Source organism: Miscanthus floridulus, chromosome 18 (genome assembly GCF_019320115.1).
Source record: "Miscanthus floridulus cultivar M001 chromosome 18, ASM1932011v1, whole genome shotgun sequence".
NCBI classification, from domain to species: Eukaryota; Viridiplantae; Streptophyta; class Magnoliopsida; order Poales; family Poaceae; genus Miscanthus; species Miscanthus floridulus.
The window spans coordinates 90,981,301-91,053,389 of record NC_089597.1 but is presented as its reverse complement, the minus strand read 5'-3'; the positions used below and the strand labels follow the sequence as shown (position 1 = coordinate 91,053,389).

General features: G+C 44.3%; 1 protein-coding gene across 1 annotated transcript; it reads right to left on the bottom strand.

Annotated features, from left to right (window-relative positions):
- Positions 1-50,927: 50,927 nt before the first annotated feature.
- On the bottom strand, positions 50,928-52,561 carry LOC136522008 (transcription factor MYB77-like). Its single transcript, XM_066515789.1, has one exon. The coding sequence runs from the start codon at positions 52,334-52,336 to the stop codon at positions 51,374-51,376; it is 963 nt and encodes a 320-aa protein (XP_066371886.1). The 5' UTR covers positions 52,337-52,561; the 3' UTR covers positions 50,928-51,373.
- Between the last annotated feature and the right edge of the window lie 19,528 nt (positions 52,562-72,089).

Here is a 72,089-nt window from a genome sequence, read left to right as displayed (position 1 = left end):
TTTATTGTAATATTTTGCAACCCTTAGTTTATTAGTCTTGATATTCTCAAGAGCATGCAGCCAATGGCAACTCAAGTCCACTAAGTCATCTATCATAAGATTCTTATAGACTTCAGCTGACAAACCATTTTGCAACATGATACGCCTTGATCCAGTTTGAATCTCCCAAGGAAGGACTGCATTGTGACCATACACAAGTTCATAAGGGGACGTTTTAATCAATCCATAATAGGCCATCCTATATGCCCATAGTGCCTCATTAAGCGTCGAATGCCACTTTCTTGGTTGTTCCTCAATCTTTTTCTTGATCAGCTTAATCATGATCTAATTGGACGCCTCTGTCTGGCCATTAGCCTAAGCATAGTAGGAAGAAGAATTTAGCAGCTTAATTCCCATACTGGCAGCAAAATCTCTAAACTCTTCTGATATGAACATTGTCCCTTGATCGGTAGTGATAGTTTGAGGAATCCCAAAACGATACACAATATGCTCCTTGACAAAATCAACCATGTTCTTTGAGGTTACCGTCTTCAAAGGAATTGACTCAACCCACTTAGTGAAGTAATCCATTTCTACCAATATGAACTTATGTCCTTTACTTGAGGGCAAAAAAATCTGGCCAATTAAATCAATTCCCCAGCCTCGAAACGTCCATGGTTTGATTATTGGATTCATAGCCGATGCAGGCGATTTCTAGACATTACCAAAACGTTGATAGTCCTAGCACCCCTTATAATATTCAAAACAATCTTTCAATATTGTTGGCCAAAAAAATCCAGTTATGTGAATAATCCATTTCATCTTATAAGCCGATTGATGAGCTTCACATATCCCTTCATGTACTTCACCTATCAACACCTTAACTTCCTCTTGATTTAAGCATTTGAGCAATACCCCATTGACTATTTTGTAATATAGCTGATTATCCAGTAAAATATACTTAGTTGATTTATATCTTAGCTTTCTGGTAACTTTATGTGATGGATTCCTAAGGTAATCGGCTATTTCAACTCTCCAATCATTATTCGAGGCTTCACTACTCAAGACTTCTTGAAACACTTGATAATCTGACGCACTTTGAGCTAAATAATTAGCCTCTTGATTCTATGCTCTTGAAATATGTTGAAAGGAGACATGAGGAAATTCCTTGAGCAACATCTGGCACTCATCATAATATTCCCTCAGAGTATCTTCTTTGCACTCATATAGGCCGATCAACTGATTAATAATTAACTGTGAATCTCCAAATACTTCAATTGCCTTGGCCTTTACTTCATGAAGAAGTTGAAGCCCTTTAAGAATACCCTCATATTTTGCTTGTTTGTTGGTAATCATTGGTTCAGTTGGAAGAGCAAACTCGAAACTTGCCCCCTGAGGTGAAATAATAACAATACCAATGTCACCACCTTGCTTGCATGATGACCCATCAAAGAACAACATCTAGGGTTCCGGCTCCACATAGCCAACAATTGGCTTATGATGCTAGGTGACAAAATCGGCTATTACTTACCAATTGACTGCTTTAACCGATTTGTACCTCAAGTCAAATTCTGACAACGCAAGAATCCACTTTCCCATTCTTCCATTTAATATTAGCATTGATTGCATGTGCTTGATCATATCAGTCTTAGAGACAACTGTACACTCAGCCGACAACAAGTAATGTCGTAACTTAGTGCAAGAGAAATATAAGCATAACCATAACTTCTCGATGGGAGAATATCTTGTCTCTGGATCCAGAAGCCTCCTATTGAGATAGAAAACAACTCGCTCTTTCCCTTCGAACTCTTGCATCAGGGCCAATCCAATTGTCTGGTTATCGGCTAATATGTACAACTTAAAAGGCTTACCTTGCTGAGGAGGGACCAGCACGGGCGGACATTTCATATATTCTTTTATCTCCTCAAACGCCTTTTGTTGTACATCACCCCATTCAAATTCTTATAATTTTTCAACTTCAACAAGGGAGAAAATAGTAGAACTCTCTCCGACAAATTCAAAATAAACCTCCTGATAAAATTAATTTTACCAAGCAAATATTGTAACTCTACTTTAGTAGTCGGGGGTATTGCCTCATCAATTGCTTTTATGTTTTTTTGACCAACTTCGATTCCTCTCTCTTGGACCATGAAACCCAAGAATTAATCAGCTGATACTCCAAAAACACACTTATTAGGATTCATCTTTGGACTATGTTTTCTTGTGCATTCTAGAGTCTCTCGCAAATTAGCTAGATGTTCTTTGTACCCTTTGGATTTTATCATCACATCATCAATGTAGATTTCAACAATCCTATCGATCAACTTATGAAAAATATAATTAATTGCCCTCTAATAAGTTGCACCGGTATTCTTCAGATCAAAGGTCATCACAACCCATTCAAATAAACCGATTGCGCCAGGGCATCTGAAAGCTGTCTTTGCTATGTCTTCCTCAGCCATGAAAATTTGGTTATATCCTGCATTGTCATCCATGAAGCTAATAACTTTGTGCCCGGCTGCTACGTCTACCAACATATCGGCTATCGGCATTGTATAACCATCCATGAGTGTAGCCTTGTTCAGATCTCTAAAATCGATGCAAACTCTTAACTTTCTATTCTTCGTATACACAGGAACAATATTCTATATCCACTCTGCATATCAGCACGATCGGATAAACTTTGCTTCTAGTAATCTTTCAATCTCCTTTTTGATATCATCAAGTACGTTTGAGTTGAATCTCCTCAGAGCTTGTTTAAACAGTCGATATCCAGGTTTGATTGGCAACTGATGTTCAACAATCAATTGGTCTAGACTAGGCACCTCATAGTATTCCCAAGCAAAACAGTCTTTAAATTCCTTTAATAAATTGACTAACTCTTGCTTATACTCAGGATCCAACTTGGCATTTACATACGTCGTCCTAGGCCTATCTTTAGAACAAATATCTACCTCTTCTAATTCATCGGCCGACATGAAACCATGTCCTAGCTTGCCATTTGTACCATCTATTAGATTATCTATTAAAACAAATTTTCAAAGTCGACTGCTTGGATCGGCTGTTGGCTTTCATTATTGATTCTAATGAAGCCTCCTTCCCATAACTTGCCAAAAAGCACTCAAAGTCTTCTAGCTCCCTAAATATTGGATCGGCTGTTGTGATACTCATAGATTCATCAACGCAAACCAGCTCGACATCATTTCTATGCCATTGAATCAAACATTGATGCATGGTTGATGGCACACAACAGTTTGTATGAATCCAATCACGACCAAGGAGTAAACTATATGACTCTTTTTCATCAATGACGAAGAATGTGGTGAGCAAAGTCTTACTTCCGATTATCAATTCGATGTTCATTGCCCCTCGGGTCTTAGACGCATTACCCCTAAAATCCTTAAGCATCATGTCGGTCTCAATCAAATCTCCTGGCCCCTTGCCAAGTTTATGAAAAGTGGTGTAAGGCATAAGATTGACAGAAGCACCTCCATCCACCAATATCTTGTTCATCGACTTTCCATCAACAAAACCTCTTACATATAAAGTCTTTATGTGTCGATGCTTGACTAGCTTATCAAATATAGTCTGTTGTATAACTGTCAACTTGGCAACTATTTCTTCATATTCTGATTCATCAAAATCTGAATAAACTTCTTGATCCACTGGAGCTCTAAATTCTGATGGCAACAGAAAAGCCATTGAATATTAGCTGATGGTTGCCTTCTATTGGCTGTTTGCTTAGCACGCCACACTTGAGGTCTACTAGATGCTGGAGCCTATTCTAGTTCTCTGTTCCTTAGCCATTGTACTCTTCTTTTCTGGCTTCTTGTCAGACCTCCTGGACACCATTGGCCTTCTTGCTAAACATATTCCTCTTCATTACTCTCTTTTTCATGATCAGCCATGTTTTGATTGACAACTCGCTTTCCTAACCGATCAGGAACACTTCTATTTTTTAAGCGCCAATCCATGTTACCATGATGATACGCATCTTGAGCACGGATAGACCGGCGGTTGGCTTGAGATTGCCTAAACTCCCAATATTATTCGCTGCACTCTGGATAGTTATTTCTGGTAGATAATTTCAAACCTTCATTCCAGCAATATCTGAAGAAAGGACAATTCCAATGTGATTCAGCTTGTTTTCTTTCATACCTCTCTTTCTCCTATTGACGCTGGTATTCTTACTCTTCTAACCAACATTGATAATCCTTTTCCTTTTGGCGCTGCTATTTATTCAACAAAATTCAAGATATAATACGTAGCCTTGTCGCCCCATCCTTTGACATCTCTCCATGCTCATATCGACTCTTTTGCTTGTCACGACGCCTTCTAATCTTTCTATATTCATCAGTCGATATTTGCATCTCAGGATCGACTGTTCCAGTTTCTCTTGGTCTAATTGATGTTAGGACTTTAGTCTTCCCCTTAAGTAGCCTAGCATCGACCATGTTTTGATCTCCTGGGAAAGGATTATCATCAACTTTCATCTTCCGAGGCGTATCGAATTTGAGCCTTCCTTGCTGAATAGCCCTCTGTATATGTTGCCGAAAAACTCTGCATTCATTAGTAGAATGAGATGTAGCATTATGAAACTTGCAGAACTTCTTATTCTTCAACTGATCAGGGGGCAACATAACATGATTATCGAGCAACTTGATCTGTCCTTTCTCGAGCAAGAAATCGAAGAGCTTATTTGATTTTGTGACGTCAAAGTCATAGCTCTCTTCGATTCCTCTTTCCCAAGGATTTGACACCATTATTGTCTTCTTACCCCAATTCCACTCAGCTGTGGTAACTTCTTCCTCATCATCCTCATAGCAGTCATCGACTGAATATGGATTATAGGCTTTGGCTATTGTGATATTTTTCTAGAATCGGGTATCTCTGTGTATATTCTAAAATTGGCTATTGAGCGCTGCCACTCGTTGAGCCAATTGACCCAAGTTGTCAAATTCTTGTCCTAGCAGCTTCTCTCTCCATGTTGGCAACATTCCTTAAACAACCAAAGCAGCTAGTTGATCATCAGTCAAGTTCAGTGAGAAGCACAGATTCCTGGTTTATCAAAATCTCTAAAGAAACTCGGTGCCGTAACACCCTAGGTGTTACATTGTATAGTTTTTACTAAAACACTGCATGAGCATCATACTTATGTATAAATGCGTGTAACATAAAGTATAAATCAATGTACGGCACTTGAAACATTCATCCGAAACAAGAAACAAACATTCATAAAAAATAAGAAACAAATGTTATGTTTCATGTCGCTCTATATCGTTTAGTATTCTAAGCGAATTTTTATCGAATAAAATGATGTAGAACGTGTATGCAAACTTTAATAAAAGTTGGTAGTACGTACTTCATAGGCGATGATGAAATATGTACGGTCGAGGACGAGGTTCGCTAGCTAGTATATCAAGAAGCTAAGAAATTGAATTCGACGCGAAACCGTCCGAAGTTTGTCATTTCGCGTAAGTTTGAAAACAGGTCGACGAAGCCACGTTTGGCAATTTTTTGTAGAGAGATCGGCTTAAGAAGTAGCGTGATGTCGTGGCATAGATTGATAGATCTACATACCCTCTGGCGTATAGAAGAATTGGTTGGTGTTTGGACCTTTCGGTAGGGTTTTGCGATAGCTTTAAAAATTGTGCATGTCACCTATTTTGAACAGAGCCCGCACTGGCCGCGGTCACCGCTGTTGCTCAATTTGGCGCCGCTACTGGCTCGCTCAGTGCGCACCGCCGCACCGACCGTGTCCTCACTGCCGCCCTGTGCAAGCACATCACGTGCATGGCCTAGCGTTGCTACCACGCGCTAGCGCGTGGTTCAGTCACCGCGGCTGACGCGCTACGTCTAGGACGCTGCCCACGCCCTGCCCTACTCTGGCCGGATGTGCGCCAGGTCCCGTGCTGTTGCTATAGGCGGATGTATCTACCCAGCACTCGCATGCACGCAAGCACACTGCGCTCGGGTCCTAGCGGCTCTGCTTCCCCTTCAGCGTATCCATCGTGGCTGCTGCTCGTGTCGCGTCGCGTCGTGTCGCTCGCATTGCGTGCCGTCCAATGCTACCGTCCTGGTACTGCTCCCGTTGACGTCGGTTGTGCGCGCGCGTGGGCTTGTCCAACTTGTCGTGTTCTCGTGCTTGCGCTCAAGGCCACGACAAAGGTGTCAGTCACTTCGCCTGCAAGATCGTCAGCCGACCAAGCCATGCCAAGCAACCAAATCGATGCGCTACCCTTTTTTGTGTATCGTGCATGTGTGGTGGTCGCGTGGAAGGACAGCATCATGCCAAACCAGTCACTGTGGCGGTGGTACATGGGAAGGACGCCAATTTGGAATTCTGTCGTCGTCGGCCGCCATAAGTCCTTAAGAGTCGCCACTGAAATTGGCCTCAACCACTCCACTGTTTTCCAATTAACCGTGCCCACTGCGAGCCCAAATAGTTAGCATGTGAGTGAAGCCGTCCCGGCTTTTGTTCGGCCTTCAGCGAGGTGAGACGGGGCGTTTCCCTCACGGTGGTCCGCCATGGCCGCCTAAGTGGGCGCATGGCCAGAGCGTCGTGGGGTGCTTCGCCATTTCAATTAGGCTATGCCTTGAGTAATAGTTGACTTGGTTATCACAATCGTGTAGTGGTTTCGTCGATGGAGCAGCGGGTCACCGAAGACGTCGTCGTTGTGCTCACCGGGAACCAGCGTCACCCCGTGTTCGTGGCCAACCGTCTTGCCGAGCCTTGTGCCTTTGCCCAGTCCGCCCGTCACACCGCTGGTGAGGTCCTCTTACTCCTAGAGTACTTGGTTGACTTGATTAGGGTAGAAGTGCGCCTAAGCACATGGCCGTCCCCAGCGGACGTAGGGAGGTGCCGTTTTCATGGCCAACGCGTTTGAAGGTAGTAGCGATCAATTAGAACTGCTACTTTGTTCAACGTAGCCTACTAGTGGTCACCAAGTAGTATTTGAGGTGTTCGAATAGGTGATTTCACCGGCGTCGGGCTACCGCGGCTAGTCACCGCCGCGGCGTGTGGCCACGCCTACGTGGTGCGCCATTCTGAGCATGTGTTACCTCAATCCATTGCGCGTGGCACGTGGAAGCTCATGGGGATGCTGGTGTGTGCCGGCACGGTCGGTGCTAACCGGCGTTTGGCCGACGAGGTCGCAGCTCTGTTAAGTCCGGTCAGGGGCGTCGCGACGTGAATTTGAAGTAAACGAAGGGGGTTAAGTGCTAGAGTTAGTGAGAGGAGGGAATAGTGAAATGGACTGTGTTGTCATTTGATGGGAACACGAGGGCTCTTTTGCATATTGTGGCACGTGCACGGGTCATTCCCGCCGTGGGCCGTCGTTCGGCAAGGCCACGCTACGCGCACACGTCGCGCCGTTATGGGCTGAGTTGCGTGAGTTGGGCCGCGGGTTAGAAATTGGTTTCTTCAATTTCTAGTAAAATAGAAATGCTTATCTAATTTTGTTATGAGCTGAACTTTGATAAATTGTAGTAAATTCGGTAGATGTCCAAAAATAGTGAAACCAAGTTTGTTAGGTTCGCAAAATTTCCATCTACCTATTAGTGCAGTTAGATTATAGTTAGCCATGCAAATGGTAGGTTCGTAAATTCAAAAACTAGAGAGCTAATATTATGTAGATTAATATTGTAGGAATATTTGTGGAAAATTGGTGATAGCTCTAGATATAAAAATTTTACAGTGGGCTCGCTAGGATATTATGTACTTGTTGTAAATTTTGTAGTCCTAGAATAGGATGCTAAATAGAGTAGCTATTACCCTTGCTTTATCGCATATAGCGTAAATTAGCATTAGGAGTAAGAACACCTATAGTTGCTACAATAATAATGAATATCATATTTCAAACTTGTTATCGGTGACAATAGATAGCTTAGCATCATGGTCGATAGCACTAGCTTAGTAGCTAAATCGATGTACTTTTATTTTAAGAGTTGTTGTTGTTATATTCCTAAGCATTGCATCATCATTTCATGTAGATCACGAGCTGGTAGACTTCGTGCTCGTCAGCGAGCCAGAGTACGATGAGGTGATCGAGGAGTACGAGGAGGAGATCCTCGTGCAGGAGAGAGCCCCGGAGCCTGTTGGTGCTGACCTTACTGACCCATCGCCTGCCCAAGGCAAGCCCCGGTGCATAACCCCTATTTTAATAAGCACTGAATATATATATGTGTGATGTGCATTTAAGTTACAGACATTTTATGAAAACTACATGCATAAATATATCTACCCATGAGTCCTACTAGTACAGGTCGAGTAGCTGCTATGCTTAGGATATCGGTAGCGTGAGTAACCTGCCGTTACTCATAAGTAGGTGATAAATATGATCACTTATGATAAAAATGTGTAAAGGTAATTGGTGATCGGGCTAGGGATATGGTTTGGGTATTGGTGGGTGTAAAGGGTTGTGTCCTACGGCCAACAGGGCATAGCTTGGTTACACTCTTTCCCTGTCCATGTCGATTAAGGACCAGTCGTTGCATATGACTCTAGGCAAGTCACAGATTTATTGTCCCGAGCGCATACTTGGGTATGGGCGTAGGGAAGACTTGATGCTCTCTTGTCATGGATCCGGCTCTTTCCAGACTAGCTGATTGGAGGCAGGGATGGTGGAGGTCCTTGCACCACACTAAGTCCAGGACGCAGGAGTGGGGGCTTGGAGTCCAAGTTTGGACGGGGACCTGGACACCTAGGATAGGAGAGTGATGGGTTAGTCCTGCTTGTGCCTGGGGTACAAGCGGGGCGTGTGTTTTTGGGGCACCTAGCTGGGCACATTGATTCATGAATCGCTGGGAAATCCGGTACGGCTTGTCTACGGTTTAGCACCGTAGTAAGAACTAAAAGTTGAAAGGAGAAGAAATGGAACTGATTGCTCAACTCTTGCTTGAAAGTAGAACAAGTGCTTATATAGACTGGCTAGATGATAACTTAATCCGGCTGATAATAATACATAAATAAGGACTCACTATTAGTATTGCTTTCTGCCAAAAGAAACCAGCAAACCATAAAGCTTATCATATTCCTTGAAGTCGAAAAATTATTCCCACTAGTCGGATAAGTCTTGCGAGTACATTGTGTACTCAGGGTTTATTTATCCCTGTTGCAGGTGATGCATGAGAAGTACCTTTGTGTGGAGGATCCTTCTGGTGGGCTCAGACGGAATTCTCGCTCCGTTCGCTAGATGTTTATTTAATTTCCACTGTTTGTCATTCCGCACTCTAACATTTGGTATTGTAATAATGTACTTTTTAAGAAACTCTGATATATGAAATAGACAAGTATTGTAACTTGTTTTCATTATTGGATCCTTGGGAAAAATGTGGATCTTTCGGGTTCTCCCTTGGGGTATGTCCGACGGATACTGCCCACTGTAGCTTGCTTTCGGGGTGCTTAGTGTCTGATGGAAGATGAGCGCCTCCGTAAGTGTGCTATTTCGGGCGGTTCTGCCACACCCGATTCATTAGTTCTCTACCTTATAGTTGTCAAATCGGTAATCTTCTTTTCTCCTGTCTTAGTGTAAAAATATGTATGAAACTTCTTCTCTAGGTTAGCCCAATTGGCAATGGAGTTAAATGGCAGTGATGAGAACCAAGTGAAGGCTAGTACTGATAGGGACAAGGAGAAGAAACAAACTCGATGGGCCTCTTCAATGGATGCTTCGCCCAACTATGTAAGATACCGACTGACATGTTCTATTATGCTTGTACTGTCTTGGTCAGTGAACTTAGCAAACTCTGGGAGCCTGTAATTTGTAGGAAGAGTGACCAAATCATACCATTCTGGATATGGGCGTTTGTACGAGAAGGTCTGCCCTTTTGGCTTCAAACCAAACTAACTCTTCATCATCTCGGTCACTCTTAGCAATAACTCATCAGCATTTGAATTTAGATTTCTCTACAATTGCTGACCCATCTGTGGATTAAAATTTCGAGTACCTTGATACCCCGGATTTGGAATTATGTGAAGGGTGTTGTAATCCATGCCATAATGATATCCTTATGGAATCTCTATCTGTTGGGTCCTTTGCTGGTTTACTCCTTGAAGTCTCAGATTAAAGACATTAGGATCTATATCTCTATAGATCCTCTGAACTGATGGCGCTATTTTTTGAGCCAACGATGGTATCTAGACTGATGTGCCAAAATTGACCATTTGATTCTGAGCTTGCCCTATCGGTTGTTGCACATGTTGTTCTGACGATCCAGAATTATACTGTATCTGATTCGTAGTAGCACCTTGAACTTGATCAGATGAACTCTGAACCACCTGAACATCATCATTACCAGCTGGTGTTGTTTCTTGATGGTTAGTATCAGCTTGATTAGTCCCCTAAGTTGACAGATGTGGAAAGTTGTAATAAGTCGGCCCAACCTGATCAACTGGAAACCCATGAAACACCACTTTCATGGTGTTGTGGAACTCAGTCAAGAAAACTTCATTATGGCTCGATATGGCATTATGAACAGATTTGTTTACAACTTCCATGAAGAAATGCCTGTCTTTAGCTTTATCTGTATATGTCTGCCCATGCAATAGAACTCTTGATAGTGGATATTTCTGAACAATTGTATCGTCACGTATCTTGGTGTAGGACAACAAACACGTGTTCTAAAATTCTTCTATAGCTTTGCTGATGACATCTTTATCTCGATTAGGTAGGTCTTCATAAGGTACCATAAGGATGTCGTTGTTGTTCCAAGCCGCCATGACCATTGTGGGGTCCCATCAGATGTACCAGAATGTGTGTCCACGAAAATGTGTCAACACACAGCAAGTCAGAGGGGTCTACTTGATGAAGCTGGAGATTTGTCTGGCTTCAACGTAGGGATAATCGATCCTACGTATTACTCCCGAGACATGCCAGTCAATTTGGCCCTGCAATTGACAAGGAGAGAAAGTTTATCAGTAATTTAAAGGGGAACATGTCGGTTTATACCCAGACAGTTCCAAGTGTGCCGCTTCAGGAGCAACCATATGGGAAGAATGATTAAATAGTCGATACGCACAGAAATCGGCTGTTATGGACCATAAAGTGATTGATTTTATGTTGATAGGTACAGTACACGTAGCTCATGGGTAGCGATTAATTTCCTATTAACAGGTACAGTACTCATAGATGTAAATAAGATCATCAGCTAGAAAGGTGTAATTAGTATAAAGCAGTAAGCCGATGAGTCTAATGATAAAGGATATAGCATACCAACAAATCAACTATCTGATATGAATGGACCTATAAATGCTCTGAATCTAATCTGTTACCACCAACAGTGAGGTTCGACCAGATCGATAGTAGCTATGATGATAGTAACAAACTAAAATCGAAGATTTCGTAAAACCATCCATACTTCGACAGGCTTTCTGAAAGACATACTATTCGTGAAGGCTCGAATGAATTGGCTAAAATAGCTGATTCAGGTGAAAAGGGACTACAACGTGTGCACAATCGACTATTTCACATGGACAAATCTATAGACTCATCAGACCTAACTTGCTATCTCTAACAGTGGGGTTCGATCGGATCGATGCAGCATTGAAAAAGACAACAAATCAAACCTTTAAAGTAAACAAATATATTCACATTTAACAGAATCATATAAACATATTGTAGGCATTAACACACAAGCGATCGGCTATTTAGCCAATGCAGGCATTGCAAATAGCTAAGGTCACGCCTAATCAAGAACAGATCTACTAACTAGCATCCTCCAATCTAAAGTGCTATCAGTGGGGATCGACCGGATCATTACAGCCATAATAGTAAACCGTAGACCAGATTTAACTAATCAGCAAACCTCTCCAAGATCATACGTGCCTTAACCGCGTACTATGTGCGACCAAGATCGAAATAGAACAGTCGATAAGACATAACCCGTCGTTCATTGTAAGAAGTATCGCGTTGTGACAAAGCAAACGACGGACCCAAAGGATATGAGGCCGATCTAAATCGATCTCAACCGGGTAGGTTGATGTTGCTGCAAACTAATGACGATAAGAACATCAGCACGATCGATAACTTAATGAATCTACCAAAGATTGCCACTCTTAGGTAGAGCCGATAACTTGACCTTAATCTAGTTCGAGCAGTGAAGGTCGACCGGATTGATGCAGCCATACTTAAACTAGATAGGAGTCAATAACATGCTTATACTAAGGTTCGCAGTGGAGGTCGACAGGATCGATACAGCCGTACAAACCAAAGTATAAATCATGACGTTACTTACAGACAAACCGGAGGTCAGCCGGACCGATGCAGTCCTGCTTGCTGAAGAACTCGCCGAGATCTACTCTACTCCTACTCCTAAGGGGTGGCCGGAGCCAAAAAAAAAGTAAGTAACTTATATTTGATTGATTGTGTGTCCTTTATAATAGTCGGGGTCAAATATTTATACCCGAAACCTACGCATGAATCCTACTTAAGCACGACTCATTATAATTTTTGATATAAGAGAAAACATTCCTAATTTAGGATAACTTGGACCCTAATATTTTCCTTTTTGTAGAGTCCAACGTGTTTTTTTTCTGACGCCAACCACAGCTTTTATCGTTATCTGCTGGCGCTATCTGAAGAGAGTCGATTCCAGTACTGCATTTGAATCAACTGATACGGACCTTTGTGCAATCGATTCCTCGATGACACGATCTTGAGAGCTTTCGAGTTCCTACAATTCTTCTTCCCAAATTTTGGTGTAAACACTTTTATTCTGTGCTTTTTCTATATATCTCATATCGTTTTTTCTTGTATCCATCATCTTATGGTGATATTTACTTGAACTATATTTTCTATAATATAGTAAATTTTTTCCTCATAGTACTTATGAGGTATATTAGAAAATATCGTTATATTATTAATGAGTTGCTCCATGATATATTCTATTTTTTTTTTCAAAATGTTAATTTTTCATACATGTTGTAATTTGCGATGTTACCGTACCGTGACGAGCAGGTGGAGAAGGAAGACCACTAGCGAGAGAACATGTCCTTGCGGGCTTCGCCACTACCGACTTGGCCACGTGCTCAGATAATGAGACGGACTCCATCACCATGGACTTCCCTCTCCTCGCAGTAGGAACAATGTGGTGGTTTGGGAGAAGAGGACGAGAGAGAGAGAGAAGAGGGAGAAAAGGATAGGATAGAGAAGGCAGGAGGGATTCATTAAGCGTCCGTGCCAAAATTTAAAAAAATCATGCTTTGTTGTGATATCATATAAGAGCCTAACGCGGAAGCAATTGCTTGGATCTACTTAGGCGAAATGCTTACGAGAGATCGCACACACTGCACAGGAGACTATACTGCTAATTACAACACAAGTTCAATGTAACCCATCAGTACAAATAAATATTCGACACATTTCTAACATGCTTTGTGGGTGGTGTAGTTTCGAGAAGAAATTTCTTGTTGACATTACAAATATGAAAGCTAGCAGGTGGTTTTAGGGTTGAAATTACTGTGGTCGGCGTGCACGCAACAGCGTTCTGACCAGTGGAATGCCAAGAGGCAAGAGCTCCCGGGGAACAAAGTGCCCAGCCTCTCATCTTATTAATCTTCTTAGAAATTTCCAAACAGGAGCATTCATCCGCAGAAAATCAGCTTCGTTCGGCTTACCCCATATTCAGCTTAGTTCGGCTTGTTTTTTTAGCCGGAACAATATTTTTCTCTCACAACAATTCAGCCGGAACAGTGTTTTCTAACCAGTTTCAGCCAAGATTCAGACCAGCGTCCGTATGTATATCTCTTGAGAGGCACACGGAGATTCGACAACGATGCTCCATGCATGGCGCATATGATCGAGCACACAATTCTGTGAGACGGGCAGCCTGCAGCCTGTTCGGTTGGCTGGTTCGTATCGTTGCTGGTTCGTGAAGAAGTACTGCTGGCTGGTTTATGTGAAAGAAAAATACTGTTCCGGCTAAAAATTTACAATCGTTTACGACAGCCACAGCCAAACGAACAAGATACTAATTTGCGTAGCGTGTCACGCGATCCTACCGCCGCCTCCTCCACTACCAAAAATGACTGGACAAGTGAGTGCGGATGACACAAACGTGTGATCTGCGTGCCGACAACCTGATGAGTGGGAAACCCTGTCAACTCTCCGGCCAAGTGCATTATTTCCAATATGCACGCATGCAAGCTAACTCCAATGATCTCATTATTGACACTAGCTAGTAGCCAAGTGTCGAGTGTTCATCGATCCTTTTATCCACAGCCGTAGATGTTCCCATCAGTATATATGGCAAATGCTGAAAGGTCTTGCAGTTAGCGGGAAAGCCGGTTAGCTTGACCCAAACACATTAGACAGTATGGTAATTGGCAGCACAGTGGAGTAGTATACTTCCAGGTGCATGCATGAATTTAACAAACTCTGATTGAGCAGCCCTTCATGCATGCACCAGAGTTTGTTAATCCACATATATTAGGATTTAGGATGGATTGGGATGTGAAATAAACAAATTTTCGCTCCAATAAACGTGAATTGAGGTGAATACAATTTCTGCCAAACAAACCCATAAAGAATTTAACATGATGTATGGATGGACCTTTCTAGAGTAGCAATATATAGCATCATCGTTTCCGCCGCAAAATGTATCACAAGTGCACTTTGGCACGTGGTTGTCCTTGTCTGATTCGTGTGTTGGAGAAGGAGCTCCTGATTAAATATTTCATCCATTCTAAATTATAAGACGTTTTGGTCTCTCTCGTGTGTGTATCACAAGTGCACTTTGGCACTTTGGCACTTTAGCATCATCATTTCAGTCGCCCTCGCTCCCCACCTACAATCTACTCCTACGCATCGTCCTCTACTCCCCTGTAGCCAATCTTCAGATTTTCACCCGGAATTTGGACAAGTGTGCAGGGAGGCCGGCCAGAGGCTCAGCAGGCCACGCCACTAACCAAACTGAGCGAGTGGTGCACTGGTCTCTCTCTCGTCGACCTCTTTGCATTGCCACGTCGGCGTCGGCGTCGGCCCGCGCCCCGGCCGGCTGCATTTTCAAAGTCCGCGCGGAATTTCTCGATCGCGGTTCTAACTTCCACGCCCCAACTTCCAACCGCGCGGCGCACCTGGCCGGAAGAAGAGAAGAGCTTGTGCGTGCACGGGCACGGCGACCTCGTACGTACACGCGCGCCCCCGTGTCGTTTCCACGACGCTTCCTAGCTCCCTCCTCTGGTGGTCATCAGATCACCGGCCGGCCCGGGCTCCTGGCCTGCAGCTGCCGATTTCCAAAGACGCCACCGGTGACCGGCCGGCCGCCGTTCGGTCAATGCCTGCCAGGAGACCAAGGACCACGCAAACCTACGCCTACGGCCGGGGCTGTGGCGCTGCTGGCTATATAAAGCCCAGAACGCCACGGCTCGGGTGCAAATTAAACCAGGCACACAGTCGTCGTCTGCACTGGCAACAAAAACACGCACGTATGAGTTTGCTAGCAGTGTCAAAGTGCGCAGCGCACACAGACGACTGAGACTCACAGAGTAGCTAGCGCTCCTCGTCTGATCGATCCGTCGACGGCAAGAATGGCGGCCACCAACAGGCTCAACATCAGGTCGCGAGCGCCGGCCGCCGTCGTCGGCCTGCTCCTCGCGACGTGCCTGTGGCTCGCAGCGACCGTCGCGAGTGCCACCAGGCCGCTGAAGGTGTCGTCGTCAGAGGGGGATGGTGCGCAACATACGGTGGAGTCGCCGCCGGTGGGTTACATCATCCAGACGGTGGTGGTCGGGACCGCGGCGGAGCAAGACGGCGGTGCTGCAGGCCACAGCAGGTTGATGAACGTCGACATGCTCGGCGGGATCAAGAACTCCGGCCCGAGCCCCGGCGACGGCCACTAGGCGCGGAGGCGCCGTACGTGCCGTGCGCCGGGAGTAACAGGCCGGCCGCGCCGATCCCTGTCACCCGGTGCTGGTTTCAGAATTCACCGAGGGAGGCTTCAAATTGATGTCGGTCATCGGCTCTTGCAAGCATGCTGGACAGGAGTACAGGACTACTGGACTAGTAACTAATTAACGGCCGGGTTTAATATATCATTCGACGGGTTTCTTTTGTTCTTTATATGCAAATTATTACTAAGGTTTGCGTAGTGCTTGTAATAGCTGGTAAAAGTTGTAGGAGTATATTGGTAGCAACTAGTAGTGCATGAAACTGGTCTCTTCGTATACGTGCCTCGTTTCAGGTGCATACTTGAGCTTAATTTGTATTTGCATATATTCTCAAACATCACATTATATACACATTTTTAAGGAAAAAAAGATGAATAATCCTCTCTACTTTCCCTGTCACGTGTTACATGACGTTTTAAAATCTCTCACAAAAACCAACGTAGAAGGCAAAAAACTAAATACCCCTTAAGAGTAGAGACAAGAGATGTATTGTGAAAAAAGAAAGTTACATTGAAAAATGAGAGAGTCAAGTATTTTAGAACAAAATTTGAATTCTATAAGATCATCTATTTTAGGACGGAGTGAGTATGTCCTAAAGAAAATGCAATTCTAGATCTAGAATCAGTCAAATTCTTTTACTATAAAATATTTTCGTAATTAATCTAATAATACTTACTTATGTACAAATATTAGTACTTATTGTTTAGATTTGATCAATCTCCAAATTATCTAACTTTAAAAAACAAGAATTATATTTTTCGATGGGGAGAGTACATGCTACATGCAACCTAATGGCACGAGTGCTACCGTGTATTCCCTCCATTTCAAAATAATTTAGTAGTATTCTAGGAGCAAGCGCGAAAAACCAAGATGTAAAGTAAAATGACGATACTACCCCTATATGTATGTGGACAGGAGTCTTGGTGTGACTGTGCATGAAAATAGAAGTAGAGAACGCGAGGACGAGAGCCTACCGTCGGTTTCCTTTTTTTTAATTTGGTTCAGTCTCACATGCCTGCTGCAGTGCTGCTGGACATGAAATCGTGTGCCATTCATTCATTTATTTTGGGACAAATTTTGGATCCTAAATATACGATTATTTTGTGACGATGGGAGTACGTACAGTCTATATATCGTGGCGTACGGATTTGAAATGAAACACCAGACGGAACTCCACATTCCACAATGCGTCGTCACGTCAGTCAGGACTTGTGGCACTCTAGGAAGTTGGACTCCCTGCTCAACAATGTAGACCCAACGGTCCGGCAACGGGTCAGAGAATTCAGTAGTCGACGAGCCGATGCAGCACGGCAGTGACGCCACAGATCGACCATTGCACGTTCAAAAACGAAATCCTCGTGCGCTCTGACCGCGGCTTTGACCCTGGCGTTCGTATGTCATATCGTCCGCGGCGGAAGGCGAGGGCGACGCGGTGGAGGACGGCGTGGAAGGCGAGGATGGCGCCAACGACGGCGAGGAGGGCGAGGAAGATCTTGGTAGCCTTGCCCACGTAGCAGCTGCCCGCATGGCCGTTGCTTCTCTGCTCTGCTTCTCAGCCGTTCGACTCATCCTCTTGTGCAGGGGCGGACCCACAGGGCATGCCAGGTGGGTCATGGCATACCCTATGGGACAACCTTGTATTTAATTAATACTATATCATCATATTTTATAGGTAATAAAATTTGCAACAAGAGACACCGGTATACTTCTTAGCCCAGTGGTAAGCCTTGTTGCCTTTTAACCACGAGGTCCCTCGGCGTGCTACATTTTCTTGCTTTCATTTTCTATTCTATTTTTATGTCCACTTCAAAAATTAACTATAGATATATTTCTTTCTTTTCCTATTTTGTTGGGGGCTACTTTGATCCTTCACATCTTGTTTTTTATTTTAATGTCCTTTTTAAAAATTAATTAACTATAGATAATATAACCTTTGGAGCCGTATTTTCTTGTTTTCATTTTTGATTTTTATGCCCAATTTAAAAATTAACTATAGATAATATATTTCTTTCTTTTCCTATTTTGTTGGTGGCTACTTCGATCCTTCGCAGCACTGTTTCTATTGTTTTTAACGGTGGCATTTAGAAAACGGCATGCAAACAAGTCAGATAATATACGTCAAATTATTTGTATTTCGTTGAACTTTTATATCGTATCGGAATTTGTCATAGTTTCTAGCTTAACCTTTGAATTTAAGGCTTATGGTTTTAATGAATTGCAATATGGTTTACTGAATTGAAATGGTTTTACGGAATTGTATAAGAATTTTTTTTGTGCGGCACACCCTGTCATAAAATCCTAGGTCCGCCACTGCTCTTGTGTCTCGTGGCCTTGGTGGTGGTTAACTGGTAGAGTGGTGGCTGCATGAGGAGCTTATCAACTGTGCGATTCAGATTGGAATTGGATCACATGGTGGCACGGAGTGGTAGAGAAGCCCTTCGTCGGTCGTCACGCAAGACCGTGGCTGGCTGGCGGCTGACCGGGGACGGAACATTACTGATGTGTTTTTAGTACTCTCTGTCCTTAAAAAACCATGTTTTTATTTTGTCCTAAGTCAAACTATCTAAAATTTAATCAAATTTATATACTAATGGTTTATACTACCAGATAAGTATAATTAGATTCGTCATATAACATATATTTTTATAGTATATTTATTTGGTACCATCAATATTAGCAAATTTCTCCATAGATTTGTTCAAATTTAAAATAGTAAATTAACTATAAATGTACGACACTATACCGGCAGCACTAGCACCCGGACGTCCACATGCCTGCGTTCGTCCGAACGCCCGCGGCTGCTCCGCTCCGTCCGCTCGGATTCGCGTCCCGCCCGCGCCAGCTCCATTTCCCACACTCGCATCCGAACCCATGTTGCTCGAATGACTCACCTCCGCCTCTTCCACATCGGCGCGACGCCACGTCTCTTCCAGCCAGCCCGGAAGACTCACCCCTGACTGTTTCACAACAGCACCGCGTGGCCTATGCCTCCTCCCCACACCGCCGCCGACGGCCTGCGCCTCCTCCACGCATCGATGGTCGCGGCTTGGCTGTACCCACCCTCGTGGACACCAACATCGGCGGTTTGTACTTGCAACATGAAACACTCGAATGCAACATATATTTGAAACAGATGAAACATTTGGGACACAAGCTTGCAACATGTGTGTGAAATATATGCAACATCTAGATAAAACAATTGCAACATAAAAAACACCTACTGCAACGTAAGACTGAAATAGTTGAAATATTTGGAACATACTGTTGCAACATATGTGTGAAAACATATGCAACATCTAGATAAAAATCGATCGCAACATACGTCTGGAACAGATGAAACATTTTGAATAAACACTTGCAACATATGCGACATGTGCAACACACCGATCTACTTTTACAACATCCATAAGAAACAAATTGTAACATACCTTTGAAACGATTGAAACATACATTTGCAACATAGGGGGGAGAAGCCTGGGCCGGTCGATTCCAGCCGTCTGGGTGGGAGCCAGTGGCGAGTGGCGGCGCACGAGCACCACCGTCACCAGCGCCACCAGTACCGAGCTTAGCTCGGCGGCAACGGTGGGGGATGGGGGGCGAGGAGCGTCATGGCCGCCGGGTGAGGGGGATCTTGGTCGCCGGGGTGAGAGACGGCACCGCAAGGGGTGGAGGAGAACCGTCCACTCCCCTGCAACACCGTCGCGCCCCCTCCATAGATCTCGCTGGAGGCGAGTGGATCTCGCTCCTGCTCCATGGACCTCGCCGGGGTGGGCGAGAGGGCCGTCGGATCTACGAGCGTCGGGGGCTCCCAGTAGGGGAGGACGCGGGGCGTTGGTGCACTGCAGCAGAGGATGAGGAGCGCGGAAGGGGTAAGGGCGGGAGCAGAGCGGAGCGAGGCGTGCGGGAGTTGATTTTGTTTTTTAGGCGAGCGGCGCATAAAGCGAGGCGTCCGGCGTTCCAGACGTATTATCGATACTTAAAAAGATCTCTAATATCTGAAAATCCCAACGCCTCAACAACTTGCAATGCGATCGGCATAGTAGTACTACTGCACCTTGGCTTCTTAAGTACTGTCAGCATGGCCCATTCTAATGGGAACGGGGATCCCGATCTTCCGTCAGGTAAAGGTAACTATCGTTGTGGCAGAGAATGACACGCCGATTCGGCTTCAGATCGAAAGATCAAACCCTGCAATCTTAGCACCACAACTCCTCTGGTTATCAACCGAGACACGTATCCGGTTGACCTCGCCAAGAAGGCTAATCATTGCCTGCGTAACGAAGAACATAAGCAAGAACAAGAAAGAAAGCAAATAAATTAGAGATAATTCCGTGTGTGCCACTGAATGATTCTATAATTCCAGGTGTGCCACTGAATGTTTGGTCTGGACATAAGTACCATCACAAATATTTTTTTGTTCCATGCGTGCCACTGCCGTCTAACAGCCGTTAAGTCAATTCCGTATGTGCCACTGAATGATTCCATAGTTCCGGGTGTGCCACTGAATGTTTGGTCTGGACATGAGTGCCATTAGAAATGTTTTTACGTTCCATGTGTGCCACTGCCATCTAACAGCCGTTAGAATACAACGTAAAAAGACGCTTATGCCCCTCCTTCATCTCTCCTCCCGTGACATTGCTGCTGGGCCCCACCCACCGGCCTCTCCTTTCTCCCCCATCCTCTCTCTCCCATGCTGGCCTTTTCTCCTCACCGCCGGCAGCGGCCCCGCCGGCCACCACGCGTCGCGCTCATGTCCTGCAGGCCACCACCGCCGTTCCCCTCGCCGCTTCCCACGTGGTGGCCGAGATCCACAGCTCCCCCGCACCTCCATCCCTCCTCCCTCGCCGCCGACAGCCCCCTCCGCGTCGCTCCCCTGCCGCCGCTGTCTCCAATGCGTCGTCGGCCCATCTCCAGCAATCTTGGCACTCCCCTCGTCGCCCCACAGCTCCCCCACACCTCCATCCCTCCTCCCTCGCCGCCGGCAGCCCCCTCTGCGTCGCTCCCCTGCCGCCGCCGTCTCCCGCGTGCCGCCAGCCCATCTCCAGCCGACTTGGCGCCGGCGAGCGCCACCGGTGGGCGCGGCACGAACCGTCGCTGCTTGCGGGCCTGTCGGCCCGAGCCGCCGTGCCCCAGCTCATCACCGGCAGCGTGCTGGAAGCCCCTCCGACCGGCCATGCCACATCGAGCCCACACCCCGGCCGCGTCGTCCACTTCAGCCCAAGGGTAAAATTGGTATTTTTGAAAAAAAAGAAGAGAAGAAAGCTGACTGTGTTGACGGCAGTGGCACGCATGGAACGTAAAAATATTTCTGATGGTACTCATGTCCAGACCAAACATTCAGTGGCACACCTGGAATTATAGAATCATTTAGTGGCACACATGGAATTATCTCAATAAATTACAGATGAATGATTAATATCACGAAGTTAGAGTCTCACAAACCGATGAACGGCGAAACTGTTCTTAACAGATTAATCTAAGCAAAACTCAAACCCTAATGGAGGGGTGACCGTTGTTTATGAAGACTCTTGGGTCGTGCAAGACCCCTGGACGCGCCCTCTAATGGGCCCAAACACGATACATGGTCCATCGGACCAAAAGACGGTGTCGCAGCACCCTGGTAGATTCTAGAGGCTGACTTGTTTCGACAATTCCCGTTGATTCTGAAGAGTTTTGACGTGACACCACTTGAATTGGCTTTCTTATCAAATTAGCTTTCCAACCATATGTGGATCGTCGAAAACGGAGTCCGGATGCGTCCTGGGTGACCCGTTTAAGGCAGACTGGTCCTGTAGGCCGAGGCAGACTCGAAATCATGTTGGACTGGGCCTCCGGTTTCTATTGAACGTTCTTGCTAGTCATCAACGTCTCCACCTCTTCCTCTAAGTCCCTCATGACCCTCTCCAATTTTTCTAAGAAAGATAGCATCATTAGGTAGTAGTCTATTCTCAAAAGTATGAAAATAATCGCTTAAGAACGAGCTCACCTCTAAATTAAGTTGACGCATTCGAGCCTGGGTCATTGGACCTTGCATGACGGTTGGAGGATCAGCGGGTACATCCGAAGGAGTGATGTCCTCATTGGACCTTCCATAGGCCATGTTCGCTTCTCTTATAATCTGTCTTTTTCAACTTGTTTTTTCAGCCGGAACAGTATTTTTCTCAAACAACAAATCAGTCAAAACAGTGTTTCGACTTATTTTTTCAGCGAAGCGAACGGGGCCTATAATGCCCATCCCAGTTTATCAACTTTGCGCGCACGATATACTAGCCCCAGCCCTTGTCGTTTCCATCCAGCGGCGGATTGAGGAAAAAATCCACCTATGGTGAACTTCTTAGGACTAATAACTTGTGTAATAGATCAACTATATTTTTTTGAACCGGAGGTCTCCCCCATTTCCATTACACTCGTAACGGAAATACATGAAGTATCAGAGTTATCAAGGAAAGATGAGACAGCTAAGAGAGCTTACTACTATGTCTACTCACAGACAGATCACAATCTACCTGATATGCTAGACTTAAGGTCACACATCGACCCAAAGAGTTAAAGTGTCGAAGCTAGAGAGAGAGAATATCACGGCAGAAATTAACGCAACAGAATTGAAGCACGGCTTCCAGCATTCGTCAGAATGAAGACATCCATCAGAGAGTCACCAAAAAAACCTCCCACAGCAGGGGTCAAAGTATCCAGCATTTGCCTCGGCACAGATTAGCTTTTTACCCTTCAGGTTGCACCACTGCTCCCACCGCTGTCTTCCAATAGCTTCTGATCATCAGATTTCTGCTTCTTCTTCGTCAGCTGCATAGCAATCTTCAGCATCGTATTAACGCCAGCCACCAATGCTTCTTTATCATCATTCAGATAGAGACCTGCCCAGTAACTCATGAGGGCACATGCATAGCATACTATATAGGCAGGATCTTGAACAGATTTGTCTTTGAAACACATTTTATTACGAGTTTTCCAGATAGCCTTTTTTACCAAAAGGAAGCTAATGTTCACACTAAACCCAGCATTGTTCCAGAGATCTAGGAACATTGTTAACCCCCAAACTAATGGCAATGATTGCCCAAACTGCTTTTGCAACACTACATTGGAATAAAAGATGATTGGCAGTTTCAGTTTGATTACAGAAGTAGCATGAAGGATCACCCTGCCAATTTCTCTTTATCATGTTGTCCTTAGTCAGAATGGCATTGTTTAAGATCATCCACAGAAAGATTTTAACCTTAGCAGGGATTTTCCCTTTCCACACTTTTTTATGATAGAGACCAGTATCATTAACAGTTAGAGCATTGTAAACAGATTTAACAGTAAAATTCCCATGACACCCAAATTTCCAGGTAGTTATATCAGCACCTTCACAAAGTTGAACATTGGCAACATCTAAAAGAATTTTCTCCCAATTCACTCTCCATTCATCTACCAGCCACCTAGAGAAAGTTAATGACTGGGGATCGAATTTAACTTGAGATACAGCAATATCAAGCTGTTGACACATGGCAAATAAATCAGGAAAAAGCACACACAAAGGTTGATCATACAGCCAAATAACTTTCCAAAAGAGTGTCTTTTGCCCATTCCTGATTTTTAACTTCCTACCTGCAAGTAAATTTTCCTGACCTTGAGTAAGTCAGCCCAAATGGGAGAATCTGACTGTCTGTGTTTCACAGTACAGATAGAATCCTCTTTGATGTATTTAAACTTAACAATCTCTTGCCACATAATAATGTGGCAACTATATAGAAACAATACAATAATTATGTGGCAAAATAACAATATATTCTAGCCCTAAAGATGTCCAATATCATACATAAAAAATTAATAGATGATGATAACTAAAAGTAGATGAAATCAATCTGTGCCTGTGAATGGACGTACCGATTTGATGATTTCTAATACAAATTCACAATAGGATAGCTCAATTTTTCTAACCTTTTCTACATTTTTTTTTGTCCCTTTGGACCAATTTGATGTAACTGGATCTGGATCAGGGTCGCTGTGCATAATCTCATGGTGGCGGCGGCGGCGGCGTGGAAGCCTCCCTGTCAAGCAGCGTTGTTACCAGCTGTGTGGTGATCGGTCGTCGCGGCATCGGCTCCCGTTCGGCTGCACTTATGTGCAGCGCTGCAGTGGCTGCTGCTGCAGCCAACAAGAGGAAAAGTATTTGCAGCAATGAAATGGCAACTAGTGAAATGGAGGTAGAGTTCTGAAAGGCTAGCAGCGTGGTAAGTGATAAGTGTGCTACTGTGCTGGCTTCTGGAGTGCTGTGATACATACTATGAAGCAGGTAGAGAATCTGGTATAAACTGGTATGTTTATGGAGCACCAATAAGGTGGAGAGACACTTATAGCTGACTTTAATATTACACAGATAAGGTTCACAGGTGTAGCGACGATCTGACTGTACATAGGGTTATACATAATAGTTAGTGTAGCAGTGTTTGGCATTCGACGTTTTTATACTCTGGGTACGGTGTCTTACTTTATACACAGAGCCTACTTTGTACACATAGTGGTAGGTAGGCTAATTGTACATTTCGATCTGGAGGGCCGTGATGATTTTTGTAGTATGTTCGCTTGTGGTCCGAAAGGCCTGTGTCCATGGAGGATATGTTGTTGCTGGATCAATCTGTTGGTGGAACTAAGTGTGTAAGTCTTGTTTTGCCTGTGAACTGTTATGTAAGGATATGTAACACGAATGACTGACAAGTGTACCTGAATTTTGGTAGCGACACATGCATTCCGTGTGGTCGCTGCATCCGGATACAGAGCCTGGTAAATATCAAGGTGAATATATAGTGACGGTTGACGCCTCTTTTGTTATCGTTTTTCTTTTATATATATATATATATATATATATATACATATATATATATATATATATATATATATATATGCATATTTATTTATTTTTTTTAATTACCTTGATATGTATATGTATCAAAATACTCCAGTAGGCTATTAGTGGTTTTAAGTAACATAGGATTAAGCTGTGCACTGTTTGGATGAATCATGCTGTACCTGTGGAGTAAGGCGGCGAAATGTTTCCTTCATGGTCACTGTAGTCTGCAGGAATGATGTCATTGCAGCTAACACACTCTTGATTTCTTGCCATGATGACTTCGTCTGTCAATCATTAACAGTTTATTAGTGGTGAAAATTTTTGAATTACCTTTGTGTGAGTGTGGATGGTAACTGGTGTGTTATTGCCTAAGTGGAACAGGCATGCATTACACAAGGAGCAATTTTAGTGTCTCCCTCAACAAACACGTAATCAAAGAAAATTGACAATTGACAATAGGGAGTGCAATCTAAATTGGCATTTTAAAAGAACCAAGATCAATGATTTAGTTATTTATTTAGACAAGATATTCAGTAGGGCAAGCCAGAAGCATGCGTAGCATGTTTACAGTATTCTGTAAAGTGCAATTTCATTGATCTATGTAGCGTTTAAAGTAATATAAAGATAAGAATCTTGGAAGCCATAAACTCAAATCATACTCGAGGGTATCATCCTATTGATCTGCATATAGTAGCTAATCAGGTACAACAGAGATACATTGGAGGCCTAGTAACTCTGGTTAAATACAGGATGTAATTTGATGTTGTTGTTTTTTGCACTTAAAATTGGGGAAAAAATCCTACTGTAAGTACGACATCAAACCAGCTGCAAACCATAAATAAGTCACCTTTAGCTCATTTTTGTTTACCCTGTTGAGTAAACCCTTCAGGAAGTCATTAAAGTTCGCGCTCATATTATTTGGATATTTTACAGGATCCTAGCACATTGATGGAATCATATAAATCAGCTGTGACAATTAAAAGACGCGGGTATAACAAACAAGGTAACTAAATAAACTTGGTAACCTTGACAATGTGCTGGATAAGTGCATATACCGAATTTGCATAAAAAGGGGCCTGTCCAACAAACAATTCATACCTGTTCAACCAAACAATAAATTTAGATTGATCGGTAAATTTATAACCCCAAGGGAGCATAAATCTGCTGTGTGGTTATATGGCGGTTCCCTCACCAGTTTTCGAGCCACATGTAAAGGCGTTCCTGCATAGGAGAAGCAAGCTTAGTCAAACGAAAGGTCGGCAAAAGGAGGTCATCACAATATGTCCGCAAGATCAAGCAATATCAATATAGCATATGCCTCAATGATCCACAAATATGCAATAAGGACCAGCACAATTGAAAGGAGACAATTTCATATAACAAAATATAACAGCTGTGAGAAACGATTTCACAAAATGAGGCATATGTTCATCAATGCTTTACACTGCAACCATGGTAGGCAGCAGCCGAGGAGAGGAAAGGTAGCGGCACGATGAGGGACAGTAAACAGAATGCAGGATGGGTACAAGAAGGAAACAATGAAAATGAGTCCAAAATCACGCAAACAAAAACAGGAAGCGGGACTGAAATCACGTATGTAGCAGAAGCAGTGGACTGAAATCGATAAGAACAGATTCTATCTATTTAAGGAAAATCTAAAAGAGGCAACGGATCCAAAAGGCAAGCATCTTTGTGCTATGTAGGACAAACACCGGAAGGCAGCGTAAATGCACAGAGCAGGGCTAAAATTTGCACAGTAGTAAAATTAGGACCTCTTTTTTTTTGCACATATGCAAGAAAAGCAGCAGATTCAAAGCGATAAAGACATGTCTTGTGTATCTAAGGAAAGTGTAAAAGAGACGATGGATGAAAAAGACAGCATCTTTCCGCTATTTAGGACTAACAGCAGGTCCAAATGGTGAGCGACATCTATTTTGTATTTATGCAGAACCTACAACAGGCAACAAATCGTAGATGAAAACGACTGGTCTAACCATTTGAGGAGGTCTGATGAACTAATAAGCAAAGTATTACAGTTTTCAAGAATCCAACATATGTAGTACAAAATTTTAGCAAATAGTATCTGGCCTGCGTAGGGAAAAAATATCTTGGATCCTTATTTTAGCCCTTGTTTAGTTTACGAAATTTGGAATTTGGGGCTACTGTAGCATATTCGTTTTTATTTGACAAATAGTGTCCAAATATTGACTAATTAGGCTTAAAACGTTCGTCTCGCAATTTCCCACCAAACTATGCAATTAGTTTTTCTTTTCGTCTACATTTAATGCTTCATGCACGGGACGCAAATATTCGATATGACAGATACTGTAGCAACTTTTTGAATTTTAGGGTCCAACTAAACAAGCGTCAGTAGCCTGATCTGCTCACTGGTACGCAAACCCACAACGACAACCACGTAAGACAAATAAGACTAACAGTGTTGCAATGTGCATTGATGGCTACAGGAAGGGAGTTCATAATTAAAGGACATAAAAATACCTTGGTTCAATGGTTGCCTAAGGTCCAGTTTAGTTGCAAAAAATTTTGTAAAATTTTTCAAGATTTCCCGTCACATCGAATCTTTGGACGCATGCATGAAGCATTAAATATAAATAAAAAATAAAACTAATTACACAGTTTAGACGAAATCCACGAGACGAATCTTTTAAGCCTAATTAGATATTTTGAACACTAATTGCTAAATAACAACGAAAACTGCTACAGTGTTATTTTGCTAAAATTTTTGGCATCTAAACAAGCCCTAAGAAAAGGCTAGGGATCAACATACATTGGTAAATCACATCTGTTAAAAAAGAAGGGTAAATGAATATACAAAAGTGGAGGTCATTTTGCAATATAAAAGAGAGAATAATGGTTTGCTAGTTCCACGGACCATAGAAGAATGTTAGCAGGACAAGACCAATATTACTAACCATGCGAGAGAAACACAAAGTTACGACGACAGTTGCACTTGTAAGAATATTGTGATTATTTGGGATATTAAACCACTATTTTTTTTTCTATAGGTCTACATTGAGGACAACTTTAAATAAATAATGCACCGACCCTAGGAGCGCAGACACCAAAAATATAGAATTCACTACCTTATAATATTGCAAGTTAGGTAGGCAGCGCAATTTTAGAAGCAGCAAGAGTGGTATCAAGCAGAACAAATCGCACTCAACATTAATCTTGAACTCTCATGTGTCATGTTAAAAGGGGGTTACGAAGAGAACAGATGGTTAAATTCACACAAGCTTCACAGGCAGAAAACCGCTAACAATGTATGCACATACTGAAAATATGGAAACTTATATTACCTGTAAGACCATAGTTTTGTAGAAAAGCAAAAGTAGTTGCAACGTCCTAGTTATACCTGACAGAGAAACAAGGATCAATGTTATTGATTCCTGTAGGATATTTTGCTAATTCAGTCCTGGGAACCTTACTGGTGTTTTGTTGGTTCCTGCGCTCTAGGCTGTATCAAGTGCTCCTGAAATAACAAAATCTCAGTTCTATCACCAAATTGGCACAGTTAAGACAATACACTATATCAAAGTTCTGAATATGATGGCTTGACACCTGAAGCACGAATTAAGTGTCATGTTTAAGGATAGTGAGTTGTGGTCGCAGTGTTGCATTGTAGATGTCTAGATAATCACCTAAAATTGAAGTTTCTTTTGTAAGCTCCAAAATATTTGAAGGATCTATTTTTGGTACTTTTATTGTCTCAAACTGCAGTCTATCAGTAGCTAAGTATTCTATAGCAGATAACTACTATGTATTTTATACATGTGTTAAGATCATGGCACTTGCTAATTTCATTTTTATATGGGGTGAGAAACAATTGTATGTGAAATGAAAACAGAGAAACTGATACTGAGGATGTCAATGTACAGTAAACCAAAGCAGCAGACAACCATGAGGCTATCTACACAAATCAGCCTATTTTTTTAACGCAAAGAAATTAACCTAATTAAAAATGCTTGTCCGAGCCATGGAAATAGAACCATCAGCAAGAATCAATTTTTTTCCTTTTGGAGGCACTTATATAACATATACGTAATGATATCATCTACCAAAATAATCCTAGCGCTAACCTTTTTTCATGTTGCTATAGAGCAGAAGGTACTTCCCAATAACCTGATCACTGTCCTGACATTATGACTCAGGAAGGCTAACTTGTAAAATTGGCATCAATTCTTGTACTGAATGTTATATTTCTTGGCATGCCATACTATAGAGCCTATTGAAAAATTACACAAAGTCCTGAATGAGCAAATAAAAGCTGGTTTTTATACAGTACAAGAATGAGAGGGAAAAGTAAAAACAGGGAAAAGGATTAGAACCTGGACAACAACTAAGCAGATAGCTGAAGAATCGATGATGGTTCGAAAACCAGCATAAAGTATCACCCAAGGACTGCAGAAAACAGTATATGAATATAAATACAGCCAGAATGTAGGAACCATAAAAATAGGCAATTAACTGACCAACTACAGAAACAATAGGAACGAAAAGGAAAAGGAGGGAAAAGAGATCCTAACTTCAGTACTCAATGGACAGATGTAGCAATAGCTGGTGCTAGGTTCTAAAGATGCAAAAAATAGGACCTGGTGACTGCAGGAGAATGTGCAAGATAAGCAGGCTCTGCTGACCTAAAACGTGCTTCTAAATCAGCAAAAAACAGCACCCAGTGACTGCAGGAGAATCTGAAACATAAGCAGCGTGAGCCGAGCTGAAGAGGCAAGGGAAGGAGGAGATATGGGGCATGAAGTCTCCACAAAGATAGTACCTAGACACTGCATAAGAATTTAAAAACAAATTTAGGTTGCAGTAAAGAAAACAGACAGAATAAATATATAAAAAGCAGCCCAGAAACATAACCATTCATTATGAGGTGACAATATCAAACATAAGAGGAATACACAATAAAAAATAAGAGCTAAAAAAAGAAGGGAGCAAAGACCTTACCCAGACAGAGAGTAGGAAATCAGTTATAGACCACAGCTGGTGGCCAAATAAGCACTAAATATAATGCAGTCACTGTAGGGAAGCAAGAGAGAAAATCATTACACCAAAACTGAGCAGGTATAATAAATGTATAACTAAAAAAAAGAGTAGGATGAAAATGTACGATGATGGACGGGCTGTGCTCCGGCACTGCATGTTGGGGCACTGAAAAATAAAACCAAAATCAGAACAACAGTTGCCAACAAATAGCTACATCAGTCCATTCTCAAATACTATCTGCAAGATATATTTTATCCCTAAGCACAACCTGATGTGGCAGGCATCAAACACAAATAGCTACATCAGTTCCTTCCACATGTGCAAGCTGCTAAAGTACCAAGTGGGGATATGTAAGCACCTAAACATATGGAACTGCTATGCTCAAATAAATATGTCCTGAGGAAGGTCGCCATGGATTGGTAACAAAGAAAATGTAGTCCATCAGTCCAGATAGAGATAAAAATGGCATGACTTTAAGTTCAAACAGGAAACTATTGGAAAGAGCACATGGAGATGTGCACTAACTAATAGGTGCCACAAAACACACATGGAAAAAAAAGACAAAAAAAAGCACTGACCTTGCTGCTCTTTCAAATAATGCTATTCCTTTTTTTATTTGTCAGCAAGAAGGCTTGGCAGCAGAGTCCTAATCCAGGTGCTATAGTCAACGTGATGCATTCCAACCAATTGCCAAGGAGCTGCAGTGCAACGAAAATCATGTAGCTATAAATTACGATTATTGCACTGCAGTGCCCAAAAGATTAAAAAAGAGATAAATTCGTAGATATTTGAAATAGTTTTGGATTATACAATTAGGTAGCTGAATCTTTTTCAAATGAAGAATCAATCTATTGCAGCTTAGAGAACATACTAGTGTGTACTGGTGCAGGGGCTGCAGGCTGAACTTGTTGGTGATTTCAGCGTGCTTTAGGAAGATCCTGTTGTTTGCCATCATGAGAAGCATAGCATAATGGACCTTTACTACTTCAACAATGGATTGCTGTAATTCTATTTTGAGGTGTCATTGCATCACTTATCGTACATGTGCATCTGCTGGCAAGAATATACTGCCATCATCTAAGATGGAAAAAGTATTCAGAATTCTAAAGATCAAATGTTTAATGGCATAACTTATAGATGATGTTTCCTGGCATAAACATAGAAGCAAATGTAATGAATTATTTGAGGTCTTGACACTACATGAGCAATATTGTAGATTTTGTTTTTCACACTGACCATCAACCCTGAGTATTAATGTTTTTTTTCTATATAGTCACATAGGAATTAGAAACCTAAAGAAGGCCTCGCATAAGAGTCGTAAACCAGGTACCAGCAACAGTCTTTTGTAAGCAAATTCTTCAAGGGTTATAGATATGCACTAACTAATCACCACCATAAATCACACAAGGGAAAATGGCATTAAAAACACTGACCTTGCTGCTCTTTCAATCAATAAACACAATCCAATCCAAGGAGATGACAAAGAATAAATAATTGTAGTCCTTTTTTTATAATTATTTGTCAGCAATAAGCCCTGGCATCAGAGTCGTAAACTAGGTAGCAGCAACTATCTTTTTCATAGCAAATTCATCGTGTTATAGTCAACGTGATGCATTCCAACCAATCTCTAATGGGTAATAGAAAATACAATCTCCTACATCTCCTACAACTAAAAATAACAAAGTATGGATATTTTTTGGTGCGATATTTATTTTAGTTCGTCCGTCTACCCACGTCTGTGATTCCACGATAATCATTTCATGCATGGAAGGAAACAATAATCATGCATGGAAGGAAACGATAATCATGCATGGAAGGAAATAATAATCATGCATAAAACAATAATCATGCATGGAAGGAAACAATAATCATGCATGGAAGGAAACATCAGTGGTGCCAAATAAAAAATGTGCAGGTTATACATGGTGAGACTAGTGAACCTTCTACAATTTCCTAAACAAATATTCCCACCATTATTATATAGGTCCATTTCCCTGCGTTTCTTCGTGCTCCCATTAGCATATAATATGAAAGTATTATTGTGTTCATCACCACTTCCAGTTGACTACTCTCATTAGCATATACTTCCTCTACCCTAAAATATAAGTCGTTATGGGATGCGTGCAGGTCAAACTTTCTCAACTTTGACTAGGTTTGTAAAAAATACGTGCAACATTTATATCTCCAAATAAGTTTATTATAAAAATATATTCAATGTTCTATGTAATGATACTAATTATGTATTATAAATATTAATATTCTTTTATATATAATTGGTCGAAGTTAAAAAAAAGTTAACTTCTCGGGAAGCGAGAATGAATTATATTTTGGGACAGAGGAAGTATATGAAAGCAGTGTTGAAAATATTTGAACAATCAAATTCGTCTGTGTCTGATTGGTAAGCTTAGACATCATAATGGCATCAAAAATTTCGACTCTCATGGACACCCTCGTGGATCAGTGCAAAGCATCCCAATCCTATAGCATACATAAATGACAACCTTAAAGTTGTGATATTTTCAAAGGGTGGACAATAAAGATCATCTTAGACGTTCTGGCATTAGAGTATATACGTGCAGACACGTAGGCATGGTGGTGCAAGTGAGCAGCCAGCAGGAGTCGAGAGTCAGGGGTGTTTGAATCCCAGGACTAAACTTTAGTCCCTGTCATATTGAATTTTTAGATATCAACTAGGAGGACTAAACATGAGCTAATTATAAAACTAATTACATAAGTTATGGCTAATTCGCTTGCCAGCGCCGTGTACAGGATGGTATGGAGATGTGGTGGAACTTATTCGTGGATTTATTGGCGCACGAAAGAAATGGATATCGAAAATCTCTTCCTGCCGGTATAAAAAATGATCTTAGCCACATCACGGAAAGATCTACATAGTAGAGTTTGTGAGCCGCAACGCCACGCTCTATGTGACTGTGTAAATTTTACGAACTTAGCTTTTTGGATTAAATGTCACTTTAATGTCGGTCATATACTTTTACAGTATTATTATCTTATCGTGCGATCCGTGTGTTTTTAGTACAAAAGTTTAGCTGTCCCATAGCAACGCACGGGCACGAACCTATTTGTATATATACTCGAACCTATGTGTACATGATTATATGGAGATGCAGCGAAACTTATTCATGGATTTATTGGCGTATGAAAGAAATGGATATCGTAGAATTCTTTTTGTTGATATAAAATATTATCTTAGCCGTATCACGAAAAAGTCTATACAGTAGAGTTTGTGAGCCTACGACGTCGCGCTCTTCGTAACTGTGTTAATTTCACGAACTTTGCTTTTTGAATTAAATGACACTTTAACGTCGGTATTTAATTTAACAGTATTGTTATCTTATCGTGCGATCCGTGTGTTTTTAGTATAAAAGATTTAGTTGTCCCATAACAACGCACGGGCACGCTATCTAGTATTAAATAAAGGGAATATAATTAGTAAGATGTACACCGGTAGGAACATAGTTTGTATCTGTCCCTGCAATATATTTATACAAATACAAATTAGGAAAAGCATTAGAAACTGCAGTTCTCAACTGCCATAGAAATTGTTGTGAGGATCTGCTGATCCAAAAAAACACGAGGGAGAGAGGATTTGGGGAGGAGCTTATGGGACGAAGGAGGAAAAGAAGAGGATGAGTCACAGTGAGATCCAGCCACCGAGCTTCGCCGCCGCTGCCGCACAGGTACCTATGGATTCTCAAGCAGAGGAGCACAAGCTCCCCAGTGGGAGGTGGCGTTGAGGACCCCGCACAGAGGATGGGGGAGAGAGAGGGGCCGCCGAGCCCCACCCGCGCCGGCACACCGCCCGTAGGGGGTGCCATCGCCTCGTGGCTGCCGTCGCCTCGCGCCCACCGCTGCCTCGGGAGGGAAGGGGAGAAAGAGAGGAAGGAGAGGGAGAAATGAAGGTGAGAGGCAAGTGAGGGAGGGCGGAGGAGGAGGACGAGGAGGGTGGCCGCAATGAGCTATTAGTGTGTTTTCTTCTCAAAAAACAGAAGATTTGCATGGATCGGTGGGTTTCTTTTCATCCAATTGTTTTGTCTACGTGGACAACCTAAACATACAGTTCCCAACGAGCTGTACTAATTTTTGTGTCATTCCTTCCCGTTTCCATAGGCTGAAGTTACACAGAGAACTAATAATACAAGGGAGTGGCAACTGGTAAATCGACCTATTGTCCGAATTTTTTGTTTTTCAGCCCTTTTTGAAAGATTTTCACAAATACGTCCCTGACAGTATACTTTCATAAAATAGACTCTGACCTCGGCATCGAGCTTACATGTCTCGGCGCCAATTGCTTTGGCGCCGAGGTCCAGGGTCATTTTCTTCGTGTCGTTGAAGTGGCAGCTTGCGTGGCGCGGACGTGGCATGAGATCGGCGCCGAGCTATGGAAATTGATAAATTTTAATTTTTATCGTGACTTAGATATTGAGAAATGTGGTTAACTCTAGGTTTTTTTACAGTGACTTGTTGTTTGATCACTTAAAACAGTCTAGAAATACTTAAGATAAAAAATAATCTAGGGTTTATGTTCATGAACTGGCCTAAAAATGCTTCTAAGTGTTGGATCAATAGTTAACTCCTTTTTTTCATGTTATTGTTTTGACTAGGGTAAAACTATAGTTTCTTTTCTAGATATGAAGTTTGACCTTTAATAGAAGTTGTAGTTTGAGTTGAGTACAACAAACTTTGCTTTTGGACCTAAACCTAAATCAGTCTTTAACATGGCCGAATTGTGATGCTGTTTTGGCCCCTCTAAATTTTTCTAATTCCCTTATCGCCGGTAGTGAATTGACATGTTTGCAATATTTTATCTTCCAAATTTGTATAGCAACTCAATTTGATACCATACTACGAGTTTGAATACTCTCGAGATGACAACAAAACAAGTTTCGTCAAGTTTGGACTTAGCCACGGTAAAAAATCAGACTTAGCCACGGTCATAAATTCTAGATTTAGCCATATTTCCACGTGTTTATAGGTCATGACGTGCTTACAGGTGAGGTGTGTTGTGTCACAGAACCGACCAATTTATAAGAGCACAAGTACAAAAACAATCGCCGAAACGATCAAATTCTCGCACTTGAGCCCATATAAACCCGGTAGTCAACTGAAACCACGAAGGATTTACAACCAACTTGCATACAACTAAGATCATAGTAACTCAACATAACATATCATACGTTACAACATTTCACAGACGGTTTGCAAATAGATTACAACACCTTAGAGTCATCGTTATTACAAAACAAGTCTTATAAAGTAGCGGAAGCAAATAGTTTAACTTACACACCTGAGTTCAAATAAAAGTACCAGTTTGCTGATCACAACCCACAAAAGCATTCAGATAAGATAAACAGAGATCATACCCGTGATCTAGTCTTCGTCACCTACCGGGTGGAGACAATACTTACAGAAGCCCTGATATAGAAGGTCATCTGCAATAAGAGGGAATAAACCCTGAGTATGAGAATGTACTCAACTAGACTTACCTATCGGAAACCAAAGCAAAAGACACCAAGGATCATGCATAGCTTAATTTAGTGGATCTGGCTAACACTTTCTTTTTGCGGAAAAGCATAAGTAATAATGATCAACTCTTAACCTGAACTAGCAGTGACTTTTAGCCATTAACCTGTCATCTATATTAGCACTTGTACTAAGCAATCATTTGATTAAGATGCAAACAGTAATAACCATAGCAGGTATAAATCATGGCAACCTTATCATCATCATCCATTTAACCATATCGTTAAATTAATTGAATCTATGTTACCTCTTCTCAGTCAAGTTCTCACTATCCGGGAGAGACGGCGATTCAAATCGATTCCTATCTAGCTGAAGGGGTATTCCTAACACAAACCTTGCTTCCCCCGTCAGGGTCGCACACCTTTGGTACAATTCAGGAGTCGTGAGTCTGATCAGTGCCGCAAAATCAGAGAACCACTCTACCATGAGTGCTCAGTGACTTAACCCGCCCTTGGGCTTACGCCAATGGCTCTCCACACATCCTGACTGCCATCTAGATTGCGACCACTGCTCGTGTCCCCGGCCTGAATCGAGCTACTAGGCTTCATGGCCGGAACGAGTTATCCGGCCAGCTAAATATTAGCCTGCGTTCAACATGACATAATGACGTACAGCATATTAGTCCTTAAACGACACAGACAGAGTCACTATGTCCAAACCTACACAAGACTCTGTCCGGTCTTAATTCATTATTAACATGGTTCTTTTCCACGATAGCAAATATAGCCAACCATGATCCTCCTCATCCTAAAGCTTGCAGGTGACAGGAATCACCCGACTTCTACCGCACTAAGCATGGCTAAGCATTTAGTCCGTTCCTAAACTTAATTAGGATGCAAGTGTGATATCTGGACAAGGATAGATTTATAATGCAACAATTGGTTCCAACCAATTCCTATACTTAATGCATCATCAACAAATAAAAGATACTCAAGATATTTGTAAAAACATGGGAGACTCAATATGCTCCGGGGCTTGCCTTTCAGGAAAGAGGACGGGTGGTGGTCAGGGCACTCGGGCAACTCCTCCTCAGCGGCTGCTTCGTCGATCGCTTGAACCTCGGGCTCCTCCTCCTGGCTCGCTCCCTCGAACTCCAGAAGCGTCACTCCCTCTGACACACCTATTGCATGTATGCGCAAGATAAACATCATGAATGCACATGAACAAAGTTAGGAATGCTCGGGGAATGCACATGCTCACTATAGTCCTCATTTTCTGACTTAAGCTCTATTCAAATCACTTTAACTTACCAAGTTTATATAATCTAATGTACAATTGCTCATCTTCCATTAAGGACCCAGCACCTGCACCTAAGCATGTTCTCAAGTTAGGCTAGCATCTAAACAATCAACAAGAACATCGCAACTGAGCATACACACGAACATTCGTATTTCAGCAAGGCAGGAACTTATATAGCGGTGCAGTAAACTGATCATAACCGGAGATCTACAAATCGAAATGATAGGCAACAAGACAATTTGGAAAGCTTATGGAATTTCCTACAGTTTATTTTCAAACCTCAAGGCATGATTCCAACCTTTACTAGGTCGAATTTATAGAACTACATGATCAGGTCCAACAAGACAGAGAGCAAGTAAAACTGTGATCCAACTTTGAACGACTGTAGCTCCTAAGCTACTGGGTCAAATGCCACCAAATTTTAAAAGGAGCTTGATACATAATTTATCTACAACTTTTGTATTCACCCCTTTCCCAGCAAACCAAAATATCATGGGAAACTTTGTAAAGTCCCGAGAACTATCCAGAAAGACATAATGCCAGAAAATATTTAGTAACTCATGTTGTAAATATATAATTGGACAAAACCAACTTTACTCACTTATCACACATATCACAAGAACACCAAAAAATAAAGTGTTCACTCCCAATTCATTTCTTTTAATGCCTTTCTTAATTTATTTAATTAATTAACAGGAATGATCAACATATATGAAAACTGCACCATTTAATCCACACAAATTACAGTAGGTACTACATTCTCCAAGTAGACTACTGTATAAATTTCACATCGTTCGAGCAAGTACAACATCCTACACAAAAATGACAAGGCATAAAGGTTTAAAATGACATAATTAGGAAACCCTAGTGAAAAGTGTCAAGCAATAGATTTTATATTTTTTCTAGCATCCTTAAGGTACTAGGACATCCTCCAATAAATTTCATGGTCATTGGATTCTTAGATAAATTACTAAAATTCACACAAGGATCATTCAATGATAAAAGGAAAATCTATAACTCAAAAACTATACATGCAATGACTCTCAAATTTTTACCAGAGCTTCTACTCAGCAAGAAGAGTTCACTAACAAAATTTCATAATTTTTGGAGCACAGGAACTCAAGATATAATTTAAACAAGTTTGCATTCATCTAAAAACACATTTCAAGTTTCAATTTAATTCTTCCAAAAATTCCACTACAAGTGTTCATGTTATATTTTTCCTAAATACTACACTTCACCATGATACTAACAAAATTGGAACCACCCAATTTGGATTTACAAAACTAGAGATACATTTTTTTACAAAACAGCAATCAAATCTGAGTTAATTGAACTATCCATTGAATACTCAGTCACTATCAGGCGGGGTCCACTTGTCAGCTAGGCCCGCATGTCAGCGACATGAAAAACAGGGGACACGGCTTGCTCGACGCGAACCCGGCGGAGCTCACTGACGGCAACGATGACGGCACTAGCGTGACCGCCTCGACCTCTCGCGTCGATTGACACCCTAACCTCCAACTCTACCGACCCCTAAGTACCTCGGCCACGGAGCTCGGCGGCTCGGCCATGGTGCACGGCGGCGCGCGGCCGTGTTCTGGCCTAACTGGACCGGTGTGGACGGTGACATCTTCACCCGAGCATCAGTGCGTGATGGAGAAGGCTAGACGGGAGCTAGGGAAGGAAGAGAGGAGCGGTGCAGTGCTGGCCACGGAGAGCGCAACTCCAGCGAGGTCCGGACGGCGACGGGAATTGAAATGCGGCCACTACCTTAGTTCACTGGCTCAACGACGTGGTGGACGAGATAGAGGAGGCTACGGCGGAGCTATGGGTTAGCTGGAGGCGGCGATTTTGCGATGGCGAGTGAGATAGGCGATGGCGCGTGCTCGGCATCGATGGCGGAGGCGGTGCGGTCGCGGTGGACGCTGCGCTGAGGCGAAGGAGGAGGTAGGGCGTGTGCGGGTGAGTGGAGAGGCAGTAGAGCGTCCTCCACATCAAGCCGGCCAGCATGCAGCGCGGTCAGGGCAAGCCGGGCACATGGCGTCCACGCGGCGGCCACCCTCTGGCCTCGGTCGGCCATGACCGACCGGATCAGAACGACCATCAAGCCTGATGGAGCCGACTGACAAGCGATCTTTGACGGTGCTTATCTCCTAATCGACTCGGCCAATTGCTAATCCAGTTGAACTATGTGATAGAGCTAGGTGAGTACTCCAATTAACTCAACATGAGCTCAAGCTAATTCGCCATGGATTTCAATCTACAAGGCTCCAAAGTCCCCTTCATGAAATTGGAAAACAGCTCCAACACTTAGAAAATTTTTAAGTGTTGGAACAGCACTGATTTCTGGTTTGTGGGCCCTATTTGAGCATGTTCTGCACATTTTCATGACTTGGCTCCAAAACAAAGTTTGTTTCTTATAAAATTTGCTACAACTTTGCTTTAGGTTGCTCAGACATGCAAACACTCTAAGCTATACTTTTTAAACAGTCAAACCAAGGAGCTCTAGAGGTCAACAATAGTCAAACCATGACTTGGAAACTTAATTAGGCAAAATGATCAACATGAACATTGTTCCTAATGACATTCTAAGTATAACTAAGTTGCTTGAGAGGATAATTAGCCACACCACATATTGGTCACACCAAAATCAAGCATCACATGTATTGAAACAAGGAAAAACAAGTGACTTTGTTACTTCTATTTCAAAACCATGTTTCATGTGTTTCATGAGTTTGTGGCATTGTCCTAGCTAACCATGTTTCACTAAAGTGAGTTGCACATGTTGCACTTGAGTGTTACACACTATTCATTTCCTAAAATAATCACACATAGAATATAACAATATGTTGCAATGTTTCAAAAGCATGTTTCATACAATTCTAAGCTCATGAATGGATGAATGATGCTCATGTTTATGAAATGCAAGTGCAAATGTGGAAGCCAAACACCTGGGGTGTTACATGTTGCGTCCGTGCTTTCATGCCTACACATGCACGTACGGTTTGTTGCATGCACCAATGCATCTCCGGTTAGCAATGCAATAGACGCATAGAGCCGAGCTCTGTATCGCCCCGCCGTACTACAGGAGCCGAGCTCTGTACTGTGTCGCCCGGACGTGCTGTAGTTCCATTTGGTCAGGCAATTTTTTTATCTTAAGTATTTCTAGATTGTTTTAAGTGATTAAACAGCAAGTCAGTGTAAAAACTCTAGTGTTAGCCACATTTCTCAATATCCAACCTGGACAACATCCATGAGTTCTTTTCTGCCATCTCGTGTCTCAACCATCTGGAGTCCTTGTCAGTGCGACTCGATAAGAACATAGATGGTCTGTTTCCTTCTCTGGATGACATAATTACTTGGCCGCCAAAGACCCTCAGTTATTGCTTTAAGATGCATGGGCATATACGCATACTACCATCATGGAGCTGGATCAAGGAGTTTGTCAACGTCCAAAACTTGGACCTTGAGGTAACCTTACAGGAATAGCATGACATGCAGGTCATCCTGAATCATTTAGTATATCGTACCAATGGGCCCATGAAACGTCTCTGTATCACGCCAGTATAGGCATTAATGATGAGCGGAAGTTCGCTGGGTTACGACTTGAGGTCCTTGAAATTGTTTGCACCATAAACTTACAGGCAACTATTGGAAATATATATAAATTTGGAAGATAAAATGTCACAAACATGTCAATTCACTACCAGCGATAAAGGAATTAGAAAGATTTAGAGGGGTCAAAAGAGCGTCATAATTCGGCCATGTTAAAGACTGATTTAGGTTTAGGTCCAAAAGCAAAGTTTGTTGTACTCAACTCAAACTACAACTTCTATTAAAGGTCAAACTTCATATCTAGAAAAGAAACTATAGTTTTACCCTGGTCAAAACAGAAACATGAAAAAAGGAGTTAACTATTAATCCAACACTTAGAAGCATTTTTAGGCTAGTTCATGAACATAAACCCTAGATCATTTTTTATTTAAGTATTTCTATACTGTTTTAAGTGATCAAACAACAAGTCACTGTAAAAAATATAGAGTTAGCCATATTTCTCAATATCCAAGTCATGGTAAAAAAAATAAAATTTATCAATTTCCATAGCTCGGCGCCGTAGTAATTGGCGCCGAGCTCGGCGCCAAGATCCACGGCGCCGAGCTCATGCCACGTTTGCGCCACCCAAGCAACCACGTCAACGACACGCAGAAAATTAAGCTCGGCGCCGAGGTCAGGGTCTATTTTTTGAAAGGATACTATTAGGGGCGTATTTGTGAAAATCTTTCAAAAAAAAGGGGCTGAAAAACAAAAAATTTGGACCTATTGTCAACCATGAGGATCTTGGCCAAAAAAAATCAGGTTTATTTGTTAGCTCCTCTGTTTCTTTTCAGCCTGGTTATCTTGTACAGTTCTAATGAATCAATAGAGCTTTCTAGTTCACTTTCAAGGGATAATTCTTTACTTTAGTTAGACTGCTGCCCAATTTTATTTTATAAGGGCATGAGACTAGATCATCCTGGGGCACTAATGTATTACAAAAAAAATGCTTCACACCATCTTACTGAAAAATTTTAGCCTTGTACTATAGTAAATGAAAAGTGGAAGCGGACATCACCCATGGTTTGAGTTAATTCTATTTCACTTTCACTCTCCTTTTTTATTGCATACAGCCTCATGTATAGTGTGTAGTTGTTTGTCATATGGTGAAATGCACTCTTAACACGCTCTTATTTTTGAACTAATGTGGGTTGTCCTAAACGTCTTATATCTAAAAATGGAGTGAGTATCTATCTTTCAAATTCAAAACATATAAGCTGACCGAAGATATTCTGTAGTTTTCAACAGGAAGCCATGGATATAAATAAAAGGTCATGCTCAGGTGACTGGATTCCTTTCTGCAATCCATAGCAGAGATGCTTTCCGTTGTGCTTCTTAACAGTAAACTTATTGTTTTATCCCTCGACAGGGACAAGGTCTTCAGATGCTTCTGGCAAGCGAATGGTGCACAATCTGCCTGATCTGCACAGTCCATCTTCAGGTGTATTTTTGAAACAATACACTTCTAGTTCCCATCTTCATGTGTGCACTGAGTCTATTGCTGCAGTGTGTATATGAATGAACTGAATCATTTGCAAATTTAGTACAGTTGTTTTGAGAAGCAAGAAAGGGGTCAATTAAGAGTGTTTGTACTGCCACCGTTAACTTTGCTGCTGTTATATGAGAAGATCTGTGTAGTGGAAACTGGTAGGTGTTGGTTTGACCTCCCAACCACAGTGGCCCAACGGCCACTTGGGCCTTGACCTCGCGCCCTGATCAGGGGCGCCCAGTCTATCTATGGCTGGCGGGCCCCCGTCACACTGCGCATTAAATAGAGGTGAGGTCGGCGGCTCTCAGTACGAGGTTCGCCTGAGCCGTACGCCCCACCTAGAAACCCTACTCCGATCTAACAGAGGGGCGCAGCCAGTGACGGGAAGCACTGCCGCCGCCACTGCACTGCACCACCACGGTCTTCACTGCGTCGCTCTCTCTTCTCCGACCATCGCTGCCTAACGCAGAACTTCACCGATGAACCTGATGGCCGGATCCCCTACTCAATGGATGGTCAATGCCTAACCCTAGCTCTTCCTCTCCCTCTCTATCCCTCTCCGTTCACACCATTACTACGAGAAACCCATTGAAACTCCACTGGATCCACTCCTAGATGGTCCCAAAGTATCTAACAATGGTACCAGAGCCGGTTCTAGTATGTGGATCTTGTCAGGGGCTAGAAACCGATTAGAAAAGAAAAAATAGACTAGATCCGTTCGGATCTAGATAGAGAACGAAGAACCACGTGGGGAAGATGAACGGTTTTTTAAAATCGGAAGAAGTAGAAACCCAGAAAGGGGAGGGGTACCCATAACCCTAACCCTAACAGAAGGGAAAAGAAATGGACGGCGGTCCGGGGGAAGTTTTACCAGGGCTTCCCCGCCGCCGTCACTACCGCCTCATGCGGGATGGAGTACCCACCGCTGGCTTGCTGACACGCGGGAAGAGAATCAAAAGAACAGCAAAGAAAAGAACGGATTAGATCCTTCGCATCTGAGCAGACTGAAGGGTGTTTTCACTAACCCTAACCCTAAATGGGTGATGGAAACAGAGGGCTCGGATTCAAGAAAACGACGAGACCCGAAACCCTAACCCTAGATCCAATCCCCATCCCCAAATCCAAACAAGCAGAAACGCAGAAGGGGAAAGGGATGGCTTACCTCGCCGTCGTACACGCCGGCGCGCGCCGGGGGGAAAAGAAAGGGCCGGCCGGGGGCACTGCTCGCCGGGATCCGGCCACAGGGGCGCCGCGGCTAGGCCGCTCGACGGCGGCGCGCTCACCCGCTGGGGAACGCGCACGCCGGCGAGGGGGCCGGCGACGGCGCCGGGGCTCGCTGCTCCATTGTTTCGCCCACTCGCTCGCTCGGTGGCTGCTGCTGCGGCTGCGTCTCCGAGCGGCGCTGCACGATGAGAGAGAAGGGGAGGGTGGAAATGAGGTTAGGGTTTCACGGTGAGGCCACTCGTGCCGATTTTGTTCGCGCGAAATGCAAGGACGATCGTCCGATCAAGATCCGACGGCGAGGAGATCGAATGGGCCGTTTCGCAGCCCAGGCGGGATTGAGCTTTCCCGGCCCAGGCCTAGGTTGCGGCCTGGGCGCGGGGAGGAAGGCGCGCGCGTAGTGGTGGGCCGTGCGCTGCTGCTGCTTGCGGGCCGCACGCTGCTGCTGCTTGCGGGCCGCGCGGTGCTGTAGCATATGAGCCGAGCGCGTGAGCCGCGAGCGCCACGCGCTGCTGCTGCTGCTGGGCCGCACGCGCGGGCAGGCCTTCGGGCCGAGCAGGCTTCAGGCCGGCCAGAATAAATAGTAAATGATGTTTTGAAGTCTATTTATTTTTAGAAGCATATTTGATTGAATTTTGATCAATTTGAAGGTTTAAATTTCTGGTAAAATTGCACCAACGTGTTAGATTTTCCAGATAGTAGAAAAGTACAGTAAAATGCTTTTGAAAAGTATATAAAGAAATTTTGTCAAGTTTCCGCTGCAAAGTTAAAGATGTTGTCTTCTTATTAAATTCAAACCAACGGGAGAATTTAATTTGAAGAGTAGTTATAGTTATTCAGTAAATGATGAAAAGTTTATCCTCCAGTTAAAATTGGAACCAACAAAATTTAATTGGAGGAATAGTCGGTTGATAGTTAAGATAAATTATAATATTGTTATTTTCTTACCAACGTTGATGATAACAATATTATAAGTTTATTTATGAGTTTAAGTTTAAAGTTAAATTATGGTATTGTTATTTTCTGACCAACGTTGGTGATAACAATATTATAATTCTATGAGTTTTATGTTTAAAGTTTAAATCTCTGATGAATTTTGCATCAAAGTGACCAATTTTTCAGAGAAAAGATACATATCAAGGAATGCTCTTAAACTAGAGAAATGTATTTTCATGTTTCCGCTGCAATGAAGTTGATTGTCTTTTAATTAAATTCGAACCAACGGGAGAATTTAATTTTGAGGAGCAGTTCTATGTTTTTAAGATTATTGAATTTCTATACGTTAATTTTATTTCTGCCCAACGGTGATGTGGAATTAATGTAGAAGAATGATGTTTTATTCTATTTCTACCCAACGGTAATATAGAATAGAACATAAAGTTTTCAAAGTTTAATGAGCATTATTGTTGAATATTTTTCAGACAAAAGACCCCCATGCTTTCATTCTTGAAGGCAGAAAGAGAAATGAGCTGGGTACTTGTGACTCAGATGATGAAATGCCTAAGGGCAAGTTATGTATGAAAGAATGCCATTGATTAAGGGACTGTGTTCTCTTTAAAGAATGGCTTCAAAAGAAAAGAATTCTAGAATATTGATCCAAGAAAAGAGATAGATCAATGAGAGTCTTCATTGAGAAATATCTTTTATGTACTCTCTGTGGAGAAGAATTTATTTTCAGTTTCACTTATGAGAGTTGTAAAAGTCATATACATGTTTAATTTGACCAACATTGGATTAAACATGTGTGTTAAAAGAATATTTAGATTTATTTCTGAATTTGATGATTGAACACGAGCCAATCCTGGCAATTATGTCCGTTCAAAGGAATATCTCACATGGCGAGAAAAAGTTTATGATAGTACCCGCATGGCGGGAAAAGTTTGAGAAAATACCCTCATGGCAGGGTAAAGTTGGCATAGTACATATGTTAACCAATCCTGCATGGCGAGAGAGTTTGGCATAGTACTTATCCCGCATGGCGGGAGAATGATGTGATGACTCATGTGCTCTAAGTGTATCCTGCACATGGAGAGAAGTTTGAGGTAGCTTTTATGCTATCCTAGTATTGACCGTACACTCTGATTGTGTCATGGTCATTAAGTACTCAATGAGTTTAAGAACAAAAGAAAGTTGCATGTGAATCAAAAGATAAGAATGATATGCAAGCATGACTTGCAGAAATATTGATAATAATAGACTATGTTGAGTTTTGAAGTGTAATGAGAAAAATGTACTCCCATACGAATTTTGTTTGCATGATGTAATCATGTGGATGAAGTAAGTAATCAAAGTTTCCTCATTCACAAGAGTTCTGAATGTTTTGAAATTGTGGTAGAAAAGTTCATACCATATTTCAAGGGGGAGAAATATAAGATTAATTAAGAAAGACAATTAAGAAAGATACTTCCCCATACTTCAGATAATGCAATGCATACTATGCATTGAAGGTAAAAGTGATCTATAAAAGATGATTGTGATCGTTGAGGGAGTAAGACGGTCATAATAACGATACCCCTAAAGTAAAGAAATGGCTAAATTTCTTGACCTTTTTATAGTTCCGATAGGAAGATAGCATAGTCGGCTAGTATTTATACTTGATGAGTTCAGAGTTATCAAGGCGGTGCTAAACGCGCCATATGAGTTTTTTAGCAGATTAAACCCAAAATAAGAAATTTGAAGATACATCATCTTTACAAAAGATGGAGTAATCTGGGGGAGCATGGTATGTAGATACCTAAGGCTTGAATAGAAGTGGGATTACATATCCACTACAGTGTTTTTTAGAGCAACAAATTGCTTAATACATGTTGATGTTGTATGGGTATACAACACCTGATGTTAGCTCTTAAAGAAGATGAATAAGTAAATAAGAATCTTATAATATAGGAGGCTATAGAACAATTGCCTTTTGGCAATGAAGAGTAACAATAGCCCCATATGAAAGAAGTGCCATGAGGCCCCAGAAGGTCTCAAAGAATAAGAAAATCAGATATTTCTGGTGACTAAGAAGTCAATGTTAAGAAAAAAATTCAAATAGAGGATAATTTCACCTCATTTGAAAAAGCCATGAGAGGCGTTCACTCGTCTAAATGGCAAGAAGCAAAGAAAGATGAAATGAAATCGATAAATACCAACGATGTTTGGGACTTAGAAGTAATTCACAATGGAGCCAACATAGTAGGCTGTAATGGGTCTACAAGACAAATGTGACTCCAAAGGAAATATAAAAAGCTATAAAGCACCACTTGTGGCGAAATGATTTACACAAAGAGAAGGAATAGATTATAATAAGCTTGCAAGGATTCTTTTATAATCATAATGGTATTAGTGGCACATTACGATTTACAATTACATCAGAAGGATGTAAAGACACATTCCTCAACGAGGATTTGTATGGAAACATTTACATGGCATAACTCAAAAGGTTTTGTCGTGGAAGGAAAAGAACGTAAAGGGATGTTGCCTAAAGAAATTCATTTATGGATTAAAGCAAGTTTTAAGACAGTGGTTCTTGAAGTTTGACAGTACAATAAGAAAGTTTGGGTTTTAAAGAGAATGTAGAGGACAATTGTATTTATGCAAAGTTTAAACATGGGAAATTTATTTTCCTAATCCTGTATGTGGGTAGCACCTTACTCGCTAGTAGTGGTGTTAATCTACTGTTGGAGAAGAAGCAGTTCTTGTCCTCAAGTTTCAATGAGAATGGTCTTGGTAAAGCATCATTCGTTCCAGGAATTGGAACTTACCGAGATAAAAGGAAAAGGGGTATTAGAACTATCTCAAGTGTATACTTAGAGAAGATTCTAAAGAAATAAAGTATATATATGAATAAACCTGCGCTTGTTCCTATAGTTAAGGGTAATAGTTTTTGGAACTTTCAATGTTCCAAGAATAAATGTGAGATCGATCAAATGGACGTCCTATATGCTTCAGCTGTTGGAAGCTTACTGAATGCTTATAAGCAAGAACTTACCCTTACACAGTTTATGTATCCGGGATGTTTTGCCAGAAGTCCAGTCCAGATGTAGATCACTGGAATGGAGTTGAGAATGTTTTGCAATTGTGCAAAGATTTATAGGCCTCATGGTGAGTAAGAAAGAATAAGTACTCTCAAATAGTTGTGGGTACAAAAGTTAAATTTTGGCGAGATGTTTAGTGAAACCCACATAGTAGCTAACACTCGCAGTTGGAGTTTTATTGTGGAAAAGCTCCAAAAAAACAGTTGTGGTGTCATCAAAGATGCATAACCATGGTATAGCTTGTTATGAGGCTTAAGGACAGGCGAAGTGGTTAAAAGAACTTACACCCAGAATTGATAATGGTATACAACAGCAATAACCATTTAAGTAGTTCGCTCCTATAACAATGGGTCAAGTGTGCTGCCAAACACATTGACATTAAAGTTGTACATTGTGAAAGAGAAAGTCCGGAATCATACTAAAAGTATTGAACATATAAGTAACAAGCAAGTGCTTGCGGATCCGCGTACAAAAGGCTTACCACCCAGTGTGTTTGGAGAACACATAGTCGACATGGGTTTATGGTATAGCCTATGATTTCCAGACAATAAAGGGCCCAAAGTTAAAGAATCTATTTCAGAACAGAGATGTGTATTGTAGCTGTTAAGTCTATCGGCGATTGACCGTGACGATGAAGCATGCTCTATGCACTAATCTATGATGGAACAAATAAAAGTAAAAAATGATTAAAGTCAAAGTTTAAAGTTAAAGTATGAGTTGAGATCAAGGGGGAGAATGTTGGTTTGATCTCCCAACCATAGTGGCCCAACGGCCACTTGGGCCTTGACCTCGCGCCCTGATTGGGGGCGCCCAGTCCATCTATGGCTTGGCGGGCCCTCATCACACTGCGCATTAAATAGAGGTGGGGTCGGCGGCTCTCAGTACGAGGTTCGCCTGAGCCGTACGCCCCACCTAGAAACCCTACTCCGATCTAACAGAGGGGCGCAGCTAGTGACGGGAAGCACCGCCGCCGCCACTGCACTGCGCCACCACGGTCTTCACTGTGTCGCTCTCTCTTCTCCGACCATCGCTGCCTAGCGCAGAACTTCACCGATGAACCTGATGGCCGGATCCCCTACTCAATGGATGGTCAGTGCCTAACCCTAGCTCTTCCTCTCCCTCTCTATCCCTCTCCGTTCACACCATTACTACGAGAAACCCATTGAAACTCCACTGGATCCACTCCTAGATGGTCCCAAAGTATCTAACAGTAGGATATGCCATGTTTGTGATGAAATTTAATCTGGTACTGCATTAGCTGCAGTTTGCGTTTTACTATCGGGAAATCTAAAACTTGCTCGAGTGTTTTGGAGCTTGCCAAAACTCAGTTTTTCGTGCATGCCAGTTGATGCTATGATAAATTAGGGTTCAGGGTGTTGGATTAGGTTGTCACCAGGGCTCTGATGAAATCCATCGAGCTCTTAGATGAAATTTAGGTTTTTCATCCCTTGGAAATAAATCCGATGCGGCGGCAGTGACACACAGGGGGAGAGGCAGCGTCAGGCGGCTACAGTACCCGCATCGCTACAGTAAAGCAGTTGCTGTTCACCACCATAATTGTGGTGGCTGGGGCTGCCAGAGAGGCCAGAGGCCGACCGGGGGCCTTGCCCACGGCCGAGCAAGATGGAAGGGATTTTCTTCTTAATTCTTGCTTGATTAGATTAATACATCTCCTCTCCTTATATAGAGAGGTCTACTTGACTCCCAAGCAAGGCTTATTTGACCCTTAAGCAAGCGACCCTTATCTCTAATTAACCCTAACACTAGCGGGCTATACCGCCAGCCCAGGTCTAATAGGCTCATGACGTACTCTAACAAAGGTTCTCTTTTTGCGTTTAACTGAGGCTATGTTCCTCAGTCCTCACTTGACTGAGAGACTTGTATAGTTGTATTATTCCAAAGACCCGACAATATGCAATAAAAAAATTCATGTTCAGTTTATTTATTGGCTATTGCCATGTTCGTTTAGCTGATAAGCCATGGTTGAAAGTACTGTTGGCTGATTTGTTGTAAGAGAAAAATAATGTTTGTTGGCTGAAAAAGTATGAGGCCAAGCGAACGGGCGTATAGCTGTCAGACTTTCACGATGTTTTCAAGTATTGACATTGCCACTGTCAGGGTGCGTTGCCGAAGATGTCGAAACATGTTTTTCCTTCTATACTGTTCTTTCCATCATTCTTGATATTTTTTCTCTCTTGTTCTGCTTTGCACACAACAACAATGGTACCACAGGACATATGTACATGTTGGATTTCTGTTGATTTGATCACCTTGAAGGGTACTGTGGCCACCCAATGGATATGACAATACCAGTTCAAAAGTAAGAAAAAAAAACACTTTAATTCCACGAATTTGAGTTTTGTGAACTGTTTTCCTCGGCATCAATGGCGAAGCTGGACGAGGAGTCAGAGGAGTTGCACCAGAAGTTCCTGGAGAAGGACATCATCGACCTGCTGACCTTTGCGCGGAAGTTCAAGAAGCTCCGCGCGTCTTACCACAAGCTGGCGCTGCTCCATCTCGCCGGCCAGACATCACTCCGCTGATATCCGGCCAGACATTGTTGCCAACTTTGTATATACCTGCTCTCTCATTCTTGTTCTACACTCTGCTTGGCCCTGTTCTCTGAATGCAGCTTCTTCTTGTAGTTGTATGAGGGGCTTGCCAAAGATCAACCGGAGATCGCATGTATATATGTCTTGCAAAACGTCTTACCTTTGGCTGTCCTGGTGTTTACCTGCCGAGTGACCAAAGTTGGATTCATTTGCGGTAATCAAACCGTTGCCTAATAATTTTTTTATCATAAAAATTTCTTATGCTCAATGGTTAGTGGATACATGTCAGTTCATTGTTCTGACCAAAGCCTTGGATACTATTAAAAAGGTTTTGCAGATCACCAATATGGCAATATGGGCAGGTTCATCATCCCCTCTATTTGAGGGTAGTTGTGACAGCAAAAAAAATGGTGGTCACTATTAAAAAGGATGGAAATGGAGATCTCTATCGGAGCAAGAGAAAAACATCTAACTCTGTCAATGGTAGACTTTCTTGAGAAAAGAAGAGAGGATCCGCTAAACCTGAGAACATGGTTTGCCACCACCACTGCCAGTGACGAATGGCCAAATATATCCTTGGCCGAAACTGGCTGCTTGAGCAGCAGCCTGCGCTCTGCAGCAAGGCAGCCTGCTAGTCAAAAAAAAAAAAAAAAATCGTGGAGGCATCAGGTGAGAAGACACGACACGAGCAACCAGAATCTCACCCCCTCACGTTCCTAAGCTAACGGTAGGCCTAACTCCCTTGTCCATTTCTGACCTGCCGACAAGCGAAGCAAAGCAAAGCAAAGCAAAACCCAGCCCAACCCGACGCTTTCTTTCGGCTTGGCTCCACGCGACCTTTTCCGCGCACGACAGAACCAGAGGCGGCGGCGGCGGCGGCGTCCCGCTCATTTGCCGGTGAGCGATCACCATCGATCCATCCTGCTCGACGTCTCCTATCGCCAGCGAGAGCTGTTAAGGGGATGTTTGGTTTCTACACGAAAATTTTAGTCCTTGTCCCATCGAATATTTGGACACATGCATGAAATATTAAATATAGACGAAAAAAATAACTAATTGCACAGATTGTGGCTAATTTGCGAGACGAATTTTTTAAGCCTAATTAGTCAATGATTTGACAATGTGGTGCTACAGTAAATATGTGTTAATGATGGATTAATTAGGCTTAATAAATTCGTCTCGTAAATTAATCTCCATCTATATAATTAGTTTTATAATTAACTCATATTTAGTTCTCCTAAATAGCATCCGAACATCCGATGTGACATGGACTAAAATTTAGTCCATGAAACCAAACACCCTCTAAATCGAGCTCAGCACGAAGATGCCGCCGCATGAAAGTACGATTGTCCTGGCGCCGGATTTGGACGAGGTGGAGGGAGGGGTTGCGGTGCAAGTGCATCTTCTCCTTCCCGTTCTGCTGCCAAGATGTGTCACGCCCACGCGACAGCAACTCGACGCCAAAATGCGTTGGTGCTGCGACGTGGTGCGTGTAGGGTAAAGCTGGCCGAGACGAGAGACCATGTGTTCGATCGTCAACTTGCGAGATCTGGTGGATTCGTTGCAGTTGGAGGCGCCAGATTTGCACTGACTGCGTTATTTCCTTCCCTGCAGTACCCGCAGTACCCAATCGTGTGCTCTCCCCATCAACACGTTCAAACGGCAACGTTTCCTTTCGAACGATTCGGCAGAGCACAACTGCAGAACGACAAGGTTTTTTTTAGCAGAAATGGCGAGAGTTCAGATTGTGCGCGATCCTGTTCGTTCCGTTTCGTTTCTTTCCTGTACAGGGAGAGGCAGCGCCTTACATTCCATCTCTCATTTTTCAGTTGCGGACTCTGACTGCTGTTTCGGTTTCACAGCGGTTCGTCGAGAAAATAAAAAATTTAAAAAAGGAAAGAAACTTGCTACTATTAAGAACAGGTTGCGTTCGTCCTAGATTGATTGATGATTTGGGAGCACCGGAGCATCGATGCGAGCGCGGGGCTACTGCATCCGGCCGACTCGCTCGGCGGCGGCGCGCATGACGCCCTCCACCAGCTGCGGCATGCAGAGGTCGGCGCCGCCCGCGGCGCCGCACCCGGCGCGCACGCCCACGCTCGCCATGTACCGCTGCACCTCCGTGCGGATCAGCTCCTGCATCGCCGCCGTGAACTCGGGGCTGAACGGGTACGCCGAGGGCGCGGGTGGTGCCGCCGCAGCCGCCGCCGGAGGAGGCGGCGGGGAGGGCGAGGGCGGCGACGCCGGGAGCTCCTGGAACTGGCTGTGGGCGCGGTCGTGGTGGAACCGCTGGTGGTCCGTGCCCGGGAGCGAGAGGCTGAGGGAGACGAGCGGGTCGTCGTCCACCCGCGGACGGCTCATCGCGCAGTCCGCCGGCTCGAACCCGCCGGACCGCGCCACCGGGCGGTAAATCTGCCCGGACCCGGAGCCGTGGCTGAGGTCGCTACGGTCGGACCTCGAACCCGACCCCGACCCGGACCCGGACCCCGACGGGCTGTCGGGCGAGAGGCTGACGCGCTTGCTCGGGCGCGCCGCCTCGATCTCGGCGTCGGCAGCGTCAGCGTCAGCGGAGACCACTCCCGACCCGGACACGGCGGCGGCGGCGGCGGCGGCGAGCTTGCGCTTGAGGGAGCAGTTCCAGTGGTTCTTGACGGCGTTGTCGGTGCGGCCGGGGAGGAGGCGCGCGATGGCGGCCCAGCGGTTGCCGAGCCGCGCGTGGGCGCGGACGATGGCGGCGTCCTCCTCGGGCGTGAAGGGCCGGCGCTCCACCTGCGGCGACAGCTGGTTGCACCACCGCAGGCGGCACGACTTGCCCGACCGCCCCGGGATCTCGCGCCCGATCGCCGTCCAGTTGCGCGCGCCGTGCCTCTCCACCAGCCGCCGCAGCGCGTCGTCCTCCTCGGGGCTCCACGGGCCCCTGATCCTGTCGCACTCCGCCTCGACGCCCATCTCCGGTAGTCCGGGTCCGATCCGATCACCCGCCCCGACGGACGGACGAAGAAGACAAAAACACGACGACTTGTCGCGGACGACGGACGAGTGGTTGGTTGGTTAGCGGCGGAGCGAAAAGGCGTTTGGTTCCTTGCGGTTTCTGTCTCGCGAGCAGTGGTAGTGGAGGCGGTGGTGGTAGTGGAGAAGACGAGACGAGACGGAAGGGAGGTGAAGGAGTTTGGTTGGAGCAATAGTGACGGGGGAGCGGCGGGTATTTATAGCGGCGCGGCGGCCGGTGACCTGACCGGCAATACAGCTGGCCTATGGACGAAAACGGATAGCTGATATTACATTTATTTTCTTATTTCAGATTCGGATTCGAATACATATAGTTTTAGCCATGCTGATAGGATATAATTGGAGCTCTATATGCGTAACAACATTCTTGCTTTCACTACTCACCTTGCTCTTTTGCCCTTTCCGGACTGCTACCTGGTTTCCAGTCGTTTCGGCTACTGCCAATATTTTAGGAGGAAATAGTCGTTGTCCCCAAGATCAGGGTTGAACGAAGCTAATGGAAAAGCCAAAGAAAACATAAATCCATTGCGATTAGAAACCTGTGACTCTACAGTCAGGGCTTCGGTTTCCTCTGTGGCCAGTTCTAATTCCAAATCATTTGCCGACATGCGGACTCACTTCTCTTTTATGGGATGAAAGCCCTTGTCTATCTACGTGAAACCATTCTAAACGGATTCGTGAAACCATTCGATCTCGAATACTATGAATCCGTACAGTTTTCATCTAGCTGGCACCCAACGCACGCGTCGCGAGCCCCTGAGCCAACTCACGCGGCCGTACCCGCCCGCCCCTGTCGTTTTCTCCAGCTGTATGGCATGTGGGGGCCGAGTGTCCGTGGGCCCGCGGTCAGTGAGGGTTCGGCGGTTTGGCCCCCCCCGGTGCCCGGTGGTGGTTCTGGGAGTGAGTGGGGGCGGTTCGTTCGCCTCGGTGGATTCAAAATTTGAACCGTGTCTCCTACTTTCTCCCTCGTAGGAGTACGTGGAGGAGTAGGAAACGGCCGGTTGGCTGGTGGTGCCGTTGCGACTTGCGGGGTCGTGATGGGTAACGGCCAACGGACGGGTTGGGACTGGAAGTGGAAGGTGAAATGGAACAGCGAGCCCGGTAATTCCGGTAATCTAACGGCGTCTGCTCATCGACTGGGATCGCTTTCCAGTTGCTCAATCCACTCGCGCACAGTACTCTACCGATGCGTGCACGGAGCCAGCTGTTTCTCTCGGACGCCATAAAATTCGTGGCGACCATCGATCAAGCTTTGCCGTTTCGTCGTTTTGTGGCACACCACGACAAGGCGTGGAAGAAGAAGTACTAGTGGTGGAGTGGACTGGAAACTACCCGGGGGAGTGGAAAGCCGCGCCGTGGAGTCGTGGCGGTAGTACGTGCCGTGCCCAACCAGAACCGGCACGGGACGCAACGCATGATGGGTGGAGGAAGGGGCAAGCAGCGGCGGTGACGCGACCCGTGCCCACCCGCCCGCCGCCCGATGCGTTGCGCGCTGCCTGTGCCTGTGCTTATCCGTCCACGGTCCACGGATCCACCCAGCCGCACCCGCACAGCACCACGCCCGCACGGAACGGTCCATCATCCGTTCATCCCCCTGCGGGGCGATGCGGAGGTACACGCATCGCCGGTTCAGCGCGACCACCACCTCACGTGGGCCCCCGCCCCGACGACCGCGCACCGTACAGGCGTGTACCGCCCGGTACCTACAACCCGACCTGGGGCCTGTCCTTTCCTTGCCGCTGCCTATGTCCGGTGGTCCCGGGGTGGGGCGGGCGGGGGGTTCTGCATGGGCAGCCGATAGATATTGAATTGGCTGGCTAGAGCTGGCCTGGTTTAGTATGCGAAATTTTTAAAAAAATGATATTATAGTATTTTTGTTGTTATTTAGTAATTAGTGTCCAATTATAATTTAATTAGGCTTAAAAGATTCGTCTCGTGATTTTCATCTAAACTGTGTAATTAGTTTTATTTTTTATTTATATTTAATGCTTCATGCATGCGTCCAAAGATTCGATGTGACGGAGAATCTTAAAAAAATTTGCAAAATTTTTGGAACTAAACAGGCACCTCAGCTGTTTTCTGCGGCCAGCCGGTCCTCAACCAATTTAAATTAGCTGAATAGCCATTTTAAATTTAAACTCTTCTCCTCAACCAATTTCAATTCTCTAGGTCCAACAAAACTACCAAACAGTAACAAAAAAAAAAGTATATAACCATAGTCATGAATTTTAAACTATAACTTAGATTTCAACGTGCACTAACATTAGTAAGATACTTATAAAGACGATCGAATCAACTAATGAACTAAACTTGTATTAATCATTTCTCATAGTATTTCAGTCCTCCTTGCATTCAAATCCAGCTTGTTCTTTAGCCTCAACTGAGAACATCTTCCTGCCTTCTACGAACTCCTAACAAATGAACAAAGAATCATGAGCAATGGTACAATCAAAGACAAAAATCAATAACACTACAATGAATAGGGAGCGAAGAATTTTCTTCGATTCAGAGCAACAGATACATACAAACACCATCAAAAATCAAAAGAAGGCATTCAAGTTGTGTCATCCAGTTCTCGACCCCTACTATACATCTTCTAAGCAGGCATAACAACAACCTATACAAAGAAAGTAACAGTAGGCCAATAATTATGTCTGCCTAAGTGTTCTTCACAGCTCAGAATATAAACAAAGAAGTAAAAGTATAATGTGCATGCCTCAAACAAGAATAATGGACTGCTGCCACCAGAAATAGAATTTCACAGCTTAAATAAAACATAAGGAAATGGATGTACAAATGAAGGTGCTCAAATTAAAGCAAGGACAATCTACTAACACCAGTTGCTAAAATGGAAGCACGACATGATATGCTTGTCCCTGTATGATGCATCTAAACAGATATAATATGCCTCGCTTTGTGCAAAAAGCTTGTCGCAACTTTACCATAGTTAAAGCAAAACAAGTAGCATTTAAGAGGGCTACTACATCTGGCATAGAAATTGCAAACATGTATGTATATCTACAGGCTACATGAATGAATGATCTGGGTGCTGGGTCATTTTCCTCCCACTCTCACACATAACTTCACAAAATAAACTTACCAAGTCAGTGACATATTCAGCAGCAATGTCCTTCACTAGTGGCTATAGTTTATGGAAGTGGCTGCAAAATCAAGAACACCACATATGAGCAAACAACAATGTCTTTTATTATCACTTACAATGTAAATTACTAATCTAAACTATATTGGATAATTGATTGCAGTATAAACTTAATAAAATAACACAAGAATAAATTAAAGAACTAGAAAATGATGAAATAATCTTGGTCCATTCAGTTAATTACCTTGTACAGATGATACATGCATTTACTCAACAGGATCTGCTTCTAGTTCGTAGCTACCAAATGATAGTCCATTACAAATACCCAACAAATGACACTCCATTTGTTCAATCCATATAACAAAAGATTACAACATACACTAGGCTTAACAAATCTTGGCCCACACATAATGCATTCATTAAATACCTAACTTAAATTCAAGTGCTAAAGTAGGTTCATTACATCACCTTCCCTCAATCATACTCCACTCCACACTACAGCTGATATCAACTCCCTTACTATAGTTGTTTGGGTTCCACTATTTAGAACCACCCACTCGGATAGCTCATACGACGGTGCATTATGTCCATACTTACGCAGCCAAAAATAATTATCCATTGCAAAGCATGATATGATAATCATCGCTTGCTTTTTCCTCACGAAGTAAGGAACCCGTTCCAAAATATGCCATCGTTCTTTGAGCCCCCCAAATCTTCTTTCAATTATATTGCGCAGCCTTGCATGAAAGTAGTTAAATTTCTCCTTGCGTTCTAATGTCTCCAACGCTACGCCCATAAAGTCGTTTATATGGTACCTTGTATTCCGAAAAGGAGTCATGTATCCTTGACTCTCCGTGTATCCCGCGTCTACCAGGTAGTAGCGGCCTACAAAAATTAAAATAATTCTACAATTAGTGCCAATAATGTCCTGCCAACTACCTACACACATGCTGCATCAAAGATATTTACAAGTCATCACGAACCTGTGGGTGGATGCAGGAACCATTCATTGGCCTGACAGTCTTTTAGGACCGCCTGTCATGACATGCTCCCGCCTTCCTGGCACCCACATAGGTGAAGCGGCCATCCATATCCACAATGTTGCAAATATTAATTGAAGTTTTTCCTTTCCTATTGAAGAAGTCAGCTTTGGCTTCCTGATTCACCTCAACCTTTATGTGGGTACCTTCTATAGCACCTATGCACCCATCAAACCATGGTGTATATTCAGCAAGTTTCTGGCTGACTCGTGGGTAGTTTCTATCTGCTGGAACTAGTATAGTCTTCGCCCACCTATACATAACCTCTGCTAGTGCAATTATCTTCCTACTAACCGTATCTAATGACCTTTCAAATCTATCTTTGTATTCTATACTAGCAGACTCGTGGCACAAGTCCAAACATACATTCCTAAAGCTTCAACGGAACTACACTTGTCGGTAGATGGCAGCCTAAATGGAAGCAACATGTTATGCAAATGCATGAAGGCATCATGGGACATGCGCAAATTGTCTATGCATTTTGTGGGGTTGTTAAGCGTAAGTTTCATCCATTACGCGCTAGTGAGCTTGGGTATGGGACAAGGAGGATTTACCGCAGAACGTTGCTGCGCCAGCAGTCCTTTCAACCTTCTTAGCATGATAGCTGCCTTCACCAAGTTCACCATGCCCGGTCCTTCACTGGAAGTGTCACTTTTGGACGACTCATCATTGCTGCTCATGCTGCAATATTGAAAAGGGTACAAACCAATAAGATGTGATAGCATATATTGGCATGGTATCATACCAGAAATAACAAAAAAGAATAATTTTCAATTACCTCAATACACATGGAGGCACAACCAGTCAATTAAGGAAATATCTGGGACCCACCATCTCCTGCTGCCAAAGTTTACTACACATGCTCAAATCAGAAATTGACATCAAATAGAATGCAGATGGCGCTTCAACTAGAATGCTCAAAGTACACCACACATCTAAGTGAACATAGTTCTCAACAATAGTCTTTATTACAACGAATACAAAGAACATAACGCTAACAAGGTTCATAAACAACTCAACATGCTCATGCTGGAAAACTAAACCAACTAAAGAAGCCATAGGAGGAAGTATGGTGTTGATCACTTTGACTTGGAGAAAACGAAGTCCCAGGAGACATTCAACCAGTTTAGCCGGCCCTCTTTTGTTTCCAAATCAAGAAAAGCCCAACAATGGAGCTTGTTGTTGCAAAGATTAAGGGCTTGGGCAAAGACTACATCACTCTCGCTATAACCATCTTGCTTCAGAATCTGATTGACTTGGGCAATCTCCTCGGCATCAGTGGCTTGATGAGCCTTATTCCTCCTAGCATCCCTGATAATGTCGCTCAGGTCATCAAGGCAGTCATCAAGGGTTGGAGTCTTGCTACTCTTCTTACTGCGAGGACTATTGACTGAATGCTCCCTAGTGACTCTCTTAGAGGGCTGACCAACACTACGTGGTTGTACGGGCTCGTCGGACAAGGCTTGAGGAGTATGAGTGAAAGATCCTAGTATGGCTAGAGGGGGTGAATAGCCTATTTAAAATTCTACAAATCAACTAGAGCAATTTGATTAGTAGGATAAATAGTGAAATGCAAACTTGCTCTAGCTCTACGAGGGTTGCAAGCCACCTATCCAATAATTCTAGTTACAATAATAGCTAGACACACAACTTGCTATGATACTACTCACTAAGAGCTCTCAATCTTTCTACTCTAAAGAGCTCCACTAAGCAAACTTAAATAGCAAAGCAAGCTCTCAAATCTAATTACACTAAAGAGCTTGCTACAACTAGTTTGTAAGAATATAAACGAGTGAGTAGGATGGTTATACCGTCGTGTAGAGGAATGAACCAATCACAAGATGAATATGAAACCAATCACTGGGAGAATATCAAATGGCAAGAGACAACCGATTTTTCTCCCGAGGTTCACGTGCTTGCCAACACTCTACGTCCCCGTTGTGTCGACCAACACTTGGTGGTTTAGCGGCTAAGAGGTATTTCACAAACCTCGTCCACACAATAGGACACCGCAAGAACCTACCCACAAGTGAGGTAACTCAATGACATGAGCAATTTACTAGAGTTACCTTTCAGCACTCCACTGGGAAAGGTACAACTCCCCTCACAATCACCGGAGACGGACACGAACAATCACCAACTCATGCCGATCCTCCACCGCTGCACCAAGCCATCTAGGTGGTGGCAACCACCAAGAGTAACAAGCGAAATCCACAGCGCAACAAGAATACCAGGTGCCACTAGATGCAATCACTCAAGCAATGCACTTGGATTCTCTCTCAATCTCACAAAGATGATGAATCAATGATGGAGATAAGTGGGAGAGCTTTGGCTAAGCTCACAAGTTTGCTATGTCAATGAAAATGTGCAAGAGAGTGAGCTTGAGCCGGCCATGGGGCTTAAATAGAAGCCCCCCACGAAATAGAGCCGTTGGCTCAAACATTTTGTTGACTGCACATCGACCGAACGCTCTGGTCAGAGTGCACCGGACATAGCATCGGACGCTCCGATCGTGAATACCGGACGCGTCCGGTCAGCCTACCAGACATGTCCGGTAGCTCCTAGACTGCCACATGTCTAGTTCAAACCAGCCTAGCCGTTGCTGCCCATTCATCGACGACCGGACGCTCACACCAGACGCACAAACACAATTGACTGGACGCTGAGCCACCGAGTCCGGTCGAGTCCAGTAAGCCACCAGGGCCGACCGGACGCGTCTGGAAGAAACTGACCGGACGCTGAGTCTCAGCGTCTGATCGAGTACAGTAAGCACCCATCGACGATCGGACGCGTCCGGTGATACCGGGCCAGACACTGCCAGCGTCCGATCGACTAAACTTCTGAGCTCTGCATTTTCTGATTCACACCGGACAGGCGATCGGACGCGTCCGGTCACTCTGTAACCAGCGCGACTAACTCCTTTTTGACTCTATCTCCTTCACCCTTGCTCAAATATGCCAACCACCAAATATATCACCTTGTGCACATGTGTTAGCATATTTTCACAAATGTTTTCAAGTGTGTTAGCACTCCACTAGATCCTAAATGCATATGCAATGAATTAGAGCATCTAGTGGCACTTTGATAACCGCATTTCGATACGAGTTTCACTCCTCTTGATAGTACGGCTATCTTTCATAAATGTGATCACACTCGCTAAGTGTCTTGATCACTGAAACAAAATGGCTCCTATAATTTTACCTTTGCCTTGAGCCTTTTGTTTTTCTCTTTCTTCTTTTTCAAGTTTAAGCATTTGATCATCACCATGCCATCGCCATTGTCATGATCTTCGCCATTGCTTCATCACTTGGAGTAGTGCTACCTATCTCATAATCACTTTGATAAACTAGGTTAGCACTTAGGGTTTCATCAATTAACCAAAACCAAACTAGAGCTTTCAATGAGGGCTGGCACTACTGGTGTACGGTTAGGTTGATGTCCCCCTACAGATACCAACTCGCCCCTGCCACATGGGGTGCATCCCAAAAATCAAGGTCAGTTGCTCATAGCATGGTGGACGCCTAAACCCCTCACGAGCGGTTTGGCTACTTTTCTGCACATGATCCAGGGATGGCCATGTTAGTAGTCAGTTAGTGTGAACCTAAATGCTAAAAAAGAGTCAACGAAAAAGGGTGTAGTTAGTACCCCGGTGCCTGTGGCATACCAACCGGGATCAGCTGTCACCTCTCCAATATGCGAGTCATGGCCAAGCCCAGTATGGATCTGTCCATCGCACCAATTGAAATACGTCCTTTTTCTGCTCGTTGTACTTGTTCTAGAGCTATTTCTTATTATACCCGAGCCTTGTGGCCTCGTTAAAGGCATGATGGACATTTGTCCACCCAAGAGGGGTTGGGGTATTGTTGCCCCAGTGACATAGGTTTTTCTACTGAGTGATTAGCTCAAGAAACAATGAGCAGGTTCTTTCATCCCAGCTAGCACGGTCACGGTTCATCTGATGCAATGTGCGGCATTCTGATGTATTATTATCATGGATGTTATGGAAAAGGAAAAAAGATGTTCCTAGCATTATGCAAAGTAGGGTTTGGGCGAAGGAAAAGGGAACTTGCCTTTCCAAAACGCTTGCAGCGTTTTGAACGGAGGTTGTACTGCCTGGCTACAGGTGGAGAGCATGATGAAGTCGACGACGTTGCCAGTGTCAGCAGCTTTGAGCACCAGCGGATGAAATATTCCTGAATTTTCTGCAACGTAAGAATATAGCATAATGTTTAGGTTCAACAAAACATAATGCATGAACAGTAGGCGATAGTACTCTTAAAACCATGTACCAAGTTGTGCATATGAACATTATAAATCATGTAATATATTATTTGTAAACTAGGCAACAAGGACATATGAAATAGGTCGTTATCAAAATACAAATGGGGTACATACTCAAGAAAGCAATTACAACAGCTAAGGTTAAACAAATGTAACAATTACAGAAGAGAGTAAGCCCAACTCACCACTAATGGTAGCATATTTCAAAGAAAGCTCAAATCAAAGAAAATCTTGTGATGCATGTGTACAAGACAACCAGTGTTCTCAGGAACTAAGAACACAAACTGGCAATAAGTAGTTTACTAAAGGACGCATGCATTACTAACCTTCTGCAGGTCGAGCTTAACCTAGAATACCAAGTAATAGAGTCTTGTCTTGTTTGGAATTGTACATGAACGTACTACAACACTGATCACCAGGTTAGGACTGCACTAGCTTTGTCATCCTGTACAATTCGGAGGTAACACAGGACGGAACACGTCAACAATAAGTTATGTATGATCAACAAAGTTATCTTCAACATAGATCTAAAATACGAGCCTTCTCAGTGGGTGGATCGGAAACACCAGGAAGGAGCTGCCGGCGACCTGGTCGCGGCGGGGATGGGGGGTGGGGTGTGGGGAAACCTACAAGACGAGGCCTTGGGGCTCAGATCCGGCCAGGTGAGACTGCGGCGGCGTGGGATCCGGGAGGTACCTTGCTAGAGGCAGTCGGTGTCGATTGAGGCAGGCTCGGGGAGGGAGGCGCAGCTCAAGGTCTCCGAGGCTGTCGACGGCGAGACTCGGCGACACGGTGTACTGAGGCGGTCACGATCGTCGAGACTCGCGCGCAGAGTCGGGGATGAGCGGCGAGACTGCGGTGGAACCCTAGCCGCGCGAAGGGGAAAAGAGGAGGTAGAGAAGGGGAACACGCTCGACTGGCGTGGCTTATAGTCTATCCGTTCAGCTGGGGCTGGGCTGCCGAACAGGTCGAGGGACGGACTAGACGGCCCACGGCTAGGCTGACGCGCATATTTGATTTGTTTTTGAAAAGCGGCGCGGTCTCGTGGGAGGTGGTTTATCGTATCAGTCATGATACGGTATTTTTTTTCACAATAAAACAGCATCAGTCGACTTATAAGCCACAGAAATGATAAAGCAAACAGGGTTTATGGCTTTGCGGTAGTGGGCGTTGGGCCTTGGGCGCGGGTGTGACCTCGCTGCGCCACGTACGTACGTGCTCCGATCTCCCCGGCGACCGGGACGCCCGCCCGTCTGTCTGTCCTTTTTCCGGCCGTCCGTCGCCGCCCGGCCACAGGAACGGCGCCGCTGCTTGGCCGTGGACCGTGACACCACGGTTGCTCACAGTAACAGAAAGCAACGGCGCTGTGGACTGCAGACAACCGAAAGACCCTACTAGCTAGACTAGGGAGAGGAGGAATCGGAGTCCTCGACTCTCGCTTTCAGCTGCGCGATCGGCAGCAGGGTTCACACTGGGTATCCGTGGCTGACGTGCGGGCCAGGGAGAGGAAACCTGACGAGGGGAGGGCCCGAGTGGGGGTGATGACTGATGAGTCACCAAGGGCGGTCAGAGACCGGACGTGGATGCGCGGCACGCGATGTGCGGCCAGGCTGGCGGCCCCCCACCCCACCGACAGGAGACGGTACCCCGTACTACTCCACCCGCGCGCGAGAGTTGCGGCTGCAGCTGCCACCACTACCACGGTACCACCCCGGTTGCGCACTTCCGGCCAGCGGCCAGCCAGCCAGCCAGGACACGGGACACCTCACCACACCACCGCCGCGACGCGCGCCCCGGGGCCGCCAGGCGAGGCGCAGAGGTAGGAGTAGGCGGTTGGCGCACGCGGCGGGCAGCTTCCTGGGACGGGACTAGATTTGTTTAACGCCTGCCGAGGCCGCGACGAGCCGACGAGATCTTTGCGTCGCGCGCGCATGTGAGATGTGCTGCCCGGGCGGTTTTGGTCTTCATGTGCTCTGGTGATTTTTTTTTTCGAAAACCTATGTGCTTTGGTGATTTGATTAAGCCACAAGGAAAGGAAGGGTTCCCCTGCCCTGCTGACACAGCCCTAATCGCGCTGTCATGCGGGATGATGATGATCTGCGATCGCACCCCACCCGTGCAGTTCTGCCTGCCTGCCTGCCCTGCGCATAGGCATAGGATATTTGTCCCGCACGGGGCACGAGGCGGCAGGTGACGTCAGTGGCCCTGTGGGGCGGATCCGTGGAGCGGTTGCCTGCACGGCTGCACCACCCATACAAACAGTGGCGGATCTAGGATTTTATCGAAGGATATGCCACCCTAAAATTTTCATATATAATCTAGTAAAATCCATTTAGCAATTTAATGACAAATTGTAAAATTTGCACAGTAGTTCAGCATCATATATACTAAATAAAATGAAAGGTTTATTATATTGAAAGGTTAAGATAAAAATTTGTGCAAATTATAATAGATGTAGTTGAAACACCAAACTAATAATTTAAAATATACATAGAAGAAGCAAGATAAGTATGGCACAATGTAACAAAACACTTGTGATGATATAATCATAATTCATAGACGATGTAATCTCTTTATAATAAAGAAATAAATGAAGAACACAGACAGACGGAAAAAAAAATACTGGTAATGATGACTCACTTGCGATTAAACAAACAATTAAACAGAAAAATACTAACTGGACGACATGGGCGAATCCTTGGTTCTGCAGTCTTGTTCGCATGAGGCATGGTCACATCCGCATGAGGAAATCAAGCATGATTTTAGAGATGAGAGATCAGGCATGATTTTAGAGATGAGAGATCAGGCATGATTTAGAGATGAGAGATCACATATGAGAAGGATTGCAAAAGAAAAAAGAAGATCGATACTATGCACGAGAAATAACAAGAGGATTATATTTCTACAAAGTGCAAACCTCTTGCCACAGCCAGCGGCGGATCCAGGAAATATTTTAGGGGGGACTGAACAACACTGCTGCTCGATCTTAAGTCTTAGCCCCCCTATACTATAGAACTTTGTCTAAAAATTTATAGGGGCTCTACAGTAATTTACACTGATTCTGTTTGGGTAGGGGGGGCTTGCCCCCCCCCCCTCGCCCCATCGCTGGATCCGCCCCTGGCCACAGCCACAACCATGGTCGGCGTCAGGCAGCCTGTGACCCATCGGCGAGACGGCAAGTCGATGTGGGGACGCGGAACGCCGGACGGTGTGGTCGATCTACATACGGACGGGGCGCCGGGAGCCCAGGACGGTGCGTTCTGCGTTGGTGCGGAGTCGTGGAGGACAGACGGCAAGATCGCAAATGGGATAGGATGATTGCGACTTCGATTTGATCGAGCGACGAGCAGTAGAATTGGAAAGTCGAAGGTCTGCCCATGTGATCCAGCCATCCATGGATGCGTTACTGCGCAAGGTAAGCCGGCGGCGAAGACTAGATAAGATTGTTTTTTACCCGTCTGTATACCGCTATACCCTATACGGTATACGTACGCTCGGCTAGACAGGGTATGCCGGGGCATACCCGGCATACCCTGTAGATCCGCCACTGCATACAAAGTGGCTAGTGCTTGTGCGCCTGTGCGCGTTGTGCCCGGCGGCGATTAAAATAGCGTCGAATTCGTTCGGGGACGAACGGAAAGTTGGAAACTACTGTACTCCAGCTCTCTCGTTTGTCCAAGGATAGGAGCAGCGGCCCCTTCGCGTGCTTTTAAACACGATTTGATCTGCTTTTTTTTTATTCGAAACAGTATTTTTTTCTCATAAATTTCTCTAAATTCATTCAGATTTCTCCAAGCGAACGGAACCCGTATTTGTGTTGGTGAAGCCACGGAATGGACTCACCGATCTTACGGACGTGAGCTTTGTACTGTATTATAATATAAAATAATACATATTCACGGGTGGCAGCTGTGTGTGGTCGTATAGGTTCGTTCGCTTCGCTGACAAAATAAGTCAAAATACTGTTTTGGCTGATTTGTTGTGAAGGAAAAAATACTGTTCCGGCTGAAAAAATCGGCTGAAAAAATAAGTTTATAAGACGGATTATAAGACCTGACCATAATGGTTTGTTAGATCTGAGGTTAGGTAAGCGCCGAGCCTACTCGCGATTCGTGCGTGGGGTTAGCCGTTCGTCGCCAGAAAAATAAACAACTTGCAAAGGCAGGCGACTACTCCAGTCGAGTTCGCTTTTGGAAAAGAGAAGAAAAAGCCGGGGAGGGGAACGACAAGGCAGTTGGTCAAGATCAGGATCGAGCAGGCCACGTAGCCGCGTGCGGAAGAGAATGAGCTCCAGCCTCCAGACCACCGGAATCCAGATTGCGCTGCGGTCTGCTGCACGGGGCACGGGGCACGGGCTGCCAGCTCACTCCGGACGCTTTTTGTGTATGTGTGTGTGGCCGTTAGCCCCCGTTCTACTAGTACGGACGATAGGACAGGGGCCACCGTTTCGTTTGGGCGAAGCTTTTGTGTGGCCGACCGGCCGTTAGTCCGTGCAGAGACGGACTTTTCGACGTCCGCGGGCGGGTGTTGGGCCTTGAGTAGCGATGCAGGCCCGGTTCGCGTGAACTCGGGGGTGTTCGGTTCACGGACTAAATTTTAGTGTACGTCGGATGATAATCAGTAGGATTAAATATAAATTAATTATAAAACTAATTATATAGATGGAGACTAATTTAGGAGACGAATTTATTAAGCCTAATTAATCCGTCATTAACACATATTTACTGTAGCACCACATTGTCAAATCGTAGACTAATTAGGCTTAAAAAATTCGCATCGTAAATTAGTCGCAATCTGTATAATTAGTTATTTTTTTTTCTATATTTAATACTTCGTATATGTGTCAAACATCCGATGAGACAGGGACTAAAATTCGGTCTAACGAACCAAACAGGCCCTTATCAACCGTTTCAGCGAAATAATAGTATTTTTCTCTCGTAATAAATCAGCATCAGCATCATCGGTGGTTTTTTCAGCAGTCGAACAGGGCAGCAGTCTGCTTCAACTGGCTTCTTTGCGGGCGGCGTCCGAATGTCCGATCCGATGAGTAGCCCTGTCCCGGCCTCCTAACCTAGGTAAACAAATTTGTGGGGTTCTCTTCGCAGGCCGCGAGTCCATGGGCTTCCTCTTAATACGAGTACAAGCCCAGCTGCACTGAGCGTGTTCATGTCCCTGCTGGGCGCTGCTGCTGAGCCGTCCATGTTCACTTGAGCTTATCGGGTGCTCGTCCCCTTCCAGCGGCCACGCTCCGCTCGGCCCAAAGGAGAAGCCGGCACGCAAGAGGAAGGGTGAGCTTTGTTTAGCGTTACATAAGTGTGGCTTAAACAATTTGCATTGCAACAGTAAATCTGAAACAAACATTAGAGTTACATGCATCGGTGGCAATGGATTGGACAAGTGGAGTAGACAAAATGTGTGAAGTGTCTGGATCCAGAGCTAAAGTCTAGTCATGTCACATCAGACGTTTGGATGCTAACTAGAATAACTAAACATGAGCTAATTATAAAACTAATGGCACATAATTAGACTAATTAGCGAGACGAATATATTAAGCCTAATTAATCCATAATTAACAAATGTTTACTGTAGCACCACATTGCCAAATCATAGACTAGTTAGACTTAATAGATTTGTTTTACAAACTAGCCTCAATCTGTGCAATTAGTCTATGTTTATGTTGATGCAAAAGTGGATCTGCAAACACAAAGGGCTAATACCCGAATCGATATCCAAAGCGTGCCAGTCGATTTGACCTGTTAATCGACAAGGATGAAGATATGAGCACTTTGGTCCTAACAACAGCGATACGCCCGGAAGTCACGGCCAAGAGGTACTCACGCGGAACTCAAGAATCGCCGAAGGTTGCACTGCGATGCAACTCGCCGAATCAATCAGAACTCGTAAAAAGAAAAAATGTGCAAATTGACGAAGTCGCCAAAAAGTAAGTAGATGCAAATAGGAGTAAAAATTGGTTTTGATATTGATTGATATATCTTTTACATTGTCCTTCAATCCATATTTATACCCTGATCTAAAGAGACATAACCAAACATAACTAGGACACCAAATCCATACCTAAGGAAATACGTGACTCTTACATGAATCATATTCTAATAAATACAGAAAAGGAAATCAACTCCTATCTATTTCCCTGTCCGCCTCAATTACGATGGAAATCTCACCGACCTCCTCTCCATCGGCATACTTCCTGTTTCATCGGCAGTAGTCTTCAAACCTTCCTTCATCGGCATCGACAATAACACCTCCAACCTCATCGGCAACGTCCGAGTCTAAATCAACCTTTCCATCGATCACTGGCAATCATCGGTAACCATCTTTACAAGCTGACTTTCATCGGCTGTCAGCGTATACAGTAACTTTCCTCCTGCCGATTAGTCCACTCCGATCATTTTGACACGTGCAAAAAACGGTGTCAACACATGCCCCCCAATTTCGGAGTATAAAACTATTAATGCGCCGAAATTTACTCCAGATAACGTTTACCTTTGCCCATTTACTGCAACTCATCCTCCCAGCCAAAACTTGATCTGTTATCAAATTTAATCAAATCTAATCCTGATTCACGCACCTCAGTAAATATCGCACAATTCCCAACAATTCTTGCCCTGATTATGGTTAAGACACCGAAACAATAATTCATCGGCAAGATCCTAACATAATAATGCCGCCATTTTTAGAATTAAAATATCCTGTATCAAGATCTCTTCCAAGTCATGATTACTTGCCATCGAACCATCTGTACAATCCCTTGATTACCGTGCGAACAGTTACCATATCCACCTGAACCATCTTGACCTACATGCTCGCGGCGTAGAAATAAGTCCAAAATACCCCTACTCCGAGCGGCTTATAAATAGATTTCTCCGGAACGCTCGTCTTCTATCCTTATATTCCAATCTCTGGCATTCTTTCTTTCCGGCGGCGACTCCGACGAACAACTGCGCGACCTCAACCAACAAGACTTCTTCTCCAGCGTCAACTTCGATTCTTCGGCCCGTGCCCCCATCTACCTCAAGATAATGGCAATCAACTTCGATGTCCCTGCGGTTCGTTCCTCTTCCGTTACATTTTACCTCGATTCCTCTGGTCTTTGCTAGTTCATATAGTCGATAATTTTTCTTTTCTTTTGTTCTTCGGATCCTCTAAACTTAGGAACTGCGCAACAAATTAGTTATTCCAACCGATCAGCCACATGTCCAATGCCTATGACCAATGGGCAACCCAGATCCAACTGATCTGATTAATGCAGAGGTTAACAGAATCCCCTTTAGAGCCCAAAATTTTTCTCTGAATTTATGGAAAGACACATTCCGATCTTGGCCCAAAACCACCAAAGAGTGGAAAGATTGGTACTTGAGGGTTAATAGATCGATGCAAGTATACTGGGCAGAACAGAAACTAGACCAATGCATTAGGCTATCTATTGCCGATATGCAGAAGAATGAGTCAATGATGATTGCAACTGCTTATTTCTGGTCAGACACAACAAACACTTTTATGTTTGGACATGGCCCAGCTACTCCCACACTTGTCGATGTATACATACTCACTAGTTTGGATATTTCAACTGCCGATGAAGGCTCTATCTATGGTAGAAAATCTAAATATAGGGTGAACACCCGCAACATCGGCGGTTGGACAGGATACATCCAAGAATGCTAGAAGACTGGGACAGTTAATCAGAGGGAACATGCCACATTCTTGAATATGTGGTTAGAAAAATTTATCTTCTGTGGTCGATCAGTAGGACCAACCAACGCTTTCCTCCCCGCTGCTGAACTCCTGGCCAATGGTGTAAGATTCCCTCTTGGCCGATACCTTCTGAGCTCCACTTATCATCTTCTTCATCAAGTGTCTTAGAAACTTCTGCTTGGCGAACCCATCGGCAACTTAGGAGGCCCGTGGTGGTTCATCAACATGTGGCTGAATACCCATATGCACAAACGGTTGCAATGGGACTTCTTTGCTCAACAATTCCCACGAGAAATTGCTGAAGACCATGTGCTTGGGGATGAGGAATCGGCAACACGCTCACCTCTCAATTTTGGTGAAGCCATAATTGTCCTCCCTGGAACAGAAGCCAATGAAGACCAGATCGGCAGATTCTTTCAAAGCTTCTACAATGGTCTTTCTCGTGATCATAGGGCCTGGGTGCCTTATATTGACGAAGAAAACAGATTCCCCTTCTTTTCAACTTTGCCGATGACACTTTGAATCAAGATAATGAGCTCATGATGGCTATCATTACTCCCAGGGCAATTCCAGTAAACACATTCGGTAGCGGGAAAACACCAATATCACATATGAGTTTTACAACCCATTGACAGTATCCCGTTAATTGGCTTTTGGGCAACTGCCAATCAAACTTTGTTTTGCCGATGTGATCAAACCCAGAGAAACAATCACCTACGGAACAGACTGGAACAGGGTAGTGCAACTCTCCCCGATGCCGATACTACAAATGTCGATATATTTGTCTGGACGCCAGTATCTTTTATCACCGAATCATATAAGCAATGGTGGCGAGAGTGGAGGGAACAACTATTTGCAACATCTGCTCACACATATTGGCACATGATCGACCCTGAATACACCATTCCCGATGACGCAGTAAGTTCCTTTTAGCTTCCTTCCGCCTTTTCCTTTCATATATCGGTAACTAACTTTCTTGTGACAGGTTAACAACCCAGCACCAACTATGAGCAAAAGTGGAAAACCCTTCGATCTTCGGCCTGTTTCCCCGATATCACCGATCGGCTACAACGCCCCCACCTTAGCTGCTTTGACTCACCAGAAAATCCATACCAAGACCATCACCTCCAAGTCCAAATTGGCTACAGCTAGGGCCACTCCATCGGCTGTTGCTACAACCTTGGTCAAGGCATTCAAGGTAACAACCCTGTCTATTTCTACTTATGTCGATCACAAACTGTATTAACATTAATCATCAGGGGGTAAGAGCCGCTGCTGGATCGTCATCGGCAATTCCTCTGATATCAAGCACCACTTCTTCTGACAAACCTTCAGAGGTATCCCTTTGATTTCACATTTTATCTGTTAAATATCATACCTTACACTTGTTTTGCAGCAACAAATGGGTACATCAGCAAGCGTACCAGATGTCCAAGCTTCACAACCAACAAATGCCGATGCCCCCCAGCCAATCGTTGCTGATGCTCAGGCAAAGTGCAAAGCTTTAACAGATGCTAAGGCACAGCCAAAACAACAGAAGTCCATGCCGATCCCTACATCTGCCCCAATGTCATCGGTCATCATACCTCAAGAGCCAACCACCGATGAAGTCACAGAGGATATCCCATCAGCAAGCTCAGTCGATCCTCCACATGGCATGCTCCAAGCTGCTTCCTCCTGTCAAGCACAGGAAATTGCCTTGAAACAGGTAAACCGATTGACCTAGTTGATTTACAATACTCATACTTATCCTTAACTGACCTCCTTTTCTTTTCCTTAGGAACAAGACTCCCCAAACAGCCTATTCTCCTTTGCCATTGATGTCTCTGACGATGATGGAGAGGAAACAAGTTCTTCCCTTGCACTGGAAATAATATCGGTAGAAACTAAGTCCAAGTTGGAAGCTCTCCTGAGCTTGTTACAGCAGGATACTGCCCAACTGGTAGATGACTCGGACCCTGCAAAGGCAATTTTCAAAACAATCCATAGCTAGGTCCCTGCCGACGTTGAAGAAGTACTCTTCCTAGCAGCCCATTTGGAAAGCCGCCAACTGCAATATCAATGGGCTGCTCAACGTATTGCCGATAGAGCAGCTCAGGCTCAACTCAAAGAGGAGATGCTACAACTGAAACAAATTGCCGATGAGAAGTGTCGGATACCGTGAGAAGGGGTACCCTAAGCAAGAACCAAAAAACGACTGCTTAGACTTCATAAAAGTCGAAACCAGCTAAACACCGCTGGCCTCGGCCAATTCTCTGACTCGCCCGAGGCCCCCTCACCGCTGACCTCGGCGATCCCCCACCAAAGGCCTCAGCCGACCCCCTCTCATCGCAGGCCTCGGCCGGGCCGCCGACCCTCCGTCTCGCGCGAGGCGGGCTCGGCAGCACTCCGCTGCCTCTTCCTTCACCCGTCCCTCTGACAAAACGTCATGTCGCATTAACTCAGCCAACTGCTGCCCCTGACATCGGTCGCATGCTCGGCACAGTACAGCGAAATGGCCGACGAGACAGGAGGCAGGACTGGGCAGGGGTTACCCACCACTATGCTAACCACTATGCACATGGTTGACGCCCATGCCTCACTGTGCTGCCAACTCCTGCTCCGAGAACAACGCAGCGTGGGGAGCCACGTCTGGGATACTATGGCCTCGGAATCAGTACCCAGGACCAATAATTCCCTCCAAGGCCTCGGCAGTTTGCTTCAGGGGCTTGGCAGCCTGAGGATCCATGTCCGCCGAGCCCCCCACGTGCCTCACTGTGCTGCCAACTCCTGCTCCGAGAACAATGCAGCGTGGGGAGCCACGTCTGGGATACTGTGGCCTCGAAATCAGTACCCAGGACCAATAATTCCCTCCAAGGCCTCGGCAGTTTGCTTCAGGGGCTCGGCAGCCTGAGGATCCATGTCCGTCGAGCCCCCCATGATGGCTTGGCCTCGGCATCTACAGAGCCATAGCTCCCTACGACATCATCGCACGATGACCAGCACGTCGCCCGCCATGTCCTGCATCAAGCTGTACTGGAGCCCCACGACGCACAAGATCAAGTATGACCGGCGCGTCACTTCTGCACGACAAGGACGGGGCCACTCCATCGACCATACCACAACAGTGGCCGGCTATAGGGCTTGGACATGCCACCCCCATTTATAGAGCGCTATGTATGGACGTCCCTGGTTCTCCCTTAGAGTATAAAAGGGAGGGACCGGGGCCATTTCTAGAGAGAGAAAAGACGAACACACCGATAGAACTACACACTTCTACGCTGCTTGAGAACAACGCCTCAAGCAGCCCGCACCACCTTCGCCGAGACTTGGGGCTAGCTCCCTCTCTCACCTAGCTTGTAACCCCCTACTACGAGCACTCTGGTGCAAGGAACTGAAGATCGATCTCTCAGACTGGACGTAGGGCCTCGATTGCCTGAACCAGTATAAACCTTATGTCTCTTTGCATCACCATCTGGGATTAGGGGCACGCAGCACAAATTCGCTCGTTGGTTGAGGGACCCCCGGTTCCAAAACACCGACAGTTGGTGCGCCAGGTAGGGGACGCTGCGTGTTAGCT

What these genes read in the sequence shown, in the direction of transcription:
- LOC136522008 (XM_066515789.1), bottom strand. Translation starts at nt 52,336, where the DNA reads ATGGGCGTCGAGGCGGAGTGCGACAGGATCAGGGGCCCGTGGAGCCCC.